Here is a 72,089-nt window from a genome sequence, read left to right on the forward strand (position 1 = left end):
TCCTGTGCATGATTACGTGAAGTATCTGCACTTTCGATGCCAATAGATCGCAATGATGCTGCCCTCCTTTGAATTAAGTTCTGGAAGAGATCAAGGGATCTTTTTGTCTTTCATCACCTCCTCTCTGATCATGAGTTCTCCTTTTTGTCCATGTCGAATCTTCTCTCCTCGACCTGGCCTATATAAATGTTTATCCGTCTCTATCTGATCACGCCGCTATAGGGTTCGGGAGGAGAACCGAGCTCTGCCGAATCCGAACGAACCATCATACGTGATGCTTTGCCGCGCAGCTCCAATGTGCGTGTTTATACAGGAGCCTCTCGCATCGGCGCGCATGAGCCGGTATTTTACCTCCCGCATGAGCGCTTATTTCTCGTGTTTATACAGAAGTCAAAATACCGGCTCATGCGAACCGATGCGAGCCGATGCGAGCGGACCTCAGCTGAACAGGACCTCTCGAATTTTGGGGTCAAGCATAGGTCACGTTCGCAGTGCAGTTTATTGCATGATGGGAAAATATGAAAAAAAAAAATCAAGATGGCACCGGCAAAGTCATCAGGACCACCAAGCTTTAAGGTCATTCTTGTAACGTTCCTCTTGACAACCACCCGGCCAAATGATCAATTGAAATCCAGTTTTTCAGTAAAAAGGAGAAGACGTGGTTCGATCATGACAGATATTAAAATACACGCTTTCCGGTTACCTCTCGAATTTCGGTCGTCTGTATAAACACACAGCAAAATACGCGAGGCTCCTCTCGCATCGGCCACCTCAAAAGGTGGCGGACGGAACCTCTCGCATGAGCCTGCATTTGGCGGCGTATGCCGGCATACGCCGTGTTTATACAGAACAAAATTCGAGAGGTCCTCTCGCATGAGCCGGCATGAGCCGGCATGAGCGCGTATTTTGCTTCTCTGTATAAACACGCTCAATGATGCGCAACCGAATTATTTAAAGGGTGACTTCAGCGTTGGTACAACGACACATGAATGCCATACGTCAAGTGCGCTAAGTGACGAACTCTTTTAATCCTTAATCATAATTTGATTGTATCTATCGCTTTGATTAGATTCAGACTATGGATTTGATTAGATTAAGTAATATCATATCGACATTCAAACTATAGGCCTACGTTTTTTTGTCCCCGCCGAACGAGTTCGAGCAGGGGACTATGAAACGGGCTCCGTACGTGTGTGTGTCCGTGTGTCTGTCTGTCTGTCTGTCTGTGCGTCCGTGTGTGATCAAAATCTTCAATTTGCTACTTCTCTGTCATTTATGAGCCAATTTTGATTCTGTTTGCTTTATATGATAGCACTACATGGGAGCTTTGAAACTTCTTCACAGAATTTCAGTTGTGACCTTTGACCTTGACCTTTGACCTATATTGTACATTTTGCTACAAAATGCTACTCCTTCGCCATTTCTAACCCGATTTCGATTCCGTTTGCTTTATGTGATGGCACTAGGTGAGGGCTTCAAAACTTCTACACAGAATTTTGACCTTTGACTTCTTTGACCTTTGACCTTGATTTTTTGACCTATATTATACATTTTGCTACAAAATGCTACTCCTTCGCCATTTCGAACCCGATTTCGATTCCGTTTGCTTTATGTGATGGCACTAGGTGAGGGCTTCAAAACTTCTACACAGAATTTTGACCTTTGACTTCTTTGACCTTGATTTTTTACCTACTGTATATTGTACGTTTTGCTACAAAATGCTACTCCTTCGCCATTTCTAACCCGATTTCGATTCTGTTTGCTTTATGTGATGGCACTAGGTGAGGGCTTCAAAACATCTACACAGAATTTTGACCTTTGACTTCTTTGACCTTTGACCTTGATCTTTTACCTATATTGTACATTTTGCTACAAAACGCTACTCCTTCGCCATTTCTAACCCAATTTCGATTCCGTTTGCTTTATGTGATGGCACTAGGTGAGGGCTTCAAAACTTCTACACAGAATTTTGACCTTTGACTTCTTTGACCTTTGACCTTGATTTTTGACCTATATTGTACAATGGCTACAAAATGCTACTCCTTCGCCATTTCTTACCCGATTTCGATTCCGTTTGCTTTATGTGGTGGCACTAGGTGAGGGCTTCAAAACTTCTACACAGAATTTTGACCTTTGACTTCTTTGACCTTTGACCTTGATTTTTTACCTGTATTGTACATTTTGCTACAAAATGCTACATGTACTTCCGGCGGGGACATATGCGCACCGCGTAATTTCTACTTTTCCTTGTTTTAAATCTTTTTTTACTGTACAAATTTATCTCTGACGACTCAGCACAATGATACCTTACACAAGACTCGACATTAGCGGTGGCCCACTGGCCAGGGGCCACTGAAAATTGGTGTCGGGCCTCCAACGTTTCATAAAAGCATACTTTTGGTGGGCGATCGGGCAACTATAAGATTCAAAATAGCATTGCTATATTTCCTTTTATGTAGCGACACAACGTGTTTGTTTGTTTGTTTGTTTGTTTGTTTTTTTCCGGCCGCCAACATTTCACATTTAATGATATTACTGGCCCGAAAGAGCCACACCAGGAAAAAGAGAAAGGTGAGTAGTCGCCCCTGCCCTAATGACTGATACCATGTATTACTTGTTTACTGATAACAAATTGCGAGAGCTAAAACGTTTCTTTGTGCTTTGTTCTAATGCAGGTCGAACCAATGAAAGAAGACAAGAAAATGAAAACCATTCTGTTTGTTAATGAAAATATACTACTGGTATTAGCAATGAATGTTAATCGACGTAGTTGGCGCACGTATACATTTCTAGTGAGGTATCAAAACCAAACGGTGTGATACAGCTCAATCTGATTGGTTTTTCATAAACGAACATACCGCTCTCTTATAATAAGGTTATGTTGACTCGTGTCTACCGAACTTCCCAACCCCCTGAATACCGTCACCCATTTCAATTCAAATTCAAAATGATATTATTTCCATATAAAGTAATACAAAGTAATATACATAACGCTTACATGAATACATAACATCAAAAGGAACTTTCAATCACGTAATACCCTTTCAATCACGTAATACCCTTTCGATCATTATACATCATATTAAATTATCGATATGACTTTTGTATTCATACAGCTCTGGATATTAGAAGCTCACCGCGTGTCGCCATCACCCCACCACTCTCATTAGTTCTCGCTGTTGTAACCGTGTAGAATCATACTTTATAGTCTGTATACATACAGTGGACTCCCATTATAACGATGTCCTCGGGACATACAATTTTCTTTCGTTATATATCGAAGTTTTGTTATAACCGAAAAAAAAAACTACACCATAAAACATATAGAGCGGATAATGTTGCGGCCTGAATTTGTACTTCGTTGTAACCGGAATTTCGTTATAACCGTGTTCGTTACAACGGGAATGCACTGTACTGCGTTGCCGACCGTGCAGTCAATTTCTTAATCTTCTGTCATGATCGAGGGCAGTTATAACTGCTCATCGGCGCAATTCATAGCTGCAGGTGAAGAAATCATATTGACAATGAACACTATATAGGGACTGCTTTATGGGAGTACCGAAGAAACGCGCGCTCACTTCAAAAATAGAGGGAGTCCTCGTATACATAATATTTTCTTCGATAATAATTACTTGATTTCATAATTATATCATTACATGATTCATAAACATTCACTTGAATGTGTATGAAACAGGCATATGGAACTTTCACTTTAATTGTCAATCATTTTGATACAGTTTTACTTACCTCATGATGCAAAGATAATTTCTGAAGAATAAAGTCAGTGATCAAAACACAGTGTGTCCGTTTGTTATAACCACCACGGTCGAAGTTCCAGTGAAGAGCGGGGAAGTGGGTGAGGGCAGCAGACAAGAATAACTTTGGCAGAGTGAGGCTGATATAGAGTATACAGGAAGAGGAAAGGACAGCATGCAGAGTGGGGGGGGGGGGGGGGGGGGAGTGAAGAATGAAGCATGGCCGGCGCCACGTTTTCAAAAGTTGGGGGGGGGGGCACTTCAGACTTCTGATGCCACTTCCGGGTTTCTTCACCTGACAAGCAATAAAAAAAAAAAAAAAGTCTTCAGCGCAAAAACGAAGGCCTTACCGCGCTCACACCTCAAGGTTTCTATCTATTTCTTTCTCGTGCCACTTACGCACTTTCCGGGGTAAAAAAAAAAGTGGGGAGGGGGGCCAAAGTGGTGTCACCTTACGAGTCCTTTGTATTTGTATGGTGAAAAAAAAAAAAAAAAGTGGTTGGCCCGAGCCCCCTCGGCCCCCCGGTTCCGCCGGCCCTGTGAAGTGAATAGTAAGAGAGGGCGAATATAGAATGGAAGGTGCGGGAGTAATATTGGAGAGTGAGGAATGAGAGTGAAATTAAAAATATTGTAAGAGAGGCAAAATAGGTTTCATTCAGCTCTGTGGCGCAGCGGATGAGACTCGGACCGACTCCTGATCGGAGGACCCGGGTTCGATTCCCGCCCAGTGCTTACGTCCTTGGACAAGATGTTTTTACTCATCATGTCCCTCTCGACCCATGCAGGTGTATAAGTGGGTACCTGGCAACGCTAGGGTAATAATAGTGGCAGGGCCCTCTGGTAGAGCAGTGGCAATACTTGAGAGGCTACCCTGGATAAAGAAGACCTTTTTAATAATATTAATGTTGCTATAGCATCAATGTCTTTGTCATTGATTCATTCTGTCAATCAATTACTGGACTGTCACTCGTTGATCTTGTTTCATTTTCAAAGATAAACATTAAAACATAACACTTCAAAGAAGAAATCCACCCCAAAGAATTAAACTTCTAAAGAAAAAGATAAATATTCCCTACAGAACAACATTCCCCCCCCCCCCTCCTACTTTGAAAGCCAGCGTTGCTTAATCACTGAACGTAATGTCATGATAACATCACGTAAATTATTTTTTTTTCATTTACCCTTTTAACTTCGTTTCAAAATACGAATCTTAGTGAAGATTATAGTATATAACTAGATCAATGGGAGCCTTTCGGTAAACCTGTTTTGAACACGATTTTGAAATTAAAACAGAATGTATTCTCATGACCCTGCAACCTATGAGCCCTAGTTCCATTGGCAGTGGGTTGATGCCCAATCAAAGAGGAAATCCACCCAAAAAAAAAATAAATAAACTTCAAAAGAAAGAAAAAAATATTCCCTACAGAACGATACAAAAATGACAAAATTGGATAAGAAATAAGGAAGATATGACGTTTTGAAATCATTTTTTCTTTCGGAAAACATTTCTTGACCAGTCCTTATGAATATTCAAATGAGCGAGTCGATGATGTCGTATTACCTTACTTTTTTACGTATGTTATATCTGGAATTCGGGAAAATTTATCTTTAGCTAATACAAGTAAAAGCATGCATGTTCCCATTCCAAGATATACATTAATTTCGTTCTTTTTTTTATTTTGGGTGGATTTAAGACAAGTTTTATGTTTATACAGTCGAAATATGAGATTTTTGTCATTTCTGGGTATGAAATGAACAAGAAATTGTGAGAGCATGACATCGTCAACTTGCTGATTTTAAGATTCATAAGGACTGGTCAAGAAATGGTTTTCCGAAAAAAATGTGAAATTTCAAAATGTCATATCTTCCTTATTTCTAATCCGAATTTTGTCATTTTTGTATCGTTCTGTAGGGAATATTTTTTTCTTTCTTTTGAAGTTTATTTATTTTTTTGGGTGGATTTCCTCTTTGATTGGGCATCAACCCACTGCCAATGGAACTAGGGCTCATAGGTTGCAGAGTCATGAGAATACATTCTGTTTTAATTTCAAAATCGTGTTCAAAACAGGTTTACCGAAAGGCTCCCATTGATCTAATTACAATATACTATAATCTTCACTAAGATTCGTATTTTGAAACGAAGTTAAAAGGGTAAATGAAAAAAAATATAATTTTTTTAATGAATACAATCATGTATCACTGTACATGTATCACTGTACCCCATGTCTACGAAGAGTAATGCGTGAACAGCGCCATCTACCAGTTTTTTGTTTTTGTTTTTGTTTGGTTTTTTTTTTTCGTTGGAGAAGAAGAACAGCAGTTTTGGAATAGAATGTAAAGTATCCAAGTAAATGCTTGGTGCATTACTTTAAATACGGACAAACCTATAGACAGAAAACTCATAAAAAAGAATAACTACCATGAGAACAAATTTCTCACCATGAATTCCTTATAAGTAGATATTGCATTTTTGTTTGTACATTGTATTCTTTAAAAAAACAGGCAGAAAATAAATGAAGTGAAATTTGGAAAAAGGAAAAAGTCATATACTACATTATTATGACCCCATGCAGTTTCGCATCACTATATTTATGTAGTATTCTATCTTATATTGTTTTGAGGTCATCATAATATGTCTTTATGATCAAGTTTTAGCTTGTTATGTCTGTCTCTTTATTGTTGTTGCTGTTGTTGTGTGCTTTTGTAATGCATTAATGTAACGATATTGTCGTTACACTACAATACCAGCATTATTCTCCGATGAAGTTTTAATCAGAAGTTCCGATAATAATTGCTTTATATCACATGCACTTACATGTTTATTCACAACACAATTTGTACGTCATTTCACTGTTACAATAATTCACGTACATAAAACGATTCAAGTTCGCGCAGAAATGCAGAAAACAAATAAACAAACACACACACACACACACACACACACACACTGAGTGGTCCGAATCATTCTTTCTTTATTAATAAATCTTTTTTGTGGCAAAATAACAGCTTTCGTGAAAGAGTAAAAGTTAACAAACCTGACGATAATCAATGTTGTGTTTTTTCTTCCTCCTCTGTTGTGACTATAATGTTTACTTTCTTCAAGGTTTAATGATCAAACAGGAGATGAAAGTGTAGAGTATATCCATCACGTTTTTTCCTATTCCTACTCAAGGAACAGTTCCACTGCTAAACGAGAAAATAATCCGTTTTCTAAAGCGGTGTTCCAAATAATTATCTAAATAATATTATGAAAAAAAAAAATACACATGTATCAACAAAACTGCCAAAGCCCTCCCCTTTTAAATACGGACGGGTAGAAAATTACTTTTACTCTTTTTAGAGTTGTACAGACTTGCAATTGTAAAAGTGCACAGAAACAACAAAAACAAATAAATGAATAAATAAACAAACAAACCACGAAATTGTAAGGACACAAGACGTGTTTCCGGATTTTTAGCGTAACATCATTGGCAGCACATACTCTGTACGTTTGGACGCGAGGTTACGCGTGACGTCACATTACAATTCCCTATCGCCTAAGTGCGCCATTTTGAAATGAAACTGCTGGAATTTTACTCTAAAAACATCCGTACGACATCAGATTCATCATTTATTTAGCAAGAGCGCTAGGGTACTAAAAATTAAGTTGAAAGGATACTGGATATCCTTTGGAGCTTATTTGAACCCAGCGCCATGGCCGGTGAGTATATTTCTGTTCGACGTTGTACATATGCACTGACATTTGAATGACCCAGTTAGCGGAAGAGCCCGCGATTTATGGGACCCATCGAATACTGTAGAGGCTTGCGTCCCGTAGCTAGAGGCGCAGCGGTCGTGAGACAACCGTGTGCTGCGAAATAGCCCACTGTGCAATTGGCTGTGAAGGGCGTATCGACAGACTAGCAATGAATCACTGTCAGAGTTGATCCTCAGCTTATTAGATTGTCTATAAGTTAATGAGCTTGTCTCATTGAGTGACAATGTAATGTGGTAGCTAGATGAAGTGCATTACAAAGTTCTTGAGAGAAAATTACCCTAAAATATCAGTGTTGGAATCGGATTCAAGTTCGAAGTTGAGTTTTCGCGGCTCGCTCTTGGCCCTTTCTTCTGCCAGCCACTGACTTGACTGCCATGCATTGGCCACTGGCACTGTCGTAAAACGTACACCTTTTAATGTTCTATTCACATCACACTGATTCACACTCACAGTTTTGTGCAGCTACGGGTACATTGTTTCAACGTTACACATGTTGCTGCTACTAAATGCAAGAGCTGTTGGAAGTTAGTCAGTGGTCAATCGTTAACATTAACGTTAACGTTAGACATTATTATTAACCGTTGGGAGGGTCTATTTTCGTAAATTTATTTATCACCATACAATCACTGACAATCACTGACACTGTTGTAGTGTTGACAAATGTTGGCAAGACATTTAAACCACTAGGCCCTAGATCTAGAATGTTAGAATCTAACAGTTACAGTGTACACATTTTGAATGCGAGTGTAGGGGCCTAGACTCTCTATTTTTATTTTGTTGAATAGGCCTAACATTGTTGACGGTTGGACTTTCTAGATCTAGCGAGGCCTACATCAAAGAATTTCACAAAATCCCAAAATATATCACCTTGATAATCCCCCAGAATATATGGTCACTGCGATCAGAATACAGTCAAGCATTCAATGTCAATGCGCGTTCAAAGCCACTGAAAAATGCGCTGCGCTATGCTACTACTAGGGTCTAGACTCTAGTATATGGTAGGTGTCCAACACATTGTCACTGTACATTGAAACCGACACCCCTCTATGTAGTAGTATGAATGCATCGCACGTAAAGAACGAACGTTCATGGCTAACCATGCATTAGACTGCGTGCAGCAATTTTCTATTCTTCACTGGAGATTTGAATTTAATATATATCAAAATAATTGCTGAAAAGATCGATGATAACAACAGCAAAATGGATACCGTAGACTACGCCAGGTGTAGATTATGAATAGGCCCTACACTTAAATAGGAAAAGCATTCCTTGCACTTCACACGTGTTGTCAATAGGGAGAAGGGGTGTTGGTTTCAAAATTACTGCGCAGCTGAGTGCGTCAAAATAGCACCCACGCGTTCAAAGCAGTTAATGAGAAAGCATGTACCGCAAATCACATTTTTGAAACACGCTTGTAAGTTGTAAATTTAGAGTATTTTCTTTACATGTGAGTAAAATTTCAGGCAAATTATGAGATATTATAAGTTTCTATTGATAGAAAAACATTAGGTGTCCATGTATTACAGACACCCATCCATGCCTTGTTGGCGCAAAATTGCATCGTGCACATTGCGGCGCCCGTTGGTGCAAGTCGGCACATTGCATTCAACCCCCTGACCCCTGTTCATTGAGTCACTGCATCAGCACATACGGAGACTTTATTTTTCTGTTGCATTTTTGCAGATGCCATTGTACTCTGAGCTTGCGATATTTAAAGCAAAAAATCTCGCAAGAGAGTGGCGTATTTTTTTATTTTTAGCACTTTTTCGGTGATATATGTACACACATGCCAGTACATATGTTTGTGTATCCCTCCTTTAGGGACTTTTTGATTTGCACGTTGAGCCAGGCGTCACCCTATTATGACGTAGTTTTTACGTACTGCGCATGTGCGAGTGTCGACCCTCAGCTCATCGCACAAATTTCGAACGCGTTAACCCCGGTTATCACCGTACACCCAAATCGGTTGCGCCGCGCTCAACCCACCTTGCTGTGACATCACACTCCTCTCGGGTATCGTGCGAAAGAGCACGATGACTCTCGGGGAAATCCGTGCTCAGTTCACCTGTTTTCCTTTTTCTTTCGACAGAATATTTATATTCTAATTACATGAAAGCTCACAGCAGCAGCGCTGACATACAAACTACAGCCTCTGGTACCTACTTTATTTGCCCATTTTCACTGTTTCGCACTTTGCAACTGCCTACCGTAGTCCCACACATGCATTTACACGTAATGCTGTACGCAAACAGATCTTGGTGCTTTTGGCCTAGCTAGTGCAGCAGTGCATTTGCCTAGTAGTCTTACCATGCATCATGTTTTAAAATCCACATAATTCCTCCCAGGATACGCATCTAGTCAAAGACAAAATAAATATTACAAGTACAGAAACGAGTCACAAATTCCGCTTATATGCACGCAAGGCGCAGGGCCTGGTTGCCTCCTGCACACGCCACGAGACGTGACGCCGGCGCCCGAAATCGAAATGTGTTGTAGCAGCGGGTCGACGTACAGATGTGACGCCTTGACGTATGGTTGCGCTCGGCGGCACGTCCTTCTCGTTCACCCAATCGAAAACTCCCTATTGACAAACCTCAAGCACTAGACGAGTGCAATGATGGTGGTTGCTGGGTGTGCATGCTGTGTGTTAAAGGGATAGTGTAGTTCTAGTTGAGATGAGGATTCAGGTTTTAGCTTTTTGGTGAAATAATATTAGAAACAATGAAATATTAAAGATCATACGATTCTGAGATTCAAAGTTTATTTGATAAAATCGGTTATGAAATGGCTGAGATACATATCAACAAACAAACAAAGTAAAACAAGTGGTCCTAACAAAAGGTGGGACCCGCCGTTTGTCAGGACCACTTTGTTGTTGTTTTTTGATATCTCAGCCATTTCAATACCGATTTTCATCAAGTATACTTTGAACTGCTCTTAGAATTGTATGTTCTTTAAAATTTAACATAAGTGGTTTCCAATTATCTCTTAAAAAGTTAAAACCTGAATCCCCATCTCAACCAGAACTATATCATCCCTTTAAAGTGTGTGTGTACTACTAGTAGGGTGTCTGGAGTATTTTTGTAACTTTTGAAATTCCTTGAAAGGCCAATTATGAATAGATTCTATTTCATATGAAAGGGAATTATGTTTTTCCAGATATTTCAAATTTTATGGCGAAATGACGTTTCTATCTTGAGAAATGAAGCTTTCAAATCACGGCGGTATTACCACTTTTTATCACCAAAAATGGCAAATCACCAAAAAGGGGTCCAAATCATGTTTGCAAACAGCGCCGAAAAGCTGCATGAGTGTGCGGATCTCCAGTGACTGGTAAAATGAGCGTACAGCAGTTAACTAAAACGCGTAACCAGCACAGAAGCCATGCCCCCTTGTGTCATACTCGTATACGTATGGACCCGACTGCTAGCGACTGATTGTGTACACATGCAGTCCATCGAATCCATTGGACTGACTTTACTTTGCTGCTAGTCATTGGGCAAGTGCTATTAAAGATTGGACTCTTGATTAGCAAACATCATTCATGTGATTGGTGTCTTAGCATCTTTTGTACAGAAAATGACTCACAAAATGTATTCATGCGCACATGTGTAATATTTGTCCATACAGTACAAGTACAGTACAGTACATACTAGGCATATCATGTGACAAGGACTGATACACTGTTGGTACTTGGAGTACAAAATGATGCTTGTGGAAGTGCTTCAGTGCTTTACTGTTCTACATGTATACATGTATACCCATTTACAGTTATGAGTATGGTACGTGATAAAGTGGAGAAATTGTCAAATGTTTCATTTGTACAGTGAATATGGCAAAAATTATATCTGTTGGTGGTAATGATCTTAGAAAGGATCTATGGTGTCCCTTATCAGTGTGACATGATAATGTGCTAAATTCCTGGCTTTTTCCCTCTTTTGTGTCTGCAGTTTCAGGAAGCGGCGAGGTGCAATGGTGCTTTTCACAAGTCAAAGGAACTGTGGATGATGATGTTACTGAAGGTAAGTAAAGTGGGTTTAAAGGGATGGTATAGTATTGGTTGAGGTCAGGATTCAGCTTTTAACTTGTTGCGAGATACTTAAAAAAATCACCTCATGAAATGTTAAACAGCATATAATTCTAGAGGAATTCAAAATTTATTTGATGAAAGTGGTTTTGAAATGGCTGAGATGTCTAAAAACAAAGTAAAACAAAGCGATGCTGATAAAAGGTGGTCCCCACCTTTGATTAGGATCGCTTTGTATTTTGTTTGGATATCTCTATAGTTGCTATGGATATACAATGTAAAGTGTGTTCCGATGTACATAAAAATATGGCAAAAAGAAAAGATTACCAGTCGAGGTACACAAAATATTTGAAGTGGTGCATTTGTTGTCTTGTCAGGCAGTTTTCTTTTGTCAATTAAAAAACATTGTAAAATTTTGTCATGAAAACTTCACATGAATCAAGTCGAGATTATAATAACTGTTACTTTTTTGGTGGATTTTTTTTTTTTATTACTAATTATTCATTCTCAGAGCACTAGTCATAATGAGCAAATACATGTACACTGTATATGCAGTATAAAACTAAAATGTTCTTGTGTGAATGAGATGTAAATCATGTGCAGTCCATGTAAACTTTAACAGTGAGTACTGAAAATGAATAGTACTGATATGGTTTATCTGGCACCACAATTTGTCATTGGGATGACATTGGTTCTGTAGCCCTGATTAGAGTTGATGGAATGACCTCAGGAACTGGAAGGCTATGATAATTACTCCGACTGGCTATACTTTTATGCATACGTGTACAGTAGAACCTTGATTATCCGGCCATCGATTATCCGGACTCTCTGTTACGCAGACGTTAACTGGCTGATATTTGTGTGTGTGTGTGTTTTCATGTAATTTCGGTGCCAAATTTCAATCAAAACAAACACACGTTCAACCATAATTGTGTGAATACACGACGGGACATATTCCAATCATCACAGAGGACTGTAACTTCACTTCGTGAGACTGGTGCTGCACTTATTACTGGCACTGAGTGCACAGCAATGGTTACAGTACAGTGCATTGACAGTATTCGACAAGTCACAGTATTGATCTCATTGTCGGTCAATATCAATCAAACAAACATTAACAATCTTTCTTCCTAAACATTAACAATACATGAAAGGATATATTTTACTTGTATTTCATTTAATTTCTCTATCAATGTGCTAAGTATGAAACATAACAATATCATGCAGATTTAATCTAATATTAGTGAATTGGTAAGTAACATGTGTATACCCCTAGGGTGATATGCTAGAAAGTGCTGTATTTGAGTTTTTCTCTCTTCTATGTATCTGGCTAAATCAACTGGACGCCAGATAATTGAGGTCCTACTGTATACAGTATGCACAGTATTCATGAAAAAGGTTGTTCATTCCTGTGATTTGTGTACATGTATGATGTCAAAAGACAGAGTTTTTGTATGATGGTAAAAGGCAAAACAGTGCTGAGACTGGGAGGTTCCTGTGTGAAGTACAGGTTTGAATATGAGATGCGTCAAATAGCATGAGAGAGTGTTTCATCTTCTTAAAATATGGTGGGTTGGTGCATCTGTTGTTTCTGCCCGAGGCATCGAGCGGGGATGATATCGATAGGCATCGCCCACTGGTTTAGTTGCGAAGTTACAGTATTGCTTGTAGAGTATCACTCAAGAAATCTGCAGGATTATGCTAAGTAATTGATCTGCTGCCTGAGAATTCCCACATCCCATTATTTAAATTCAATGATTAATATTGAAGATGGATCTGAGTAGGCATTCAATTGGATATTGGAGTTTCTGTAAAAAAATACATTGTAAAGCCCTCTGATTCTTCTCCGGTGTAGTTCATTTAAACATTGAAAAAATATCAGCTAATGTAAAGTACACTTCTACTGGACATGCTTTATGCATGCACTTTGTATACATGTGTGTTTACATCTCTCTGTGTGTGCTCACTGTATTTCTTAAACATGAAGAAATTGTGAGTTACAATTCTATTTAGTCAAATATCAACTCTTTCCTATAATTTTGTCTAATATTGAAAAATGTGGCAAAACAGTTGTATTTTCCATAATATGTACATATTATTATACACTATGTTACAAGTGTATGTACATTGTACATGTACATGTACATTATGTGATTGTTTCCTTTAAAACTGCATCACTGCTTTCAATTTTAAGAAAAATTGACTCTGAAGCTTTATGGCAAACACGTCAATTAGGCATATTGTTAGATGACCATATTATAATGGCGCATTTCCTCTTGACTCTTCATAATAAGGAATTGGCAATTTCAGCACATTCACAGTGTCCTCCAAGCGGTGTGTAACCAGGTCTAATCCAATATCTGCCATGCATCAAAGGCACACATGACACAGGGTTGAAGGGGCTGCTTCCCCCACACACATCCTAAATGTCAAAGTGGCATAAATAGATAAAAAGCACTTCCCTTCTAGTGCGCGCCGCAGCAGCGTATATAACTATTCTACTCTGCCGAGCAAACTCCAGGAATTGGAAAAAATGGCAATGAGAAGTAGGTCGAAGACTGCTGGTGTAGCCCACTACTTTGAGGGCGCCGTGGAGTTTATAAATCTGCAAGCGGCATCATGTTGATGGGTGTCTTAGGTGCTGTGAATAAATGCATAGTTGTGGAGGTTGATCTCTCAAAGGCTTGTTCTACTTTAATATGCACATGCACAGACTTGTGGCTACAGTGTACGGTGCTCCATGCTGTAAATTCAATAACACTGTTTGTCTAGACAGACAATGCAAACATGGGATTTTTTATACAAATGTAATTTTTGTTTTGTTAATTTTTTTTTTTAAACAAATGAAATGGCACTGAGGAGACTTCATTCTTGAAGGGCTGAAAACAATCACTTTATTGCAGCTTGTGTCTAAAAATCATTGTGTTTGTCAAAAATGATATAAAAACCAAACAAACAGATGATGGGCTCTGATACTGTATTAATGCCTCTGCATCAAAGTTGAACGAAGCATCCCATTCGTGCATGTATACAACACATATCCACAGTACCTTTGGATGCCTATTAAAGGCAACTGCTCTTGCCATTTGTACAAATGTCCAGAAATGTCCCTGATTTTGTTATTAATACTATGTAAAGTATTTACTCACCTCTGTAATCTGAGCTGTATGACGTAGGAGCTACAACCTTTTTATTTACAAGTATTTCTTCTTGAAGTCTAATAGAGGAACATGGATTTAATGGTCAATGAAAGTGAGAGGCATCGATGATGTTAATAGCATGATTGCAGTTATACTTTTTTTTTTGTAAGCATTATGATTAGAATGTGTACTTGTTTTGCAAAACTAATGGTGTACAGAAATCATTGCATTTGTATTTCATTCTACTTCTAGCAGTATTTATATTACTAGTTGGTTTGTTTCTTTTTTATAATCAAGAGACACGGAAATGTGAGACTCCCTGTGATCTGTATGTGTGGCATATCAGTGTGCTTGGAAAGTGAGGTCAAGCGTGTGATCTGTGAACCAGGGTTATATCACCATATGGATACATTACAGTATACATTTGAGTACTTCCTTCACTGCCTACCTGTGCATATTTTGCATTAGGCCTTGAGTGAATGCCCACTTGGTACTACATTTCGTAGAGCAACCCTCCTAGCTCTCCCTCCCCCCCCCCCTATTTTCTCAGTCATCTCTGGTGAACTGGAGCACCATTCCCAGGGTAGCTGGTAAGCTGTGTGCCCACCCACGCACTATACCATGTACAGGAACTTATGTTGTGAGAAGGAATATGGGCTCGGTGCTACAGGATTGCTGACTCCGTACAAGTACATGCACTGTATATTTATTCTGCCTGGCATAAATTGTCATCGCCTACGTAACACATGTACCTGTGAGGTTGCATTGGTTGCATAGTAAACTACAGATGTGCATAGAAACACTTTGTATTGTACGTGTACAATGTACCATGTAGTAAAAAAGATAAAAATACATCTTGTATTCAAATCAGTTTGCATGGTATACGTGTACATGTATAGTACAGTGTAGTACATTATGTACATGTATCAAACTTATTTTTGAAACCATGTGATTTGTGACTGCAGCTCAGTTGTGGCTGTACAGCTGTGCCTGAAATGCTGTGCACATTGACATGGAACGGTTAACCAAATATCAGGCTATATACTGGATGACATACAAATTTGTCAAAAATTTATATCCTCTAGCATGGACGGGACTTTCACAGACTAGGGTCATTGATTGAAAAAAAAAATATAGGCAAGAAATGGTACTGTACATGTACATTATAATTCTCAGAATGACAAGAGGAAAAAAAAAGAAGTAGAAGAAATGTCTGCAGGATATGAAAAGTAAATAAACTTCAACATATGTACAAACTTTAGCAAGTTACATTGTAAGATTTCTTCCTGCAAGTATCAGTTTGACAAGTGCAGTGTACATTATATTCTGTTGAACTTATTCTACATGTACAGTGTATAAAGGCAATTGCCATGACCAAAAGGCATGTCATGCATCACTGAGCTGGCTCCAATATTGATATGCAAATGTGATTGGGAGGTACATGTGTAGTACTGCTCTGTTTCTGTGATTGTCTTCATAAAGCAATGTTTCTGTTTATCTGAATCTTGATTAGATAATGGAAACTATACAGTTTCCTCTGTTGTATATATTGCTAGCAATACTTCAACCTCTGCTGCAAGTTTATTCAACAAACTGCAAAGTATAGCCCTACCATGTAGTTGGCAAAACTAATTTCAGGTGACAAATTCCTCTTTTGCTGTATTCTGCTGTTGATAACATAAGATTGGTAAGTAAAGCGCTGTACATTTGGGACTGTATTGTAGTATTAAAGGACATTCATATTGGCAGGTAAACAAAAACAAAAACAAAATCACATTGATACTGGTAGCAACCATGTCAAAAGCCACCTGAAACATTGCCAGTTAGATTTAATCATACTGATATGGGTACGTTCTTGTGAAGCTTGTTGTGATGGTATATGAAGAATGCTGACCACTAAAGAAATCATATATAATTTGTCGTACTACCTCCACTGGATGTTTGGATTTCCCTTTGCGGTCTTGCACAGAAGCTGCTGCCAGTCAGCCAGGCTGTTTTACAGCATAGCTGTGCAAAGTACAGATGAATCCGACTTCAGAGCACTGTAGGGCCATTCTCAGATTAAGTGTTCAATTCCATGTGAGTAAAACCGAAAAATCAACCACAAAGAAATACATTCAAAGATGTGTTTTCGGTAAGTTCAAAACCGGTCAAATACTAAACAAAAAGTGGAACATGCTAAATGATGGCCATTCATTGAGCAAAAATGAATTGAAATAGAGCATCATATATGATTTTTGATCACCAATCAGATACGTTACCGCAAATTTACATGTTGTAATGGACTCCTAACTTTCAATTAAATCTATTGTTTTGATCCAATTTCTGTTCACGAAAAGACCTCTGTCCCCCCTAAAGATATTGGGGTTTTTCAAGAGGTAAAGATGTTGTCATCCCTTGCTAATTGGTAGAAATTATTTCTGTGTGGAAGGTTGAAATATGTTTTTTGCTGAAATAAAATATAATCTTAAGATTCACTTTGTATTTTTAACAAATTTCGCTTACAAATTAAGTTTCGAATCCCACAAATCATGCAAAGGGAACGATCCGATCTGGAATTTCCACAGGAAACAAATATGAATTGCTTTCCTGGGGAAATAACTATTGAAAAACATCGAATCGCCTTTGGTAACGTATCTGGTAAAATATAAGTAATAATTTTAGTTGTGTATATGAAGTAATGAATATCACCTGGTGATAAGCACAATCAGGGTATGCAATCATGACTTTCTCACTTTAAAAAATTGTAACTTCTAAAAGAATGCACCAACTGACTTAAAAATTCACATGCAGCATGCCAAGACATCAGTAATCACATGTGGTAAGACAATAGCTAATTTCTTCTCATTTACTGTTAATTATTAAAGATTAATTACCAAAAAGTCCCCCAAAACCCACGTAATGCGTCAAAAAAAGCGTTTTACAACTTACGTAAAATCAAGATTTGAGGTCCATATTTTAAGTCTACCCCTATGTGTTTGGTATCAAATTAATGGATTTTTTCCTGGCATTGCTTGCATGATATAAAAAACAGTGGTTCTTTCAGCTGGAGAAAGTTATAAGGTCTGAAGTCCCATCCTGGTAGGAGTGTAATGCTGGCTTATTTTTGTGACATTGTGACCTTTTAACCCATGCTGTACAGCTATACATGGAGAAACAGCTTATTTTTTCGCTTTTCCTGAAAGTACTGAAGACACACTACAATATGGTGTGCTGTTTGCCAATAAATGTTCAGCCAGTTTTGAGTTTTGAGCCATTTTCAAATGCTGAGTAAAATAAGTGCAGCCGTTTTTCAGTACTTTCAGTTAGGTATATCCTGATTTGACTACTTTAAAGAATCTTTTCCCCTTATTGAATATCCTTGTTTTTTTAACCATGAATTGTACATATGTAGAAATCTATTGTGTGAAAATTTTAGCAAATTTGAGCAATAGGAACTTATTTTTTTATATTTTTACAAATTGCTGAGCATAAATAAGACCAATACACGCCCATGTAATACTGCATGAAGGTCATATGATAAGTGTTCCGTGTTCATATTTCAATGCTTGTTCAATTTCTAAAGATATCATAAGCAAAAACATAGTATTTTGGCTTAATATGTCATTGTTTGAGTGTCACAGCTTGGATATCAACTCAAGTCATCATAAATCTCACATTCATTCTTCTATCTGTGTTTACAAATATGAGAATTGATCCAAACACTGTGCGCACATTCAAGGTCAAACTGTACAGATAATTTTTTAGATGAAAAATATAATATCTTCCAAAGTACCAGCCCTAATTTCATAACAATTTGTAATAATGGCCACTATATGTCTGTTACCTATTCCTGAAAGTTTCGCCTCTTCACTCTTTGGCAAAAGTGAAATATGATAAAATATGTAAAAGTGGTTTTATTTGAATTCAAAATAATGCCTACAAAATTGACCATCCATTTCGAGAAGTGAAAATATGAAATTCATTCATATTTTGTGATATGTCATGGCTATGTGCTGGTGGTGAATGAAAGGGATATTTATCAGGAATATCTAACAGCAATATCAGATGAAAAAAGCATTCTCCTTTTTTTTAATGAATTTTTCCAATATATTAGTCATTTCAATGTAATTCGACACCCCTAATTTAGATGCTAATTTATGCGCAGTTTAATGCAAAATTTTGACTCTTTCTTTACATGAAATGAAAATTTGAACACTCAGCTACAACAAACAACAAAAAAAGCATTTTCACCAAGTTTTTTCATTTTTGCCCTGTTACACAATTGCATACCCTGATTGTGCTATTGACCACCTCTTTAATTATTTACCTTATGAATTGATGTAAGAATGAATGATGTAAGCCCAAATTAACCATTTCAAACATTGTACGTAATATTTAAACTATGAAATGTAGTGGAAAAGAGGCCTAAATGTGAAAGCTGAGTTCTTCATTCACAGAATATTCTCATCTTACGTCTGAATGTATTTATCCATCTGACTATAAATATTCATTAAGTTTTAATGGATAATGCAAACAAGGTTTAAAAAATATATTTTTGCAGGCACTTAGAAGGAAGTAGGTACAGTCTCTATGAACTCGATATACTAAAAAGTTGTTTGGCCTATGGTAACGTATTTGGCTCACCCCTTTTAATGAAAATGAATAAATAATTGTTCAACTTATCAATGAATCTTGAGTAGTTCTTCATATGTTGAAAAACACTAGAATGAATATGCAACAGAACACTGAAACTTTTCTCGGAAGCTTTTCATAAACTACTTTTTACTCTTTCAAAGTTTGGTAACGTATCTGGCGTACCGTAAATGAATCTGTCGGTGAAGTTACAGAGCAATTTCTACTGAATATTCTTCATTTGAACATAACTTTGATTTTTTATGGAAGTGTCATTCTATGCAGAATATTTTTATGAACACGTTGTTTTACATAACATTATTTGTCACCGTGGGTGCCCTGAATTATACGTAACGTATCTGCTAAATCTGAAAAGCAAAAAACTGATATGCTGAATCATAGCTTCGTCTTGTAAAATAAACGTTCAAAGTTGTTGCATAGAATATGAAAGTGGCTGGGTTTTATAGAATAGAACTATGGAGTTTGTGAGCATACAACGATTTGTTTGTCAAAACATTTACAATTTTTTTTCAGCATTTTGATTATGTGGTAACGTATCTGTCGGAAAACTTGGCATTAAGTTGTGAGACACTGACGCAGAAAGAAAAATCATGTGGAAGCGTTGCTCCTTTTCACCTCTCTGTCCTTTTGGTGTAAGAATATAATCCTGAGGTCCAACAAAACGAAGCATGTAATGTGTAGGGATGAATTTTGACCAGATTTGATCCCCTGAAAGCACAAGACCAATGAGCAAAATTCGGTCACGTATCTGCGGTAACGTATCTGTGGTAACGTATATGGTCGATCATGTTATTATGAGAGCGATATCTACCAAATATTTCTCACTTGTACTAAACTTTAATGTTGAATCGATGCGTCATTCCGAGGAGTAATGTATAACATACAATTTGTCTGACATTGCAATATCTGTCGCAGTGGGTGGCGTGAAATGTATGTAACGTATCTGTCCAAATAAAAATGTAGAAAACCGATATTTCAAGCATTGTACCGTATTCTCAATAAATAGCTGTTGCACAAAAAATCTAAGTACTTGCAATGTACGAAGTATATCCTCAGGGTTTCATATACACAGGGTCATTGCATAGTCTTGTTATTTTCGCAATGCTGTAACACTAAAGAAACTGGTAACGTATCTGGCGGTGAACTTGGCGACAGGTTTCAAAAGGCTATAAAAAAGAAGTCAATAAAAATTTTTGAACTTTTTGAGTATTGTGATTAGCACATATGATATGCTCATCGTCCATGAAAACGATATTTGGAAAGTGTGTTTGTGGATGGAGAGGAGCAATAAAACATAATTCTAAAATAGGCGGCGACACTGCGTTTTGGGTGTCTTAACGAAGTTCAACAGCAAAATTTTATACAAAAAGGCAGACAACCGCATTTGATCGTGTTTACTTTTAACAAATAAGGTCCTCGTGATATATCATAAACATTTAAATAGTATCTAATAGGTTTCAGGAAACCGCAAACTGTCATGGAATGTCGGCGACACCAAAATTCCGTATTTGAACGCTTTTACTGAGAATGGGCCTGTAACTTATGGCAGCCATAACTGGGGGGCTCTCAAAGAAGAACAAAAATACCTACAATTGGTTATGCAATGAGCCAGGCGCATTGCTATGTCAGTGCATAAATTATCTTTTGTTTGGCATACGCATTGTACTTGAAGTTTCGGGTTAGAAATTACAATTAAAAAACAGTACCCAAACCAAATTGGTCCACAAATGTATAGGCATACATCACATGCATACAAATGTACATGTACATGTACAGGTGTACACATTTAAAAGTAGGACCTACACGTGTTGTATACAGGTAAACAGAGACTTTGACTACTGTATCAGTATCACTGGGTACTGTATGTCAGCGTTAGTGGCTTGTGTGTGGGCAGGATTTTTGTAGTGATTACAACATTTTGCTGATTCAAGTACAACGGCTTTGTACATGTTGTACATGGACGTATGTGGCCAGTGCCACTCTTCCTTAAAGAGGGAAACAGAAAATTTACATTACAACTTTTTCTCACTTCAGTTTCTACAGTGTATTACAGTGTGATATATATGTATCAGTAATGGTGATGTGGAGACTATTGTGTCGAGGATATGAAGCCATTATTACACAATAGTAGAGTAGAAAACTAGAAGATACAGTATGACATTGGGCTGGCCTACATGTTCAATATGTACAATGTAGCCTGTACAATGTAGGTATACCATAGTTTTCCCCGTCACTATATATACGCATGCTGCACAATGGTACATGGCATACAGTTCTGGTCCATTGCACTGCACAGGGAGGGTACCATAATTCACAATGCTCATGAGAGTCTGTTGTTTTTATAGTCTGACACACTGTACTTTAATACTGTGTAGCAGTTCACCCTACAGGTGACAAGTTGGCACACAGAGGGAAAATCCCTACAGCACAATTTCCATGTCACTCAAGTGGGTATTGCCTTCACTTCTGGATTTATTATGTAATAAACAACAGGCATTTCCAACTTTGGCTTGATAGAAAATCCCTTCATCGACCATACAATGTAGTTTAATACTTGATTGCTAAGATGCAACCCTACCTTACAAACCTATTTTAATCAAATGATATGTTTGGTATGATATAAAGCAGGTTCAGTACACATTTGATGCTGAAGGTTATTTCCAGTTGAAAAGACATCAGTAATAAAAGAAGAAAAAAAAAGTGCCACTACAATGTACAATGCACTATGTATAGTAAAGTAATAAAAACACCTTTAAGTATGCAATTTTGATGTAACTTTGGACCTTTGACCTCTAGATAGTGAGTAGAGGCCAGTATAGTATCCCAGATACATTGTGTGTTAAATTGTGATTAACAACATTACATTGTACCTGCTTACACAATAATAATGTCATCATGAGTGTTAACAGGAGGTTCATGATTAAAAGAGTACCGCTGTTGTGAATTACAAATGAATTGCAAACCATGAACCACACAGTTTTACATACACATGTAAAACTATCAACCAACATTATTGTGTACCTACATTGTACATGTATTGTACATTTACATGTATGTTTATTGTATACTCTTACTTTGATACAAAAATTGCTGTAGTGACCATTACCCCTAAATTTCTGTTGATGTTGTAATAAATTCAAGACACACTATCATATCGTGGCATTTTATCTTGCCAAACAACAGATACAGGTACATCCGTACATTTCATTTCTAGCATGAGAAAAAACAAAAACAACAAAACAAAACAAAAGGTCATGCATGCATGCATGTGTACACTGTATGTCAAGGATACATGTTTTTGGCAGTGTGCCGTTTTATGTAGCTATTGAAATTTTGCAAGATCTTGATCCTTATGGTCACGTACTAGTACACAATGCAGACATAGAATATGTTCACTGGGATTTTCTGATATTATAAATGTCACGTGCTGTAAATTTCAAATTACACTGTACATGTACGTACACATTCTATTTTAATTTCTCTTTGATACAGGTGTTGCCATGGGGCTGGTATAGAGCTTGTAAACGTTGTACCATAAAGTTCCGTGTATAAGACGCACCCGTGTATAAGACGCACCCCTACTTTCGAACCTAAAATAAAAAAATAAAAAATAAAAAAACACGAAAATTTCCACGCAAATATTGCGTGTGTCATACATATTATTTCAGCTCAAAATTTCCCTAGAATGCAGCACGTATTTGCTCTATTTTTTCGTTTCCTTTTTTGCTTTCTTTTAACGATATTCATCGGATATCAGCAAAATATGGAAGACGCAAAATGCGAGACTTGTCTCGGTACTTATTTGCTATTGTTTCGCCTTTCAATCGTGGTACATGTGTCATGCATATCGTACTCATGACTGTCTGTAAGGTTCAATACGAAAAATAAGAAAAACATCAACAAGTGTAGCAGAGGGATCATATGGCGAGACGTACGGTGTGTACGGTAATTACACTCACTGTTGTTTCGCCCGGAGGGATTACCAGTAACATATGTGTCTCTTGTACCATGCTTGTATGCACAGTGCTGGCCTTTTGCAAAAGGCAGCTCGCTATAATTTCAGCACACACACACACAGAGAGCAATGGACTTGCACACACAGCGCGCAACAGGCAAGCGTGCTCCGATCGGATCGCTGTGTGCACGCGAGTCCATTGCAAAAGCCTCTCTGCAGCTGCTGCCTTTGCCAAAGGCTTGCTAGCTAGCTAGCTAGCTACAGTGTAGCTATGCTATGCTAGCTGGCCTCGTGAAATGAAGAGCAAACGAGCGACATGGATATGCATGCATGCTTCACACATCGTTCATATTTACGGCGACATAGTGTCGATCCTACTCCGTATTTTACAGCTTTTGTCTATGGCCATATTGATACTAGTACATTGACAAGTTTTACGGCATCGGTAATTTAGTAGTGATACCTGTACATCCTGTATTCCAGCTACTAGGTTGGCTGTTGGTAGCTTGGTAAACTGACATCGGTAGCATACAGCAGTGCTGTTACAGCTGTTGTCTATGGCCAGATTAATACATCGTTACTGCACAAGGCTGATGTATCCAGTTTATCTCGTATTTGCAGCCTTTGTGTGTGTCTAGATTGAAAGATCGCTCATTTATCCATAAGTTTTAGTGATTGCTTACCTTCCAAACGTTGATGGGCATACATGGCCCCAAGTTGGCCTTATAAAATTGGGTGTACATGACAGATTTTTTTCTGTGATTTGACTGTACCCGTGTATACGACGCACCCCCGATTTTCAATGTTTTCTGACGAAAAAATAGTGCGACCTATACACGGAACTTTACGGTACTTGATATTTTTCCTCTTCTTTTTTTAGTTAAAGTGTAAATGACTACATAGGTGTACATGTAGGCTGATTATTATCAGTGGACTGCCAAAGGCTACAGCTGTACATGCCTGTGTGATTTAGAAATATCCACCCAGAAATTTAAACCACTGAGGTTTATCATGTTCAATACAGATATTGTATACTTGTACAAGGTACAGTACACAGGATGCACATACTCAATATACTGTTTCTTTTCATTTCAATAGTGTTGGAGGACAAATTTGTATGGCTGCTAATACGTGAGTTGTCCTTGTATAAAATATATGCATAAATGCTCTGTGGCAAATTTAGACATAATGCCTGGTTTATGCTAAGATGAGATTCACTTGGACTGGCAAGGATTTAGCTTGTAAGCAGTTGTGTTCCAGAAGCATTTTCTATGTCATTTTGGCAGTGTTATACGACTGGTATGCTATTCCTCCTGAATAAAAACACCTTTTAAATGTAAGCATCAGACAGAGGAATATTGGTGTGTGTCACAGAACATGCACACATTGCTGCAAACTGTGTTGCCCTCTACATTGTAGGTTCCTGCTGAACACAGTGTACAGTGGAACATTATCAGTGTAAACATACATTGTATGCTTGAATCTACCTGTTCATGAAAAACGAGAGAGATGGGAGAGATAGAGGGAAGGAGAGAGAAAGGGAGAAGGAGGGATAGGAAGAGAGATAGATGGATGGAGAGGGAGATGGAGAGATAGAGTGAGAATACAATGGAAGGCAAAATATCAGTCAACCACTCTCTAGTTGTTTGTGGTATTGTCAGGAGGCATGTACACCAGGATGTGCTGATCTTCCTCAGGAAATGAAAGGGTGCCGTCCCTGTGGGTGTACAATGTATTGTCAGAGAGGTGTTGGGGGTTTAGTGCATGTACTGGCTCCAGGAGCAGATGGTGTGACATTTTAATATGATCTGCATGTCCTGTTATCTTTAATAAACCCTGTTTCTTTGACTACCTGTGTTTTCAGGGGTCAAACAAAGTTCTTGTACTTATGATCTGTTACCATTTAGTTATGACTAATTTGGAGAGATCATTAAAGGACAAGTTCACCTTCATACATTGTAGATATAAGGATTGAGAGAATGCAGCAATATTAGTAGAACACATCAGTGAAAGTTTGAGGAAAATTGGACAATTGATGCAAAAGTTATGAATTTTAAAAATTTTTGTGCTGGAACCGCTGGATGAGGAGACTACTAAGGCTCATGATGTCATATGAGTGCAACAGTATAAAGAAAATGTAAAGAAAATTCAACATATTTTCACTTTTTTTTTTGCATAATAAAATAGCACTTGACTTGCCTTTTTCTAAAGGCAGTGGGAATAATATTACCCATAACATATGTCTGTAACGAGTCAAGGGAATTTGTACTTTTTTCAAAAGATTACATTTTCTGAAATTCTCTTTATATTTTTCTTATATTGTTGTACGCATGTGACATCATACACTGCAGTAGTCTTCTCATCCAGCGGTGACTGCACAAAAACTTCAAAAATTCATAACCTTTGAACGGATTGTCCGATTTTCCTCAAACTTTCAATGATGTGTTCTACCAATATTGCTACATTCTCTCAATCTTTATGTTAATGAAGGTGAACTTGTCCTTTAAACTCTGCGTCAAACTGGGATTTATCTCTTTTTTTTTTATATCGTCATTGGCATGACAAGTCTTTGTATCTGAAAGTTTGGTGAAAATCACTTTTTGGGATTAATGGTTAGATAATCACTTACGTGATCTGATGTCCTGTCCAAATCCTGGCTGTCTTACCCCCAAAATGAAGCCACCACAGCATGTGAAAGGAAAGGCTCTCCCATTTGATACAGTGCTTTTGCTGCCATGTTTTTTTTTTTTTTGCTCTCCTGAACATTTGACACTTTTTTTAGATACAAGGTCTTGTCGCCCTTGCGACGATATATTTCTTTTGAGAAGTGCTTCATGATGCAACTCATCTGTCATGTACAATGTACACAGTGTAATACATTGTTTGCTTTGTTTCACTTGTTTGTTTAAGGAAGCAGTGCCTGTGTTATTTTTTGAGGATGTGGCTATAATGATTTGCATTTATAATCAAAGTCATGAGGCATAGTTGAAAATACAACAACAAACAGGGAAACCTGATAGCTACCCCAATGGGTTAAGAGCACCGCAAATGAAAATTTCGCTGATGCCGTATTGTGCCCCTGATGCGGCCAGCCATAATGGTATGCCAGATGGAGATAATAATGCAAAAGCCCTACACAGATCTTATGGCTCCGCAATCCATCAGGCACTGGCCAAAGTGTGTGTCATATACACACACACATACTGTGCCTTATTCTAGCGTATAATCATTCAGCAACCAATTCTGCAAGAACCGATGAACCCTCGTCCATTAACTTTGATGTATTCTGTATTCCCTGATATCCCTAAACTTCTCTTTTCTATGCAGGTGATGCTGTTACCATCTGCTTCCCATCTTAATACTGTCATGATTTTTTTCTTTCCCGCTTGCAGCTGACATAATTTCTACTGTAGAATTCAACCATGATGGAGAACTACTAGCAACAGGTGACAAAGGTGGACGGGTAGTTATATTTCAACGCGAAACCTCTGTAAGTTTGATAAAACTCATTTTTCTATGCTTGTCTCTTTGTGTAAATTTTTCTTCCCCTATGTGGCACATTTCATTAAAGGGATACCATTTGCAGATGACACAAAAACTCAGCATTAGTGCTTCAAAATAGACTTATACTTTGCTATCAACTGATGTTTTTCCTCTGAGGGGCCCACATCCTACAAACTTTGTCTTTTTAGTGGGTCCCTCCATTTTTCGAATTTTGCATACTGTTTACTTTACTTCTAATCACTTGAGTTTTATGACAATTTATAATTATTGTAAGGTGGTACAATCATTGAACATTCTTTTCATCTTACATAGTTGTACGCATCTTATTTTCTGTTACCCGAAAAAGTGATGTCTATATGTTCTTGTCAAAAAATGAAATAAAACATTGGACTGCATTGAACTGAAAAAGTTTTAAAATGTAAGTTACCTTAGGGATAGAAACAACCAATGTGAAAATTTGAACCAGTATAATTGATGTTAAGTATTGTTAAATATACAAAATGTGAACAATAGTTATAATAATAATGTTTTCAGACTAAAGCATCTACAGTTATGGTTTAATAAGAAAAATAGTGATATCTCCTTATATTTTAGGCTTTATTGCAAAAATTTTATATGGTAGGATGTTTTGTGATACAACTGACCTACACATATGCATCAAATGTGATATGTTGAACATTTTTAAACTTACTGCTCCCAAAGGTAAACAAGACCTTTAAAATGGAACTGCAGTTCAGAGTAGGCAATGGTTCTATGGTAGATTTTTCCGCTGATGATTTTCACATAGCGTGAAAGGTAATGTTACAACTTTCGTTAATATGAAGGTTATGATTTAGTGCAGGAAATGATAAACGAAACACTTGAAAACTGAACTTTAATTGACAGTCAACATTCAGGGATGCAGCTGAAATTAATTCAGATTTTCAGTCCAAATAACGTTATGATGCCCGAAACCTGAGATGTTTTGAGAACATGGCAGGTGATACCGTACTGCAAAAAACTCCTTTGCAGGTCGAGTTGAAATGTGTAGATCGGTCCCATTGTCTTGCCCGCATTCAACTCTATATATTACATGTATATGTTCTTATCACCGACTCTGAACCCAGTTTGTGTGGCAGGTAGTTTGTGGTGTAAAAAGGGACGGTTGTGATGAAAGCTGCCCGGGGCAAAAGGATTTCCTCATCGGAATCCTTGAGTACTGGGACACAGGATGGCATAAACTTGAAGGCCAGATTGATTGATACATAAGCCACGAAAGAAGAAGAAAAAGAAGAAAAAAAGAACAAGGAATAGGCAGCCCCATTCAGTGAATTATCATATGACATTTCATGCTGCCCTAGATGCCTACAGTGTGGCTGGAAACTGAATCGTAATTAAAGGTTTTTGTGCCCGGCTCTGTCATATTTGGCATTTTCCGCTTTTCAAGGAAATTTCCCTTGTCAGAAAACCTGCAACTACTGATGCTTGTCTTCTCTGAAGACATTCTCCTGTCTTCCCTCTTCGTCTTTCTTTCTCAATTAGGATTTTTACTTATTCTGCATCAAATTTGCAAAGAGTATCTGCAGAAAAAAAAAAGAAGATCAGCCAAGGGGGGAAAAAAAAGCTTACCAGTGATAACACACATTTTTAGATGCGTTGATATTAGAGAATGAAAGCTTTTATTCATTCCATGAAGCAGTGTCTTTCCTGAGAGATAGAGAAAGAGAGAGAGAGTTTTATGGGTGACTTTTCCCGTGAATCTTTTATTTGACATCTTTTTTTTTTTCCATAATATTCTACATTTGTACCTTCAAAATTTACAGACTGCAGCAGCAGCTACATCAAATTCTACAGATGTAGTGTATATGCCGTATATTTCATGAGGTTTCTATTTTTTTTTTTTTTCAAATTTCGCAAGTCAGTTGCTATTTGTGAATTTTGTAACGTGAAAACGTTAACTCTTGTCCTGACATGAATGCGACGTGTGCGCATGCAGTACATTGTACACTTCTCCATTCATGACTGCACTGGATGATCATGAATTTAACCACTCACAAAATTGTTGGGAAGTCCTGATTCATGAAAAATTACACTCGCTAAATATATGGCATATACTGTATATTCTGAAATGCCTTTTTTGTTGAAACTTCAATCATAGTAATTGATTTAAACTGTAATGTGAATTATCATTATTCCAGATCTTTGAATCAGTGTTCCAACTTCTGTTTGTACTCTTTCATTTGCTGCTTTGCATGGCCAGTCCAAAGACGCAATACCACCTCGAGGTGAATACAACGTATACAGCACCTTCCAGAGCCACGAACCAGAGTTTGACTATCTCAAAAGTTTAGAAATAGAAGAGAAAATCAACAAAATCAAGTGGCTTCCGAGGCAGAATCATGCACATTTCCTTCTATCAACGAATGGTAAGTTTGCAAATATGTACTGTTCCATAGCTTTAATATAAAAAACAATGTGTGATAAGGCTGAATATGATCTGTAAGCAACTTCCTTCAAAGTATGTTTCAGAAGTGCAATTGTCCAGTCAAATGTAATGTACAGTGCAAGTCATCATTCAACAGGGTGGCAGAAGTCTAAACCAGTAAATGCACTTAAATGTAGAGTTTGGATAAGCTGTGGAGTTTTAGAACTAAAAGTAGAATCTAAAGTAACTTTCTGTCTGATTCTTTATCGTATAGAAAAGTTTAAAACATGATTTTTTTCTCCAGCTAATGTAAAAGGATACATGATAAAAGGGCATGTCCTTTTTCAGGGGCACTAAGAAATATGTATAATGGAAGAATCACAGAGCATGTTGTTCTAGAGTCATGAAATGCTACAAATGTTATGTATCAGTTACATGTAGTAGCAATTTAAAAAAAAAAAATGTTTAGTATGATGAAAGTGGATTCTGGCAAGGTACAAGTAAGTATTGTGAAGTTGGAATATGAATTGATTTTGTCAGGACTTGGCCAAAAAAAAAAAAAAAAAATGTTTTCCAGCTAAAAGGAAAGGATACGGCAAACCACAAAGATAAAGAAGGAAAAAATTGTGAAGAACACATTTTTCACAATGACTAAATATGGTAGGGAGCTTTTGATGCATTTTGACAGGTCTGTGGGGTGGTTATAGGGAATAATTGAATCTATGATTGTACATCTGGTTCAATATATCAATCAGTTGTCCCTCATATCCTCTCTATCCCAGGCCACAAAGGTTACCATTCATTATCAAACCCAATTTGCATTCTCGCATTCTCTGTGGAATAAAGAAATAATGAAGAATGAATGACATTGTGTGTGTGTTTGTGTGTGTGTGTGTGTGTGTGTGTGTCTTTGTTTGTGTACAGTGTGTATGTAGATAAAGGGTTGTCTAATATTTGATTAACATACAAGAAGTAGAATGATACATCTTATGATTATGACGATTCTATCATGACATAGTGGAAAAAGGGATAAAACTATAAAGAAAGAACAACATCAGTGTAATAGATGCATATATTTTGATTGCAAATAATTTAGATTTTATATAAAGTTTTGTCTGTATTATAGGATTTTTTTTTTATTCATCAGTATGATTGTGGCTGTGATAAAGATAAGTTAAATCAATATTTTTACTGTGCTGCTCAATGTATAACTTTGGTACATTTTGTGAACAAGAATGAGGTAGACACAGCAAAGAGTACATGTTTGAGTTACAGAAAAAAAAAAAAATCTTGAGCCAAGGACAATTAAAACTCATCTCTGTTTAATAATTTATCTCATATGTCAACCTTGGCAATCAGAATAGATGTCCTTTAGTTATCTAACTTGTCAAAAGCTTTCAGTTTCTGCCTCCAGACACGGAATTTTTGTTTGTAACATTGTCTTCCGGACCAATTTTCTGATCCTCAAAATAGGGACAAGCACATTATACTCTTGTATTCAGTATGTTTCAGTTACTGGAGTGTGGTTCTAATCACTGTTCTCCTCTTCTTCTTCAGACAAAACGGTGAAATTATGGAAAGTGTCAGAGCGAGACAAGAAGTGGACAGGGTCCAACCTGATGGGTGAGGACGGCGTACTCTTGGACCCAGCTGCCATCACGAAGCTCCGGCTGCCAGCGGTAGAGCCCATGGAGCTAATGGTAGAGGCCAGCCCGAGGAGAGTGTTTGCCAATGCCCACACCTACCACATCAACTCAATATCCGTCAACAGCGATGGCGAGACGTACATTTCTGCCGATGATCTACGGATCAACCTCTGGCATCTAGGTATCACGGACCAGAGCTTCAGTATCCTTTGCCTCACATCGACTGTCGGAAATTGCACGTACATTTTGAAGAATCGTCATTTTCTGAATTCATTTTCAATGAGGAATAAGGCTTTTAGGGACAGAGGTTGTGTACAGTGTATGTGAAGTTTATCATTACCTCCGCTAAAGGAGGTTCTGTTTTTCTCGGCATTGGTTTGATTGTCTGTTTGCAAAGTAACTGAAAAAATAATGAATGAATTTGTATGAAACTTACAGGAAAGGTTGATGACAAGGCACGGAACAGATGATTTTGATTTTGGTAGTGATCCGGTTAACTGTCTTGATCCAGGATACTTTAAAAAAAAAATTGAAGGATTACCATTGGCAAATAGGGCCAACAGAGTAAATGAGAGAGTTCAAGGTGCACATATTTAAGGTGTGCATACGCGCACTGAGTGTGCGCTTGAGGCGCAGTGTGCAGTATAAAGCTGCTGGTGATATAGGCTTGTGAGACACCAACAGAAAGGCGTCTTTCTCATTGGGAAATAGTGACGAGCGATTGTCATCATGAGAGTATTGGTGGAAAAGGTGCTGCTTGGCGGAAGTCCACACTCTCTGAGTACTTTTCTAATTTGAAATTTGAAGATGTGGTTGTCTCAGTCTGTTAGGACACAATGAAAGACGACTGAATATTTGCAATCTACTTGTGATGGATCGGAAGTGAGACTGTAACCTAATTTGCAGATATGATTAATGGGGTTTCTTGATTGATAAGCAAATGATTATGTACAGTAATAGATGTGTTTCATTATATGATATAGGATCACATTGGTTGTAGACCTATGAATCTGTAAGTGAATATAAAGTATATAGATGCCATCATACTGTGTACTAATAATCATAGTAGTACATGTTACTGGCTCCTGTAGTTTGTGTTTCAGGATATTAGCCCTGCCTTGTTGTTTGTAGAGAATCTAAAGTATCAGATTCTTATTGATAGAGTATCGATTATTTATCAATTATAGTTAATACAAATGGCAAGAGAATAAAGCAGTTAATTGTTCATCTCTTTTTTTGGCACACCGACACGACATTCAAATTGGCTGTAAAAATGTTAAAATTCCTGTGCATACTATCTGCATTTGGAATGTCGTGAGATAATAGCTGCATTCACAGGCAAAAAATAGTGGGATGATGGTCGCGCTGCTAATATCAAGATTTTTTCCAAGTGTTCACATGGTCAGAAATATTGGGATGAGGATCGCGCTCCTAGTCTATAGATTTTTTGCAAGCGTTCACAGGGACTGAAATAGCCCACTATTTAAACCGCTGATTGATAAATCAATAAATCTATTGTTCTTGTGCCTCACAGTCATGTGGTGCGAACACTCTTATGGTGTGTACTTTCAATGATGGGATATAAAATCTTGAGATTATTTCGTCCAGCATTCACACTGTTACTGCAGGGCAGATTAGTGTGCTAATTTAGAAATAAGCTCAAGATTTACTTCTTCTTTTTTTTTTTTTTTTTTTTTTGGGGGGGGGGGGGATTAGCATTGCGATGCTGATTGCCCTAATTTGTGGGATTTTTGTGTCCGCACATGCAAAAATCTTAAGATTGCGATCGCGATGCAAATCTTGAGATTTATATCCCGCTAGTTTGTGTACGTGGGAATCCTCTCATTGTTGTTTCGTCCTTAACCCTCTGTCCCTCAGACATTGTAGATATCAAACCTGCCAACATGGAGGACCTTACGGAGGTCATCACAGCAGCAGAGTTCCACCCAAAGGATTGTAATTTATTTGTGTATAGCAGTAGCAAAGGAACTATTAGGTTATGTGACATGCGCCAGTCGGCACTATGTGACCAGAGCTCAAGAAGTGAGTACATGTACCAACTTCCAAACTTTGAAAGATGTCAGGAAAGTTGGAAATAGTATAATGAAGATGTGTATGTGTATGACCTGTACGTGTGGATCATTTGTTTTGCTCTGTAAAATGGTCCAAAATATAGAAATGAATACAAATGCAAAAATATGGATCATAGTGTGAAGAAATGCTCCGACACCTAAATATTGCTGCATTTCCTGTGGAAAACTGATTTCTGACCATCTAACTACAGCCAAAGACATTCTCTGACTGAAATTTATTTCCTGTGTTCTTGGCAATTTTTCATATCTGCATGTTATGATGGAAGTCAGCTTTATTTGCAGAAAATCATTAGCTACATTAAACTGTTTGTTTTTGTATATATATATATCTGTATATATTGTATATATATATATATTGTAATATCTCTTAGTAGTGATTTGATGTTTTGTCAAATACATTTGGTGTGGGTTTTTTTTTTTTTCATTTCATTTGGGACATCTAGTGTAAAGTAAACATGAAATGTAATGAAATGTCTATTTCCTATTGTATAAACAATTCGTGGATAAAATCATCCAAGAAATCACAGAAATATGAAGAAATGTCACATGATTATTTTGTATCTGTTATATGCTTCGATAAAACACAAAATGATCATTCAAATGGGGGGGGGGGGGGAGGAGGAGGGGTATTCTCAGAGACTACAAGCTGCCTTCAGGGATGCTGAACGTGAAAATGCTGAATTTCAGGCATCAAACTGTAACTGTATGAGCCCTTCCCACTAGATATACGCAATATGCATGGTCCCGGTGTTTTAGTCAAATGCATACGCGGGCCGACGGCGCAAGTTTCCTATAGAAACCTACGGTATCGACTCCTCTTTAGCACTTACGCTTTGGCCCACTTCCCCCGAGTCCGAAGAAGTCCGATTCACTGTAGTCAGTGGTTGGAGCACAGTTCGGCTGATTCGGCTGAGGGGGAAGACAGCTTTAGCAAACTTCTTTTGTGATGTCATAATAACAAGCGCATATGCACGCACCCTGGCATTACTACAGACTGCGCGATGCGCAGACAAGACAACGCAGGCAACGTTACTTAGTAACAGCAACGCACTTTACTCTTGATGACAGTTCAACTTCGGTAATCTTCGTATCAAATGCTAACGGTGATCGGCAGTATCATCAACAGCGCCCTCTACACTACCGGGACTATGCCCCTTTAAAGGGATTGTACAGTACTGGTTGAGGTGGGGATTCATGTTTAGAACATTCCTAAGTGAGATAATGAGAAACCTCTTATGAAATATGAAAGAGCATGTAATTTTAAGAAGGATTCAATGTTTGTTTGATGAAAATTGGTTTTCAAATGGCTGAGATATCCAAAAAAGTGATAATAGTGAAAGGTGACAGGCCATGCCTTTTATTAGGATCTCTTTGTTTCACCTTGTTTTTGGATATCTCGGCCATTTCAAAAGCGATTTTCATCAAATAAACTTTTGATACCCCTTAGAATTGCATGCTCTTTGACATCTCATAGAGTGGTTTCTGAATATCTCGCAAAACGCTAAAAGCTAAATCCTCACCTCGACCAGAACTGTACACACCCTTTAATGTCATTAATATCAACTGTATGAGGCCACTGCAGTAATGGCAAAAACATCACAACAAAAAAGTAACCCCCTCCCCCATCAGATGGTATAAACTTTGAAACAAAAAGGCATTTGAACAAGCAAAATAGTTTTGCAGTGGTGTCTCTACACTCTAATAACTTCTGAGTGAAAATGAGAATGATCTGTTGAGTCATGCATGAGTGGGCACATATTGAAGGTAGAATTGTTGTGGTTGTATAATCATAATTATTTGTAATACTAAGAGCAATGCTGATGTCTTCCAGATGTGCTGATACATGCTAGGTGCATGTTGCGAAAGATTATATGTGACTGCGCATCGCAAAACCAACAAAAAGTTGCATGCCCTGATTTTACGTGAGGACTCAAAATAGGTGAAACAGGTCGACCTAGTTTTCTGAAAGAGTGATTCTTTTTCTCATTATATCAAAGTTTGGGATCATAAAAGAAATGGGAAGTTGTGTTTTTAGCAGTTTTTGTAGAACACTTTTTTTGTAGAATAGTGTAATTGGGTATGTCTTGGAGACTCCTTTTCATTCCTTGATAATCCCTTACACACTCTTTAATTGCATCTCTAATAGCATTTTAAAGGATTATGGTACTGCTTTGAAAGTTGGTGTAATAGTCATAGTCAGAATGTGTTACTAGAGCATACTTAGTATCAGCTTATTCTGGTAATCCCTTCATTGTTGTTGCCAAGGAGTTACATCCTGTTTTTTTGTCCCATTCATTGCGCAGCTAGCAGGGCTTGGTAGTAAAGATTAAATGCTTAATGGACTGTATACTTCAGAGCCTCTTTTCTCAGTCCACACTTTTCCAGAATGCATACTTTCTTTAGAATATCTAGATAGGTTAGGAGAGCCCATTTGAATTGAGTTATATATCACTTTAAAGCTTAAAGTCTGCTCTTTCAGAATCTGCTCATATTCAGAAATCCATGTCTGGCATACTTTTTGTTGGTTTTGTGACGCAGGGTCACATATTGTGATATCCCACAAGGCATTCGCTTATTTGTATTCATTTTTCTTCTTTTTTTTTTCAGTCCTCGAAGAGCCAGAGGATCCGAGCAATAGGTCATTCTTCTCAGAAATCATTTCTTCGATATCAGATGTCAGGTTCAGCCACAGCGGACGATACCTTATATCCAGAGACTACCTTTCTGTGAAGGTTGGTGCTGCTCGTTTTTGCAGAATTCCTGTGAAATTTGTAGACAGCTTTCTTGAAAGAAAACATCGCAGGCGAGAACTTTTGAAGCGCTTCTCTTGCTGCAGTAGTCAGTGAAAGTGGCGTACTACATTTAACCTCATGATAATCTCTTAAATTTTCAATGATATGTATTGTCCCATAGAAGGATATGAGACACTACACAGCAAAGATTGTGTCCTCAGAGGTAGTTGTACCCTGTATATGTTTCAAAAATTGTTAAGGTCCAATAAAATTCCCATGCTCTCAATAAATTTTTCAGTATGAGAGAGCTGTGGCATTATTTTGAACCACTGGAAATGAGTTGATTTTGCTATAACACACATTTCCCATAGATGCCTGCCCAAGTACACTCAAAACTAGTCTTCCGCGGGTTAAACCTCCAGTCCAGTGCATTTCAAAAGGGCTATGTACATGTATGTCTAACTTTGAATTGCTAGACATTGTGTTGCATACATTCTTTGTAGGTATGTATGTGTGTGTACGAGTGTGGCATGGGTAAGCATCAAATGATTTATTGTTTCAATTATGAAAAACAGATTACAATCGACATGTTTGCATTATAATGTACATTAAACATGTACATGTAACAGCCTTATAAAATACCATGCAGAGTGTAAGTGTGAATTGCAGTATATATGATGATCAACAACAAATGTGTAACAAATTGTTTAGAGCTATTTGGAGAGTTCAAAACCATGTAAAACATTCCTCATACAGGCTGACTAAACCGTCTTAACTAGTGTCTAACAGGAAATTCTGCCCCCCTGTATTGACTGTTTAAAAACACTATATCCTTTGGCTGTCAAATGATGGCAAGGTTTTGTGTATTGTCCTACACACCCATCACAGGGTTAGTTTCAGAATCAAAGGAAGAAGGCAGGAAGAGATCCCTGGGTAGTGGAATGCTATTTAAAGTTCCTGCTAAACCTCCATTGTTTTCAGAACAAAGGGTACTGGTGCTTGTAAAACAGGGGAGTTGTTACATGCAGACAAGTTCAAAAGGTAGAGATCAGCGCACTTTTATTTTGGATGTTATGCAGGCACAATGGCACCTGGTAAATCTCTTGAAGTAGTGCAGCTGATTAGAAGTCAGGTACAGTGTATGAGGGAAACTGTGCAGTAAAGCATAATGGTTTGCCTCAGGGTTATTAAGTATCGAGCATTTAGAGTTCACTGAGCAACGTATGGCTTCAAAGGACTGAAACCATAGAGTCTATAAGAGCACTCTACGAATGAGCAAATTGGACGTAAGTTACCAGCTGTCACATAATGTTGATTAAAATAGTATGTATCCGAGTGGCCACCTTACTGTCAAAGGGACTACTTGTCTTTCACTCCCCTGAAAACAGTTATGTGGGTTGCATATGGCTGGCGTGTAATTTGTCCCCCCTGTGGGCTGTACTTCATCTTATGTGTAGAAACTACTAACTCCTAATTGAGCCTTATTAGCACAGTTGGTATGTGTACAAATTTCTAGGTTCTATGTGACACAATTTTTAGCATCTCGCGTGATGGCTTTTCCAAGAAGAGATGGCATTTGTAACCAAGAGTACAAAGATTTACAGGAAAAAATACTGTCTTTTGCACTCTTTTATTTCTGAAAAAAGTAAATAACTGAAAATCAAATTGTCTGCCAACCCATCCACAGTGGTCAACTGTCTATAGAGACTTGTTGTTATGCCTCTCTGTAGTGATAGCCATACGGTGGTTTAACAATATGTGTATGTGAACAGGGTTGTGATTCATAACACTCTTTTGTCCAGTATACCTGTTCCCCAAAACAACAACAATGAAAACAAAGTATCACTGCGTGGTTTCGCTGTACTCCATGTACTGTAAAAGTGGATATTATCGCGCTATTAATATTTCATGCTCGGCCAGGTAAGAAGAGTGTTGTGGGTTTTTAATTCTGCAGAATCAAGACATAAACTACTGGAACATATGGCAACCAAAAATATTCTTGTGCTTTTATTTTTGCGCTAGTTTCTGGTTATGCGAAATGCGTGAAAATTTCAACACCACGAAAATTTCCACTTTTACAGTATACTTTCTTGGATGTGAGTGTGGTCTGAAAAAGACCTACTCCATGTCGATGTTTTGATTAGCATGGTCTTCCCATCCTTGGGGAAGAGTGAGTGGTTGATAGGAATGAAAGGCTATATATTGACCGATTCGGGTTCGTTGAGGGCAGCAGACATTTTATGGCACTGGGCGCAGCCATGAGCTCAAATTGCGGTGTCTCAGCCGACCCCCCCTGCTCTCCCCCACCCCCAGGGCAACATGTTTATCGCGCACTTGTAACAAAGGTTCGCGCACTAAGCAAGCATTCGCGCACTCAGTACGAGACGCCCATTGGCTAAAGCAACCATGCATCAGTTTTTCATTCTGCGCGCGTGCTAATGTAGGGAGAGGGGTGGGGGAGTGGGAAGGGGGGGTCGGCTGAGACACCGCGTAATGGCGCTGCCCATGCCAAAAATACACATAGCGCGTCACAGAATCGGTCAATACACATAAACAAACTGTGACACATTTGCTCCTGCAACAATTGCTGACTTGACGTGCAGATATTTCATGGGAGCAATTGTTGATGTTGTGGAACCATACGTACACACTCAGGCGGGATCCAAACAACTGGGTTCCCTAGAGTGCATGTCTCTGATTGGCCAGATCACCACCACTTAATGATATGTCACTATGGAAACCTTCAAATAACATAAAATTATTAACTCTGTTGTTCTATCCTCCATGATAGGTGTGGGACCTTCTGATGGATACCAAGCCAGTCGAGACCTTTCCCGTCCACGAGTACCTACGGAGCAAGCTCTGCTCCCTCTACGAAAACGACTGCATATTCGACAAGTTTGAATGCGTCTGGAACGGCACAGACAGGTAAGCTTTCCCTGTGGATGTGCGTCATAGGCAGCGTAATATACCTACTCTATAGAATATCTTTAATGCTGACATTAACACTGTTTTCTCCATACCTGTGAAAACATTCCATGTATACACTTGATAACATGGTTTGTGCATGCATTACTGCAGCAATTACTGGGGATTTCAGCATTCTCATTTGACCTTTTGACCCCAAGGTCCAAATCTTTCCCAATAGAACCTTTGTCTCTGAAACACTTTTGCCGTCCAAATGAATCTTGATTCAAGGAATGTATAGCCGCTCCACACATATGGGGTTTACTCTGTCAAGCTTTCAAATACAGTTGAACCTCTCGTATCCGGACAAGTCGGGACCGGGGCTCGTCCGGATAAGGGATTTGGCCGGATACGGGAGACTCAATGCTTTATACATGTAGAGTCTACATATACATACACATGTACACTGTACTGGTGTATAGCCCATTGTAGTACCACATGTAGTAATGTGTATACTGCAACCTTTTCATTGTTACACACAGTAACAGACCCCAAAATAGAGGTTCGTGTTTGCAAGAATGAAATCATTTTCTTTTATAAATTCTTGGGATGATTTACCTAAATAATTATTAAGAAATGTATCCGTTGGGAATCCCCCTTTCCTCCTGTAATTATTAAAAAAAGATTTAAAAAATCACGGCGAGATTGCGTCCGGATAATAGAGAGATCCGGATAAAGGGAGGCCGGATAATAGAGGTTCAACTGTATATGTGATTTCATTTCTAGTCATCATGTGAAGCTGTCATCTCACATTGAGAAGATGTACTGTAGACCTATTGTGAGAATAATGAAATATAGCAGAGGCACACCGTAGCAACATTTGTAGATGATTGACTGACTCACAGACAGCCGAGTGTCAGTATTAAACATGGAGTACAGTAGGAAGAAGAAGAATTTAAAGGTCCTGTTTACCTTTGGGAGCAGTGATTTCAAAAATGTTTAAGATATCACATTTGATGCATAAGTGTTGGTCTCGTGTCACAAAACATCGTACCATATAAAATCACAATCACAATAAAGCCTAAAATATAAGGAGATATCAGTGTTTTTCTCAATAAACCATAACTGTAGACGGTTTAGTCTGGAAATATTCTTATTATAACTATTGTTCACATTTTGTATATTTAACAACACTTAACATCGATTATACGTATTCAAATTTTTACAGTGGTTGTTTCTATCCATGACACACATTTTAGAACTATTTTAAAGCACTAATGCTGGGTTTTTATTTCATCTGCAAATGGTAAATTATGACTTTGAGATTGTGAAATACGCACGTACAGTTTGATGCTTTCAACAAGAACAATTCTTAGCAGTATGAATGATCTTTGTTGCATTCATGATATAAAGTTAGAAGCTTGTTTTGCACCCTTTATACCTCACTATAATTTTTTGGAGCCATTTCTGTACCTGCTTTACTTATTTACTTTGTTGTCTATCTCCCATTTCCTGACATTAGTCTTCTGTTGAATTTGATACATCAGAAGAATCGTTCATCATTAACCTGTACAACTTGCCTTTTTTTTCTCCTCTGGCTCGCAGTGCAATCATGACCGGGTCGTACAACAACTTCTTCAGGATATTCGACCGCAGCACGAGCCGCGACGTGACCCTGGAGGCGTCCCGCGAGAACACCAAGCCACTGCAGGTGCTCAAACCGCGGCGCGTCAGCACCGGCGGCAAGCGCAAGAAGGACGAGATCAGCGTGGACAGCCTGGACTTCAACCGCAAGATTCTGCACACGGCCTGGCACCCCAGGGAGAATATACTGGCGGTGGCGGCCACCAATAACCTGTACCTCTTCCAGGAGAAGCCACCCAGCTAAACCAGGGCCTTATCACCGATCCACCTTTATCTCTATCTCTCTCTCTCTCTCACACAGCTATCATTTACAGCATAGGATGCTATCTCTTTGGAGGGTTCGTTTCGCAGGGAAATAATCCTCTGAGTGATCGGAAATGGAAGACAAAGAACAACTTTGGCTATTTCTATCTCATATTTTTTCTCATTTTTTTTTTCTTTTTTTGTAGTACTGTTGTGAGGCAAATTATTTTGACAAAAACTGTTTAAGAGCCTGAAGTGAGTTTCTTTGGAAGTCTCTGTTGCAATATGAGATTTGATGTGTTCAGAAAGAACATTTTTTGAGTGATTGTGTATGTTCCATTGAGAGTGTATTCCAAGCCACTGGACTTGACCGTCTGACCAATGATATGCACGTTGCTGACCAGACCGTAATTGTTCAAGTGGGACTATGGCTGTGCAGGTACCATACAAATAGGAGGTTAACACCAACACCATTTCTTTTTCTTGAAATCACTCGTATACAGGGAGCCTTGAATATTGCAGGCAAGGGAAGTATGGAAAAGATTTGGGAATGATTTATTCGTATTTCTAGCTCAGAATGTAGGATACAGTGAGGGGTTTCCCTTTCCCCTTAGATATCATTAGAGTATATTTGCCAAGACTCCAAATACAGATATGCAATGATGACAACCTATTAGAACCCAAAGTAGGCCAGATAGTCCGGACAGGTTTTTATACTCGTGGCATGAAAGATGATAGCGATTTCAACTTAGCTTGTATTTAGCATCTCATGTTAAGCAGCGGGGAGTCAAAACACGATTGCTTTCACTTTCGATTGCCAAACAGGTTACTTATTTCTGGAAACTGAAGCAAGGGACCACAATTTTGTCTTGTACAGAGTATATCTTTGTCCTCCTTTGAATAGTGCAACCAGAAAACCTTTCATAGTCGTGCAGAACTGATATTGTAGAGGAGGAGATTGTGCTCAGCCACACACCAGGTGGTCTTCTTTCAAACAAAAGAATGTTATCAGTTCTTTGTGTGGGCTCTGGAGCTTACACGATGTGATTTTGACTGTTAAAACAGATCCAGAGATGTACAGGAGGGAAAAATAAAAAGGGGGGCAGGGGGCGAAGAATAGGGTGAGAGATATATCGTGGTTGTGGTATCTCTTCGTAGTGAAAAATCAACCAGGGATTTTACCTGAAAGGTAATTGAATCTTTTGATGGTGAGAGCCAGTGTTTCTTTCATGCAACGTTGAGAGCTGTCATTCAGACTTGCAGATTTGACAAGAAAGGTATTTGCAGTCAACAAAGTGTTGGCGAAGGGAAATAAAGTGGTTGCTTATATTGGCCATTATTGTTGTTGAGGTGCTATTGATTTCACGTTCGTGGTAGTCTTGGAGCTCTAAAAGAATGCTAGCCATTTCCACCTGTGGGCTCTTCTATTCGGTGTCAGAAAATCACTTTGTTGTCAAAAATTACTTTGTTCAAATGTAAGCTGTTTTGCCTGTTAGTCTGTAACTTTTTTTTATTTTTGTTTTATTTTCTTATTTAAGCCAAAGACTAGAGTGGCTTGTGAGTGGAAGATGTGATATTTATGTCTGTCTCATTTCATTTATAGTTGTCGGAGAAATCAGATATGAAATGGACGTCGTTGAAGCCTTGGTTCACACTTGGAAATGTATATTTTTAAATTGAACTAAAAGTGTACTGGCCTGTAAATTGCTAAAAAGAAGATGTAAATTAATTCTGAGATACAAATTAAGAAAGAAGAGTTACGATCGGTATATTGCGGCTTCTCGGATGTGTCAGAAGCATGGTCAGTGATGGAAACCAGGAATGTGTTGCAGGAATGATAACTGTTATTATAGGATGAATATCAAGTTTTGTACATAGCTGGAAGATGAAAATACTTTCATTAATATGAGTCGAAGGAAACCTATGTTGTTCCTTTGAGGCAATGTCATTATTTTGATCATGAATATGTGCTGTAATGTGTCCCCTATCTGGTGAGTCAAGCACCAGTCTGTGTACCTGCCGTGGGTGCCCCCGGAAGATGGCGGTACACGGCAGAAAATTGTTCGTCGGTGATGCGTAATGATGAACATTTTGGTGTTGACCGATGTCTCTGTGCAGCTATTTGAATGGAATGTTCATTTATTTTCTTTCAGTTTTATAAACAAAAAGGAAAAAAAAGACAGAGCTTGCGGGAATCAAACTAGTGCACTGAAGTGTTGAGTTTAATGTAAAATGTGTTTTGGTGCATATCAATGTGTATAATGATATGGTTTGCGAAGTCGTCCCCAGAGCACTATCGCGTGGCTATATACCCGCGTACAGACTTCTCAAATCTCTGTCTTTGTGCCAGGCGGCGGGTCACTGCCAGGCTGTGGCCAGGGTAGGCTATGCCAAAGATATATGACACTGTGCCCTCTCCCAAAAGAATCAAAATATCAAATGTTTATGTGAACCGGCGAAATTTTGTCCACTATTATTCAGCCCATGCACATCCCACATGTTTTGCAGTGACCATGAAATACGTACATACACTTAAGTATGCATACTAGTGGTAGAAGAAACTATTTCCTTCTCCTTTACACCCCCCCCCCCTCCCTTTCCTTGCTAACACATAGGCATGAAATGTCTCTGAGATGTTTGAAGGCCCTTTTGATCATTGTAGCTGAAGCTCTACCATCATTCTAGTGCATGTTGCTTTCTCATTGTATTTTCGCTGAGTCACTTTGCAAAATGTCATTGCCGATAGTGCATTGAATGTACTCTGGAACGCATTCAGTTGCACTTCTCTTATGAACAAATGCACAAAAAATAAATCCTCCCACCCCCCCCCCCCCCCCCCCCCCTTGGCTGAAGATAAATGACTTTTGCAGTTGCTGTGTTTTGCTGCAGTCTATTTTCCTTGGCCTCATTCTTTGTTTTGTTTTGTTTTGATAGAGGAAGCCATGTGTGACACTTTATAGACAGCATTCTTAATCAACCAATAATATATTACCCACTGCTGAGAAACTACCTGTCTCTTTCAGAGGATAATACCACGATATAAAGATTGATTTCAAGCTACGCGGGATGGCTCTTTTCTTCCTGTTGTCTAGTATTTCATACGGTATTCATCTATTAAAGAATCGTATGAAAGTGATATCTCCAGCCAACCTCCCCCCAGCAGATACTGAGTGACTTATCAAATGATTATGTAGGAGAGTGACATTTTCAGCAGCTGTCACAGGAATGTGTCTGTTAAAAATTATTTACCTTGGAAAATGTAAAATCTGACCAACTTGTCTACTTGCTTAGCGAGAGAAACTGGATATTGTATGAATTTTACCTCTGAGATGTTATTGTTTCGTTGCCCAAACAGATGCAGACAGTCTTTTCTTCCTTTCTCTCCCCCTCCCCCTTGGTTGTTGTTATGTTTTATCAGCATGTAGAACAAAGTATTAAACATGCCTTGTGTTCGCGAGTTCTGAAAGCAGAGTCAAACTAATTGTCAGAGTCAACTTGACTATTATGTGCTGTTTAAAGAGGATATTTCCCAAAGCTCTCCTACTAAAAGTATAGGACACTTTGCCCGTTTGTCGTAAATGTACATGTTGTCAGTGCATATATTTTTTTCACTCTGCAAAGTGTTAATACCTCTCCTAAGGCTACAAGAGTGCCATCTTGCTTCTCATCTTTGCTTCTCCACCGACTGGCCAAGCCCCAGGTGGATTCGAAGATAAAGATCTAGCCAAGTCCATTAAATTAGTTTGCATATTGAAGACCTGGAAGTGTGTGGGGAGGAGGGCGGCTCGATTAAATTGATCTTCACTTGCTACCAACTGCAGTACATTCGAAAACCGCAGCCTGCTTGCCTGTCGACGAAAATATGTGCATTGAAGTGTATGCTCATCGACAATGTTCTACTGCGATTGAGATTCTTCGGCTGTGAGGACACTCTATGGAGATCAGTGGTGAAGCCACATGCAATTAATTACGGGGTATTTGAATATATCATCATTGGACCAGCCTTCCTACTGGACGAATCCCCTTGCTACTTGGTCTTGTTTATATATATATATATATATTTTTTTTTTTTTTTTTTTTTTTTTTTTACACAGACTTTAGTATAAAAGATCAATGAAATTGAGTAAAATCAGTTGAGTAGGACTTCAACTCTAAAACAGGGTTGAAGGAAAAGCATGATATTTGTCCATCCCAGTTCGTGTCAAACAGTGTACAGTTGAATTATTTCATGTTCCTTGTTTGATGTGAAGTTGGTACACCGATGGTGAGATTCAGTAGAATTAGAATCTTTGTTTCCAGCTTTTGATGTTGTGTCACTTATTGTCATCAGTAGTGATCTTGCTTCTTGATGAAAGTTAGTTTGTGAACCTACTTTTTGTCTTGCCCGACTAAAACAAAATGCACATCACATATATTTCAAAGCTGCAGTTTAAAGGCAATTTACATTGCAAATGTTTTTGGTTATCTATTTTCACCATTATATGGAAGAAATTGAATATTCAATCGAAATAGATATATGGCAATGTTTGACATTCAAAATTAGAAATGAAATTTCAGTGAGTAATGTTTGTGTTTGATGGCACCTCTGTTGCATAAAAGCATTGACATAGAATTGTATGTTTTTTGTATAAACCGAGCTCCTTAAAGAGTTTAACTGAAAGTTTGGAGGCCTGTGAGTGAAATTTCTTTGTGTAACACTGGAAACAGGCTTTCCATTTTGTTTTTTCTTCAGATATGTCTTACCTGCCAAAAGGGATGTAATTACAGGTAGTCCAAACAATGGGTGTTGCAATGAAGTTCTTTGTGTGTGTCATTCTTCGTCAGAAAGAGCATAGCCAAAACAACTTTAATGTTTGGCCAAAAGATAGAAAGAGAAGGAAAAAACAAACAAACAAAGGAAGAAAGATGTCCTTGTGATTCCTCAATATTTAGGAATATGAAACATACATTGAGGAAGATTTACATGTTTGTAAGAAAGGTTAGCTTGTCAAGACTGTCCCTAAAGTTCAACTGAGTAGACTTGATATGTACGTTAAGCCAGAAATACCTTGATTTTTTTTTTTTCCAGCATGCAGCTTTCAAAAAGAGGAATACTCCTTGATGAGAAAGTTTTGTCTTACAAATGTAAAATGAAGCTTTTAATACAGACAGTATTTGTTTTGTTTGAAATTTACAGCCAATCTTACAGATCTTTAAAGTCACACAAATCAAATTAATTTCTACATGACTGGAATTATTAGACAAAAATGGGTTTATCCCATTATGCCAATGGAGTATTGCCTAACCCAAGGAATGAGTATTCCTCAGCCCCAATAGACTTGACAAATGCAGAGTTGACTGGGCAAAATTAGGCAGATGGAATGATACTGTGACAAATTTAGACAAAAGGATGACATTAAGACCCTTTGAATGTCTGCTACATGCCTAAAATGCAGCATTCTACTAGAATCTTGCATTGCAATTGTCATGTAATCTGTGTTGTCACTGTTTTGTGGTTCCACTGCACTTCTGTTCAGTTAGAATATTGGTGAGTATTTAGCAGAAACTTGTGTTTGAAATAGAAGTGTGTGAAAGTAAGTCTGTAGCACCCCCCCCCCAAAAAAAAAAAAACACACCAAACAAACGATATATAAAAAGATATTGCTTGTAAGATTTTCCAGACATCTGGACAAAAGCTTTATACTCCAAATCCCTTACCCTCATGATGGTCACAAATTCTAAAAGGGCATTGACCAGGAGACTGATGGATAAGCATATGATTTTCATTTAAAAAAAAAAAAAGAAAGAAAGAAGATCTATAGGAAGCTCATGAAAGTCGAAGTATGTCCAGTTTAAATTATGCATTGATGTCCTGTATGAAGAGATGCACCTGCTAATAGCTCTAGCATATGGAGTCACACCACTGAGAAGATGAAAATGGATGCCTTACAAGGTTTACTTTGGCACAAATTTGTCAAAGCAAACCTATAAAGTGTTGGGCACTTTGGTTAATTGTGTTGTCAATTAAAATTTCTGTTTTCCTTGCGTCAGTGAACAGGATGTAACGAGAATTCTTGAAATATGCTGAAGGCTCCATGGTTAAGAATGAAGAATTTTGACACAGTTGTGAGTGTGCAGGGCATGTTACAATGTCAGATATATAAAGTAGTAGGTCCAAGAGCAATGTGTGTATGTATTTTGATTTTTTTTTTTCTTCAAATTCCGTATGCATGCAAGTTGTTTATTTCTAACATGGTGTTGTGAAGTTGAAAACTGTTCGCTCATGATGTCCAAGATCTATACTCTGGCTGTAATGTGATTGAGTCAGTGAAATGGTTGATACTTCCTTGACCTTACTTAATTGGCACTTGGTCAAGATATTACGCTGATGTGGCAAGTCATTGCGTGTATGTCATGCTTGGGTTATTGTTCGATATAGTTTCTGTATGCCGTTTGATGGGACTTTGTAATGAATTTCCCCTCAAATTCATAAGATCAATTTATTCCAGCAAACCTAATGCAATTACAGTCAACCTTGCCTAAGTCAAATCTATTTGGACTGAAGAAATAGCTTCGACTTCAAGAAAATTCAACTTTTGAGGGATTAATGTTCATAGAATATAAAGAGAAGAGGACTTGGAAAGACCTTCAACTTAGGCGATTGTTAGAATTATGTGAGATCGACATAAGCAAGGTTGAATGCATATAGGGTAATATAAAAACCTTTCCATCCAGTGTGTAAAAGCAGGCATTTGTGAGGCATTTAATCCTTCCTTGATTTTTTGTAAGATGTAGGTATTGATAGAATTTAGGAAACTATCTACAAGGTTGCATCCTCGAGATGTAAGATTAAGATATTCTGTAGGCAAATTAGGGTACACAAGTAACGAGGCTCATCTAATCTTGTTTGGAGTTTTTGGGGAAAAAGGCTGTATTGATTTGGCCTCTGTGTTATATAACGCTGCAATCTCCATTTGTAGGATTTAAGGTTAGAACCATGAGTGCTATGTTTCTCCAAGATTCTCTGGTAACTGAACTATGACAGTACAGATATTATTTGACTCTATTTTATACATTGCCTTAGTGAATTCACGTATGAAGACCTCTGAATTCTTTACTTCTCTTTGTACACCTCCAATGTATGAAGCTCAGTATGCATTGAATATGAAATTGTATTGTTGCATATCATTGTTCTTGTCTTTGTTTTGACGCAAGACAAAAAGTACACTATTGAGAAAATGCAAACACTGTCATAATTGTGGCAGGAAAGGTAAAAATATGTTTTTTTGTGTGGTAAATATGTAAAATGAAGAAAAAACTTTCATACAGAAGTAAATGCAAGATGCCCATTCCAAGTGGACACAGGTGGTCTGATTGTATAATTTTTGTCTAATTCTTGTGCTGTAGAAGTATCGTTTTCCTAGTTTTGAAGAATTCTCTCTCTCCTTCTCTATCTCTCTCCCTCTCGCTTCGTTTTTGAAGGAAAGAAAATTGATGTTTCCGTCACCTTAATTTAAAGGGATCGTATAGTTTTGGTTGAGACCTAATTTCAAGTTTCTAAAAAAAATTTTGGTGAGATAATGAGAAACTTCTTATGAAATACTATATGAAAGAGCATGTAATTCCATGAGGAATTCAACGTTTGATGAAAATTGGTTTTGAAATGGCTGAGATATCCAAAACAGCGATTCTAATAAAGTGTGGGACACACACTTTTTAACGATTGCTTTGTTTTACTCTGTTTTTGGATGTTTCAGTCATTCCAAACCCGATTTTCATCAAGTAAACTTTGAATTCCTCATAGAATGGTATGCTCTGTACTATTTCTCAAGTGTTTTCTTGGTATCTCACAAAAAATTAAAAGCCCAATTCTCATCTTTACCAATAATACTGTACCATCCCTTTAACAGACGATAATTTGTAAATGTATACATGTGTGTTGTTGTTTTTTTTTTTTGTGTGTGTGTGTATGTGAGTGTGTGGGAGGGATAGGGGTGTATTTGAGTGTGGGGGGGGGGGGGTGAAGGAAGAGTGTGTGGAGAAAGATATACTGTAAAAGTGGAAATTTTCGCGGTGTCAATATTTCGCGCAACCAGACACTAGCACGAAAATAACAGCACCCAAATATTTTGCAAAAGGACAGATATACATGTATATCTTGGCATGATACCTCTTGATTAAAGTGATTAAAGCTTCTATTAGGTATAATATCTTTGTTTGGGTGTAAGTGTATAAGTTTGTATGTGTCTGTGTGTGTGTGTCTGTCTGTCTGTCTGTGTGGCAGGCTGGATGGATGTACAATGTATATGTGTGGTTAATGGGGTATGGCAAAAAGTTCTGTGAAAGTCTGATAAGATTTCTATGAAATGGTACGCATGTTGGGTATTCCAATGACGTGTTGAGTGTTTACTTTCTGAGTACTGGTACACTTTGCAGTATGGTGTGTGATATGAGGTGTATAGATACAATTAAAATATCAAAATAGCAGCAGTATATACTGAGCATATAGAAAGACAGATGTAGAATGCTGTTTCTGATTTAAATTCTCATAAATGTGATCCAAATTTTCTATATGCTAACACTCATTATGCAATGTTTTAGTACAAGCAGTGTGTGATGGGTAACTTAGTAAGGCCACCTGTGCAATGCATCTACTCATACACTTGGTAGTGCAATACTGAACATTGTCAAGAGGTAGACAATACAAACATATTATGTTGCCTTTAAAATATTGGTGCTTTCACTTAGATTTGATACATAACACATATATATCAATATAGTTTCAATCAGCTGAGTTAATTGAGGCTGTACAAACAAGAATCCCTTTCCCAGCAGTAACAACAGAAAATGATAGGTTTCATTCTGTATTATAATGTGTGCACAGTGTGAATAAAGTGGAACCCCCTCCCCCCCCCCCCCCCCCCCCCGCCCACATGCATGAAGAAAGGATGTTATCGATAGAATGGACACAATAATTACAGTTATTGAACAAATGGAATACCGTGGTACCCAATAAACCATGATGAATAAGTACATTGTATTAGGAGGAACTTTTTTATGGTGGTCCTGAAGTACGCTCGATGACAGCTAGGTCATGTGCGCCGTGAATTTTGCGACCAGGTCGCTAAATTCGCGATTTGTCCCGGGTCATAAAATTCGCGTCCCGAGTCACGAACTTCGCGTCCCAAATCGCGAATTTCGCGACCTGGTCGCAAAATTCACGGCGCACATGACCTGTTGTCGAGCGTACTTCAGGGCCACCATACTTTTTATTGCAGAGATGAACATAACATACCATGGTGTTCATTCTCTTCGTGAAGTTTTCACTGCTGGTATCTAAAAAAAAAAAAGAAAGAAAAAAAAAGGGGAAAATATCAATAACAACCTTAAAACAATATGTGCACCACTATTAAACTAAACAAAACAAAACAAATATTACAGTAGTTTGATTGTAAGACCCCTGTGTGGAGTTTCGGCATACCGGTAAGCCAAAAGAAAAAGAACAAACACACACAAAAAAACAAACAAACAAACAAACAAACAATCAAATTTAAAAAAAATCACAGAAGAGAGTGAAGATTGAAATATTTTTCCTTTGAAAAGAAATGATAAATGACATCAACATTCCATACAGGTTTACAAGTGCAACTTACGTTACACACTTTCGATGACCTTCACGATCAGTGTGCATTATACAGAGCTGTGTGTAGGGCCTACTAGTAGATCAGTGTACAAATTACTAGAAGACATTTCGTGAGACATTCTGTGGCATAATATCGACAAAGGTCCTCAGCTGTGACTTCGTGTGTGATGGCTTCACGGTGCTTCCGCGTTCATCATGTTGCAGAATCCTTTGGCAACGGAGGAACGGTCAGACCATGGAGCTGTCTCTGTTAGTAGCTCCATGGTCAGACCGCAGACGCCTCCCGATAATTCACACGAGCGGTTTTTAGTGGTTTAGAGCAAAGAGTACGGTATAGAAGCGCACGCAGTGCGCTTCGTGCGCTTCTATACTCGTTGGTTTAGAGTTTTGAAAGTTTGAAAGTTTGAAAGTTTATTTTAGTCAACAACCCATACTCTGAGTATCGGAGTCCTATGTAATAATATATCACACTATTAATTCAATAATACAGAATTGCAAATAACTTAAAAAATTGTACGAAACAACTATACCAGTAAATAAGAATGAAATGCGATTAATGAAAAGAAAAAAAAAATGTACAGAAATATACAATATATACACGATATATGCATGGTAAAAAAAAAACAAAGAAAGGAAAATATGACGAGAGAGAAGGAGAGAGGAGAGAGAAGGGAAATGGAGGTGAAGAGGGAAGAGTGAGAAGGACACAAAACTGGTGACAAAGTACCTATACAAATTAACAAAAGAAATACGAGTGACATATAGTTCAGAAAAAATAATTAACAGAAAAAAAAACCAAAAATAAATAAAAATAAAAAACCGCAAAGACATACGGAAATATATTCGCACGATATGTGAACAAAGAATGAAGGATATGAGACGAGAACGAGAAGAAGGAAAATGGAACTCCCGTGTGCTCACTCATACTTTCGGGTGCGAGGTTGCCAGATAGAACACCCCGGAAGTGGAAGTGGCGCTCTTGGCATGCTTTTTTAAATGGCCAGTGTACTGTGCACATGTTGTATGCACTGCGCAATAAGTTGCAACGTGTTGGACACAATACCGCGCGAACAGACAGCAGGAACACACGTTGCACGTGGGTGATCCACAGAACAGAACTTTGTAGAAGGGAGAAAGAACTGCGACCGCTTCTTCAGCTCAGTCTGCTGCCTCATAATTTAATTACCTACTGTTTAACAGCATCACAAAGATCGAATCAAAATGGCAAAAGAATATTTTTGGGGTGAGTGATCTAGTGATACCTGCAGCTGAGAACTTGACTTGTTGCTAATGGTAAACTACAATATCGATGATCCTGTAACATTACTGTTATTGTTACAAGTGTTAGCTGTTCTGATCCCCGTCTACTGATGGAGTGATGGTGATGAACTGTATCAGATCACTCTCATTTAGATCTAGTGGAGTGCCAGTTGGTCTGTGTAATGTCATTCGTGTGTGGCTGTGCAATGTTGTGTGTGTATTGTTGCAGGCGTTGAGAACAATGAATCCAAAAGGGCAATTGTGCAATTTAGAGCCCCTATAAGGATGCGAGATTTTACGCTAGCAGTGCATTTGAATTCAAGTAATTAACATGTTACTTATCAGGCACCACGTCCGCGGGTTCGACAGCATGTGTTCTGTTACTGTGAATAAGAGTGAGCACTGTCTCGGTGTCTGTGTGCATGTGTCAATGCAACGCGAGTGTGCATAGGAGTGAAAAAAAAAAACATGGTTTGCCACATGGTTGCTCAATGCCCTTGGGCCTTGGTCACAACAGAACGCAACCAGTGGTAAACTTTCTTCCTTCATGATTTGAAATGAATGAATGCTGCGTTATTATCTCTTCTTCTTCTATGATCGGGACAAAGGGCTATAAAATGCAGCCTATCACGAAGATGAACTCAAGCAGGGGATCAATAATTAACCTATTGGTTATTGCAGAGGACATTATGTTCGCTGCTTTGGCGAAATTCTGTGAAATAATAAAAAAAATCAAAAATCTTATCCTGATTCGTCAGTTTGATGTGTTTATATCGTCTACACAGTTACCGATTTACTCGCCCGATTGGCCCCGACCAGATGCTGTGCAAAGCACGCACTTGTGTACAGTGACAGGGCCGGGCTGTGTATCACACACACAACTCACAAGCCTTGGCGGCGTGGGTGGTTTGTGCGATTTGTGACGGGGTCGGGATGGATGACAGAGGCATAAAAATATTCATGTACCGTAACTGTTGTGGCTGGCCAGAATGTTCACAAATGGAAGCTGTTGTATCACAGACTTACTGCCAACTTTCTCGCATTTTGCGCCTGATCATGGCAATTTTCTGCGATGTAACATTACAAATGTAAAGCTTGATAATCCTGCAGCAGAGAGCAAAGGCACGGGATATCGCGATCGCACAGTATTCAATGTGTCAGCTATGCAGCTAGAAGTGCAGTAAGTTAGACAGGCTTTTAGTGACCTTATCACTTGTCAAACGGCGTTTCATACAGCAAGAGAAGCTCGCCAGCTGCTCAGTGCGCTGTGGTTCATGGGATATCACCTTGGTGTACGGGGAATGAGGTACCGATAATGTAGGGCCATAAAGTGCACAATTCCCTTAAGAAGACTTAATTCTTAATCCACACCTTTATATTTCTTTACTCTCTGTATTGCTTTGATTCCAGGTTATGTAATACTCGGCAATCCAGGGTCACTGGGGGTTTTGACCTCAAATTCAATCTGGGAAACCTGCTCATGACGGGGGCTTGTGCCCGTAAGTCATTAAGGATCCCTCCTCATGAGCACCTCAGCCATGTTCAAGAGGCCTCATGAGCATGGCCAGGTGCTCATGAGGAGGGATCCTTATGGGCAGGCCTCCAGGGCGAGATGGTCATGAGGCCCCCTCCCTGTTCATGTATCATCCGTCTCACATCTGACATATAAATTGTCGCAAGTTCACACAGTGATCTTTTGTTCCACACACATGTCCACTCTCCATGATGAAAAAAAGAAAAATGCTGTCAGCGCTTTTAGACAAAAATCAAATTTTAATCAACCGATGTGCAGTGACCCACCGAAACAGGGTTGTCGGCAGGTTCGCTCAATGTACAGCTGCCGCACCCATCGGCCAGCTGATCTGACTTGAAATTTTTGGTCAGTTTCTCACCGGCTCTCACCTCTCCACACACAAATCAGCCCCATGAAACTGAAGTCTGACATCATATTACAAATAATCGTGTTCGTATTTGGGCTGTGGATGTAAGTAATTGGTGTCTCGTATGTAGTCACCTTGCCCATGAAATTCAACGTCAAAATTTGATTTATTTTGAATTTGAATATGTACAGATGTAGTTCAATTATTGACAACTCGTGCTGCCCAAAATTTGGTTCCTCTAACAGTCCCTTCCAGCCCAAATTGATGATTTTTCTTTAATTCGGTCAAGCGTAAACCCATCTGTAGTTTGACAACTGATCCACTGCAACCCGTTGGCAAATACCTGTGCACAGGTTTCAAATCCTTCAAGTGTACTTGAAGAATTTGATTTTTAGAAAAATGTCTGGAACTTGCCCAAATCCAAGATTTTGGTTGTGTGATGACAGCCCGCACAATTCGAGGTATGTGCACAAAACTTAAACTGTATAGGACTCACACACTGATCTCCAATTGAATGTGCATTGTAATTAGCTGATATGACCAAGATGGTAATCGGAAATGTTGCAAAGTCTCAAGTCTCAAAAAGATGAGACAGCATGTATGCATGTATAGGAGGCAGATTGCAAATGCTTAGTACTTCTGGCTGGGCATGCATGACTAATAAGCAGTGAAAAGATCCATACACATGAGTCTTTACCATCCAGCCACATCAACATGCAATGTGCATCGCAAACCACCATTTCAAAGTTGGATGCAAAATGGCACACTGATGTGATTTACATGTAATAGTGCTGTAAATTTTCCTGTGAGTGGGCAGGGTCATGATCAGGTACTTGTGACAGGGGCTTAGGACTCATTTAATGTCTTCCATGGCCGTAGCAGATGGGTATTGGAGCCATGCGCCTCCAGTTCCCCTTGTCAAAAATCATTGCTGTTGTGCAAGTGTCACCAACTAGAGCCCAAAGACTGTCCTACCAGTATACACTCAAAATCATTTGTTTCTTCTCTTTCTCTCTCTTTGTGGCAGGTGCCAAGCTGTCTAAGGACAAGAGAGTCTTCAGTTGGGACCCGGAAGCGGAGTATGCCGATGATGGAGATGATGATGATGATGCCATTGTGCATTTCCTCTTCTTGAAGCAGGTAGGGGACATTAACCCCTTGATTAGACCTTATACTTCAAAGCTTCTTTTCTAAGTTCACTCTTTTCCATATTGTGTGCTTTCTTTCCAATATGTAGATAGGTTAGGTGAGTCCATTTGAATTGAGTTACACATTTTAAAGCTTAGAGTCTGCTCTTTTAGAATCTGCCCTTAACTAAAAAAATCCATTTCTGGTGACTTTTGTTGGTTTTGTGATGCAGGATCATATTTTAGAGTCTGCTCCTTTGGAATCTGCCCTTAACTAAAAATCCATTTCTGGTGACTTTTTGTTTGTTCTGAGGTGCACGATCACATTTGTATAAGGCATTTTTCCCCTCACCCTTGAAATATATTGTGTGTATGTGTGTCATTGTGAGAACTTTAAAATGGGTAAAAGTAGTTCAGTGTGTGTTCTCAGAAATTTGAAACTATTCAAATTTTGAAGTACAAGCTCTTGAAGTTCAAGATCTTTGGCATCAGTTGTGACCAAGATCTTGAAGTACAAGATCTTGGTCACAACTGATGCAAAAACTTCAGGGGCATTTATAGTTAAAAGCAATTTCAAGTCGGTATAGAGATAAAGTATTGGGGTGGGGGGACTCTTCATGGCTCTGATGTGGGTCAGATGTCATGAGTGTTGCAGGCGAAAGTGGAGATTTTGTATTTCACCTTGTATGTTAATGGACATTAGTCAAATATCCATTTATTGATGATTTAATGATGAGATATTTGTTGTATTGAAAAAGATTTGGTATTTCTCTTCAAAAGCCAAGGATGAAAGGTCAGTCAAGATCAGGGACATAATTTGATTTGATGATGATCACAAAAAAAAAAAAAATAATAATGATGAGATGAAAAGATGAAGAGTTGAACAGGCCATCGAGGAATGTACTGTGAGTATGAATAAAGGAAACAAAAATCCAAAGAGAAATGTGGATTGAGTAAAAGCAGCAACATTAGTAGAATAAATCAGTGAAAGTTTGAGGAAAATTGGACAATTGATGCAAATGTTATGAAATTTTTAAGTTTTGGTGTTGGAACTGCTGGATGATGAGACTACTAGAGGTTATGACGTCATGACGACAACAATATAAAGAGAATATAAAGGGATTTCCACGAAAATTAACTTTTCTAGCATAATGAAAGAGCACTTGACTAACCGCTTTCAGAAAGCAGGGGGAATAATTGCTACCATTAACATATGTCAGTATTAAGTTGATGGCATGTGTAATTTTCATGAAAAATGGATTGTGTCACCATTGCCTTCCTGTTTGACTTCTTTTTTATGTTAGCTACACCAGAGAAGGGTTACTTTAAACTTACAAATAGTCAAGTTTGGAGGGACTACTGAGTACTGATGAAAGAGCTGCCTCTGTGCATGAAGGCTTGAATGCCAATTTCTATGAAAAGTGGTCTAGCGCCATCTCTTGGTGCTTGAATTATAAGCAGATGGTGACTGACCTCAGATATACAATATTTGAAAGGATACCTTTCAGTTGACATGATTGTAGAATGGAGTGTGTAAGTATACTGATTTGTTTTAAACTTCTAGAACAAACTATTCATGGAATATGACAAGCAATACTATTGATTCTCTCTTTTTATGCCTCCGCCACAAAGTGGTGCCGGAGGCATTATGTTTTCGGGTTGTCCGTCCGTCCGTCCGTCCGTCCGTCCGTCCGTCCGTCCGTCCGTCCTTCCGTCCGTCCGTAATGAATTTTGTGGACAAGGTAACTATCAAAACCTGTTGAGGTATCCTAATGAAACTTGGCATGTATGTGTATTAGGGAGTGAAGTTGTGCCTATCAACTTTTGGGTGCACATGCTCAAGGTCAAAGGTCAAAAGGTCAAGGTCAAATACATAAAATTTCACTATTTCCACCATATCTATTGAATGCCTGAAGATATTTTCTTGAAACTTAGTGTATACATGTATTACCCAATTAAGATTCTCTGGTGAAAGTTTGGGTCATGAGGTCAAAGGTCAAAGGTCAAAAGGTCAGGGTCAAATGCATAAAATTTCACTATTTCCACCATATCTATTGAATGCCTGAAGATATTTTCTTAAAACTTAGTGTATACATGTATTACCCAATTAAGATTCTCTGGTGAAAGTTTGGGTCATGAGGTCAAAGGTCAAAGGTCAAAAGGTCAAGTAAAAATATTAAAACTTCTTTTTTTTCTCCATACCTTGGAAAATTGTTCAAGGTATCTTCATGGAACATAGTATATACATATACTGACTGGAAGTGATTATCTAGAGAATGTAGGGTTCATGGGGTCAAAGGTCAGGGGTCAAAGGTCAAGTGCAACACTTCAAAATTTTACTATTTCCCTCCTATCATGCAATGCCAGCAGGGTTATTTTTTTTTACACTTGGTGTATGCATACATGTGTAACCTAATAGAAATTCTCTGGAAAGTTTTTTTTTTCTTCTTTTTTTGCCTCAAAGGTCAAAAGGTCAAAGATCAAGTGAAAGTGCTGAACTAACTTTTTCCTCCATATCTCGGAAGTGGCTCAAGTTATCTTGAAACTTAGTACATATTATGCATGTTCTACCTGAAAGTGATTATCTTATGAATTTTAGGGTCAAGGGCCAGATGAAAATGGTAACAATTTACTATTCAATTCAGAAATTGCACTTTTTCTCCACACCTGTACCTTGAAAATTACTCAATGCTTAAATGTATGAATGGGTCAAAGTCGAGTTAAAGTCCTTAAATCCCTAGATACATGCTCTCCTATTCATCCAATTAAACCTAGGTCAAGGAAGGTGAACATTCAACACATTTGTGACAAACTTGTCATTTCAATATTTTGCCAATTTTGTGAAAATGTAATCACACATTGTCCACATGTACTATCTAGACCTATTGGGAAAATCATGCATTATGGCGGAGGCATACCAGTCGCCAAAGCGACATTTCTAGTTTCTTTTTGTACTTCAGGAAATAAAGATTAGAAAATATATTTAAGATGGAAATTAAGATTTAACAGTTTCATTTTCCATTTCTATCATTAAGAGTGCATGATGTAGTTGATACATTTTGTGTTTGATTCATTCACTTATCTTTCTTTTCTGTGTGAATTTCATTGTTTAATTTTTTTTTTTTCTGTGCCATCAAAGCAACAAAGAAGGAATCTGAGGAACAGTAACTTGTGTGCATAGTCCAGCTGCATCTCTTTGTATTGTCTTCATTACTTGGAAAAAATACCATTTCATGGACACAGAATTGTGTATGATACTGTATGACAGCCCAGTTGTTAAGCTGATTGAGCATATGGTGTGTGTGTGTGTGTGTGTGTGTGTGTGTGTGTGTGCGTGCGTGCGTGGATGGGTGTGTATGTGTGTGTGTGTCAAAAGAAGTGAGCAATATGTGAAGATAAAGTTATGAGAGGAAAGATGTACTGTAAATCATGCAGCTAACAGAAAAAAGCCGCTCCTTATTTTCTTCATTATTGTTCCCTTCCTTCCAAGCAGTGTAAATGCCGAAATTTAAAGTATTCACTGAGATAATTTGCCCACGACGACAGGAAAGGAAATACATTTGAATAATTAGATATCGATAAGATATATTGATTAGTTAGCAACTAATTGAAAAGCTCTTCCCCCCCCCCCCCCCCCCCCCCCGGGTGCCAAAAGAGTTTTTTTTATTATTATTATTATTTATCTATTTCTTTTTTTTCACATGCTTGTTCCTAGTTCTAAGTTGTAGGCTACCTTTTGCAGTTCTCATGTGTCTTTGTATGATACAGAGTTTTGCACCTGCCACAGAAATATATCTCCCCTACAACAAGAACCTGAGAGATTGATGCAACATGCTTTACTTGAAAGGAGCCGAACAGCCAGTGGAATGGCGTGATAATAGCTTGAATTGAAATTATCCCGAGGGATAACCAGCAGCTCTCATTGAAATCACAGATTTGATTATTTCTTCCCTTTTGTTGCTGTTGCATTATGATATATAAGTTTTGCATTCACACTTTAATTTGTCTTCATCATTTTTTTTTTTTCTTCTGAACAGGCTGTTCTTGGCAGTGGAGCCAAGGAAGGGGAAAGGAATATCATCGAGGTAGAGACTGTAAACTTTGATGGAGAGCCGATAAAACAACCGCTCCTGTCCCTGAAAGTCGGTCTGAATGAAAGCGTAAGTCGTCGGGTTGGGGGGACTCCATAGCTAAACAAATTTCATCCAGTTGCAGATTTGCAAGTAATTCTGGGCTGAAACAAGAGGAAAATAACATTCTACCAATATTAAACAAAGCTATCAAAAACACTGCTGGAAACTGCTCACTGTAGAGTGAGATATTTTTGCCGCATAAAATTTTGCCACTGCCACTAAATGCTTATATAGTGTAGTCAAGAACACAGTATTTAATAGTGGTGAGTCTGTAGAGGAGAATAGAGTCAAAAGGGGCCTGAGCTTTCAATCCTTGAAGTATCGTTATCAAAAGATTCTGCTGGGATAGAAAGCTCAAGCTCCTTTTGACTCCATTGAACAAATTCTTGATGTTTTATAGAGTGTGTTTACTACTAGGACTGACAAGCAAACAAGACAAAACTGAATGTTTTGCATTCAAAATGGGATCATTTACAAATCTGTAGTGGGACAACACAAGGCTATTGATGTGCTGTTTAATGATTATATCAGGTACTGGTTTTTGGTTGGTTGTTATGTTTTGTTTTGTTTTGTTTTGTTTTTTATTGTCAATTAGATTAATTTGTGAGTATTGTTCTCATACTGTCACAAGTTTTTCAAAAGAAAAAAAAAATGATTCTGCAGGGAACTACAGTATATGAAGAAAATATGATCAATGCAGGAGGGAGAATTATGTATTCCATCATTTTATTTTTTTTTTTTTGTCTTGTGTTGCATTTTTATTCTTTTCCAAAGTCTGCCAGCCTTGAGTAATCCATTATCATTGAGTAAAGGAATCTGTAGGTTTGTCAAGGTGAGAAATTGTCTGTGTAGATTAAAAGAAAAAATACAAAGTTTGCATTCACAATCCCCCAGTGCCCACATTGGACACCAAGACCATTTTTTTAAATTAAAAAGAGAAAAAAGAAAAGACACTACATTTCAAAATGTTTCTTCTGTAGGTCCAGAACTTAGTATAGCCTATTTTTTTTATTTACATGTACTTGTAATGAATTCAGTGCTGAGCAAATGTAAGATGAAGAAGAAATTACTAGCAATAGGCCTTATTTTAAAGGTTATTCTTGAAATCCAGAAAATTTGCAGGAGACTTAATCCCCTCCCCCAAACTACAATTCAGGCATACATGCAAACAGATTGTGAGTACAAGAGTATATCACATTCTCACAGGTGAATGAAATAGAGATTTTGTGCTTGGGAGAAAAAACTCACAAACACAAAAAAAAATTGAAAACATCAGTAAACTGGTCACCATAGTGCCAGGTGATGAATTACATATATGTATGTGTACAATCTGAAAGTCACAAAGCAACATTCAAAGTAACCATATTTCTTGGGAGTGTCATTTTGTTTTAATTTTTGTATTCTTCTTTTTAATGGCTTTGATTTTGCAGAAAGAAAAGCCAAGCAAAGAAAAAAAAAATGGAAATAAAAAGAATTTGTTTTGACTCATTACAATTGGAATTAGAGTCTCAAACTGTCACGAGGTCATGGAAAACTTGTGCCCAAACTTTGAATAGCAGTGGGCATGCAGGTAGGACTACTCTGAGAAAGAGCTCCCTCTTGTGTTGGATTTTCTTTCTGGTTTTCTCCATGGTATGATGAGGCTCAGAGTCAAGCTAATTTAAAGTCTTTGGGACATCATTTTATAGCCCCTCACCAAAAGGTGCCAGAGGCATTCTTTTGAAAGATTTCCTCACAATTATGCCACTTATCTTGGCAGGAATGTGCCAGCAGATCTTCTAACTAATGGTATTTCCAGAAAAAAAAAAAAAAATGTCCGCTGTTTCTTCTATTACTTTGTCGGGCTAGTTTTGAAAGTGTTCTGAATTTCTGAATGTTTGTTTGATAAAAGGGACAAGAGGCAGTTGAGGAGATTTTGTCAGTCTAACGCTTCAGTGTTGATAGACCACTTTTTGTCATAGATTAGTGGAAAAGGGGATCTTCAGACGACAGACATGTTTAGTCCAAGTGAGTTTTAGGAGAGCTGGCTTTAGAAATTGCTCCAAATGTTGATGGTTAAATAAAGATGCACCGCTGCATTATGACGCCTTTTAAACAACATAAAAGGTATCCCTCTGTGATGTATTACATAGGGACTCGAAAGTGCTAAAGAGATTATCATGCAACAAAGGGTAATTGTGCCCTTCTTTGGATTGGATATAATGCCCCCACAAGCAAGCTAATAAGGTGTGATTAGCTGACACACAAACAATAGCTCCTTGTCCTCTGAAAGAATAAAAAGAGATGGGAATGAGAGGGGGAATATGCCCCGCGAATTTGAATCCAGATTTTTTTTGTACCACTCCCTGTTGCGTCGCTGAACCTGTGGCCGCAGGATGAAAGGGGGAAGGGAAAAAGCAGAGGGGGAAAAAAAAAGTGAAAGCTTTATTTGAAATGAGAATGAATATGAGGCAAGATGGAATGTTATGCGTGTGATTGAGCAGTGGATCACCGCTGGGCCCGCCTAATCAGTTTTTCTGCATGGCCGAGCCCACAAGAGGTGTCAGCTCCGCACGCTAATCCGCAGACGAAGGGGTGAGACATGCCGCCGCGAGCCGTTCCTCCTTGCAGTGGTCGTCTGAGGACAACGTATGGAAACGTGGTTCGAAGCCGAGCACAATGCCAACCACTGCCCCAACAACAATGAATATAGTTGGTTTTTTGTCAATGTTAAAGGGAATATTAAAGGAATTTAGGATTTAAAGACCAGCTCCCTCCCATGGTCAAGTTGGTTTGAAAAATAAAGAAGAATAAAGTGCATACAAAAAGATCAGTGAGGTTTGTTAGTTGAAATTGACGAAACAAAATATGAGAAAGCTACAGAATTAAGATATTTCTTTGTTGTTGTTTTTTTAGAAATTGTGAAGGTAGTAGTCATAATCTTTGCAAAAATCAATGAAGCTGTGACATACAATGTAATTTCTAGTCTTATTTGGATTGTGCCTGTATAAATTGGTGGTCAGTTCGTTAAGCAGGGAATTTGAAATAGCTCATTTTCTTTCTTCCCCTCTATTATATACATTTTTCTTTAAAGAAAGACAATAAGAATTACAGTTAGAAACTTAGAAAAAAATTTGACAATCAAAGTTTCGTTCATGTATGAACCAAGGAATGTTTTGTCCAGTAATAAAGAAACTTAAAGGGGAAGGCTAGTAACTGATCAGTGGGAATCAGTGGAAATGCTGGGAGATGATTGTGGCAATCCTTATGGGATTCATTTAAGAGTTCATTGTATATCTATTGTTGTGTGAAAATGATTTGCTTCAGAATGGTCTCATATTCAAGTAATGTGCAGTTTAATGCTTCCAGGTTAGCGTCCCTGGTCAGTGACGGAGCATTAATCTGCACATTAATTGAATATGAGACCGTTCTGAAGCAAATCATTTTCACACAACAATAGATATACAATGAACTCTTGAATGAATCCCATAAGGATTGCCACAATCATCTCCCAGCATTTCCACTGATTCCCACTGATCAGTTACTAGCCTTCCCCTTTAAACTAAGTTTTGTAAAACTTTGAGAACTAGCTACAGGTATGTAAAAGGTATTCTAACATATTCCAAAATTGGAATAGTATATTTCATGATGATTCTCACTGAAAGGGAAATTTTACAATTAAGTTATTGATTCTTTCTGTGTTTGCATTATTGCCCTGTGTAATAAATGTTTCATGAGACCAGTCACACTCAAGTGACTTTCGCTTTTTAGCACACAAGAAATTTAGTTCAGTTATTTTAAAGAACCTGCATATGATGATTTTTCAAAAGAACATGTGCGCTTCTCTGATTTATTGACAAATCCATGCAGAAAATGCAGATATGAGGGGCATAATAATAGATTGTGCAACATCTATGAATGTAGATGGAGAAGTTTATGAGTTAGAGTCACATTATGTCTCTTTCCTCATGTTTCTTTTGTGGCTAAACTTTTTTCATTTTGACAGGTCAAAATCACTGCGTAATTTGTAATTGGTTTGAGCATCAAAATAAAGGTAATTTTGATGCCAATATCACAACCAACATAAAGGCAATTTTTATCCAAAAAATTATATTCTTTCTGGCAATTCATTATGACTATCACATCGGTACAGTTTACCTTCCATGTAGTATGTAAGCTAATGCATATATAGTACTGTGACAAAAAAAAGTTATGAACTCCAGAGAATAGAAATCTATGATTGTACAATGTGTAGAAGGAGAAAGAAAGGTTGATTGTTCAATCGCAAGCTCCTTGTAGGTTTCATTGCAAATGTCAATGTGTCCAGTGTTTACCTTGGTGAACCTAATACATGTCATTCATGATTATCATACTTGGTTTTCATGATATGTGATAGGCCTATTAGTAGGCTCTCCTACCGGTACCCCCTCTCCCCAATACCAACCACATCTTGTGGAATGTCCTCCGGGAGGGCAATTTGAAGATGGAGTATCACCCTCCGATGTTAATCAGATCCCAGCCTAACCACTGGAAGCATTGATCAAGAAACCACAAACACCATTACAGCACCCATTGTGCCCACAGACCGCTGCCTCTTTCTCTTCAACGCCCTGCACCCCACCGATCCGGTGGTGTTACCCCTCCTTACCCTCTGCAATACTGGAAAACTCTGATTAAGCAAGGTGTCAGCTTTCTCCATAAAACTCAGCCCCCGTGTGAGCAGATTTAGTTTCCTTCCTCTTCAAATTTGTCCGCAAAACCAGGCCTTAATTAATTTCCCCTTCGACCTCTTGTGACAAGCAGGAAATTATCCTCAGCGCTCATGGTCTCTTCTTTTTTTTCTTTTCTTTTTCTTTTTAATATATAATCTGGATGTAACTGAAGGCCACCATAGAAATGACTGAACAAGATTTGTGTGCAAAACATCATTTTCTGTTCCCTCCGTGTAATCATTCATTGCTTTGACCTTGATGCAGTACAGTTTATACTCCACTGCTCTATGATTGGTCTTATATCATCATTAATTGGCAAGGTCAAACATTTTCATATATTTCACTTATTTCAAATGAACTTCACTTAATAATCCTTTCCTTGTTAGGAAACCATGTTGCAGTTGAACATACACACGTAGTGCAATAAATGTGGAACATTTCTTGAAGCTGAAATTTATGCACTTTTTTTTTTTTTTATCTGTGTGAATTGATACCGTCACTAGTAAGTGCAGAGAGTTACAAGAAATAAACCATTATATGCAACTTCTAGGTTATACAGTGTAAGACTTGCTGGCCTGAAGAAAGCGGCTGCGACATTGTCGGTGACTTTTGCATCTATTTAGTTATAGTTACCACGTGGTGTTACTTCTTACGAAGCTTGCCTTGAGAAAAGAACATTTAATTACCAGAAACCTGCTAGGCCTTTAACACATTAAAAAAAAAGAAAAAGTGGCTGGTGCCATGGAGCCCATAAGCTGTAAACTGAGATTTGCAATGGCGACCAGAATAGCGTTGCTGTGAAATGGTTTGAAATCCAAGCCTGTAATTGGGCTCCTCAGGTTTAGCTAAAGCTTGCACACTTAAACGGAACCTTCAGTCGGGAACCGTGTGGACGATGTGAGGTTTCTTCGAGGACCCCAATACAAAAAGCTTTGCTGAAAATAAAGGGAAAATGTGCACACACAGTGGAAAAAAGAAATCTTCTATTTACATATAGGTTTAGAGTTTGCATAAAACTCTTAGTATTTGAAATTGCTGCAGACTTAGGATTTTCTTGCCCTTCAATGAAAAGGTGCACGCAAGTGTTTTGATGATTTAGAAGCGCTAATGGCTGAATTCAAATGGTGTCAGTTATTCACACCACATTTTCCAAGGGGCTGACTGCCTTAAGGATGGAAGGATAATCGTATTGTCAGGTTGTATTCACTTTTATCTTTTTTCCTTTTTATGATAAGTGTGTCTTTTCTCTTCTCCTTGGGCTGTTGATTTATTTAGATAAAGCCCTCAGTTTGCTTGGTTACTTTTTTTTTCTTTGTACATGTTGGATACCTAGACAGCCTGACTGCGTAATCCGTGTCCAAATTTCAGCAGAGTTTAAACATCATTGTGCATGAGGATGTTATTCATGAAATCATGGGTGATAGTGAAATAATTGGCAGCCATTAGCACCTTTCATTCTTAATATTCATGGGGAAGATGACTGTGGCATTGATGATGCAGTCAGCTTCAGTGGTCCATGTGATAATGTATTTCTGCTGCTTTACTGATGTATCAATGAGTTTAGGAATTTCTTAACTTGTGTTGAACAGAACATTTTACTTGTCCGTATCTACTTCTCACTATGTGGAATTTAGTTTGAATATTCTAGTTGCTATGCTGGGCAAGACCTGCTTTTTCTTTTTTGTCAACCGCAACATTCGTTTTAAAGTCGTGACACATTAACATTGTGTATTCTTGACAGCACTGTATAGGGATAAAGCTGTCAGGATTAATGTAAAAACTATTGCACTAGCTCGATGTTTGTAGTTTGCAGTGCAGCAGCAAAACTTGCATACAGCAGCAGTTTGCAAGTGCTGTCCAAATCTTACATAAGATTTGTAAGATTCATTAATTTAATGGCAGTGTTTCACTTGATTTCACATAGTATGGCTCTTCATTTCACCAGATGAAAACCAACTTTGGTATAGTCAAAAAAAAAAAAAAAAAAAAAAAAGTATGAACACACGTAAGCAAACACGTTGCCCCGATCTGGCAGCTCCTGTCTGTTGTAAACGAAGTAAATCTTGTGATACTCGTCTGCAACGCTACATATAGATTGTACTTGCGTGTATTCAGATTGTGTACATGGACTTGTTCCCTTTTTCCAGGCACCACTGGACATTGGTCTGCAGCCTCCGGTCACATTCAGGCTCTCTGTAGGAAATGGGCCGGTCTTCCTCAGTGGACAGCATGCATTAGGTAATGTTTAATGCGCCAACTATACACAGTGTTCCCATGGTTACTGTCTCCATCACCTGTCTTTAGTGTGAGGAACCAATAGCAGTCCTCCTGTTTCAGTAGCTTGTATAAGATGTGAAAGGGTACAACCAGGCAAGGACTTTGTTTTTTGCTATATCACAGGTACATGTGTATACCACTCACAAACACAACAAAACTCTGTATTTTCCTATTCGTGTATCACAATCGTCTTGCAATCGTTTGATGGGTTGCCTGTCTGTAAGGAGTGATATATCACTTGCCCCTATATGCACCCATTTACAGCAACCGTGTGTGCATGGATGATAATATGTTACCCTGCATCACAAAACAAAGAGAAAGTCGCCAGACATGAAATTTTAGTTAAGAGCATATTCTGAAAGAGCAGACTTTAAGCTTTAAAATGATGTACATTATAACTCAAACCAAATGGAGTTTCCTAACCTATCTAAATATTGGAAAGAAAGCACACACTCAGAAAAAGTGTGAACTGAGAAAAGAGGCTTTAAAGAACAGTGTCTATTCAAGCGCATAATCTTTACCAAGCCATGGTGGCTCTGCGATGAATGGGACAAAAACAGGATGTAAACCACTGGAGTAACAACAATGAAGGGATTATCAGATTAAACTGAAATTAAGCATGCCTTATTAACACATTCTGTCCTTAATTAATGCCAACTTTCAAATGCAGTAGCATTATAATTTTAAAAATTATAGGAGTTGAAAGTGAAGAGTGTGTACATGATTTTTAAGAAAAGAAAAGAGAACTCTAAAGACACACTTAATCACACAATTCACCTCAAAAATGTTTGAGATAAACTGCTGAAAAAACCACACTTTCCTGCCCGTTTTATGATCCCAAATTTTAGCATAATGTAGAAGAAGACTTGCTCTTTCAGAAAATTTGAAAAAGTCAAGATCGGTTTGGTTGACCCATTCCACCTATTTTTAGTCCTCACACAAAATCGGTGTCGGTGACTTTTTGTTCGTTTTGTGATGCACGGTTACAACATAGCTCGTCTATGTCTACTGTTTGTGTGTGTGTGTGCATCTGCTGCTTTTTATTGTCAATACAGTGGACCCAATATCCTTGAAGCACTGAGTGTATAGCTTACATGCAATATCAGTGAAATGCACAAGCACATGCAAGTTGGGCACAGATTTATATATATTTGATTAATTCTATTATTGCTTTAAATCATTTTGTGATTTACTTTTCACTGAAATCATAGCCATGCTAAAGATATTTCATTGTATGTGTTTTAAAGCAAAAACAGTTCAACCTTCTTAATAGCCAGTAATCCCCTTTGACATTGCTCTAGCAGTGCACCTGTATTTTCCCTCTTATGCTGTTTCTCTCTATCCCTCGGAATGTAATATTCACAGAGATATCTTAGATATAAAGCTAAAACTTTATGCCGTTTTGAAGATGGTTCGCGAGATGGAGCAAGATCTCTGGGCAGCATCCCATCAATGATCTCTCCTTTTTTGGGAAATTTTGTTTACTAAGCAGATCTCCAAGATGATGGAGACTTTGATAAGGATGACGAGGACCTGGAAGCAGAAGCCTTTGGGGATGAGGAGGAAGAGGAGGAGGAGGAGGGAGCTGACATCTCGGCATCACCAGACCTCAAACCAGCTCCAAAGGGCAAGGATAACAAGAAAGCAGCTGCTGCAGCAAAAGCTTCAGCAAAGGTACACATCAGTATGTGTTCTTCCTACCTCCCTTCTCTCTCTCTTTCTCCCTTAAGCCCCATTTTAACAGAGCCTTTCGAACCAGCGTTACCATGACAACGTCCGGGCAATCTTTTTTTCCCCATGCCTGTTAAGACGCTCCAATGTTGCTTGGATGTTGTCACTGTAACTTTTGCCAAAGTCTACTCTGGGCCAGCTAGGGCAATTACCCCGACATTACCCATACAACTTCCTTACAATTCTTCTGTTAAGACATTCTTGCGGTAACAAGTGTAACAGTGCACTCCCATTATAACAAATATGGTGATAATGAAATTCTTGTTACAGTGAAATCAAAATTCAGGTCCCAAAATGATCATCTATATATGTCTTAATACACTATACTATTTGGTTATAACGAAATTTCGCTATGATGGGAGAAAACTGCTGAGGTATTTTGTCGAGGTAAGATTTGTGAAAGCTCAGTATTAGTCTCTATTGAATTGTGCTTACCTGTTCTGAAGGGGGTGGGAGGTGATGTGTGGGTTAGGATGGGGTGGCTCACTCTCTTTGTATACATCTAGGGGGGAATCATATGAATGCAAAACCAAATACTATGATTGTAAGCTGAAGGAAGTGTAAGCCTTGGACAGTGATTGGAAGAGAGACAGTTGTGTGATCATGAGGTTTCACATACAGGCAAAGTCATCTCTTTTGACTGTTTCCATGACAACATAGTGACGGAAACAGTGTTTTGGATGTGCTTACATGTCTGCGATTAGGGTAATTGTTGCCTGCATGCATCTGCATGAAATGTGGTACTTGATGTATCACAGTAGAGAGATATATAGAAACACATGTGCCCATGACAGTCATGTAATTGAGTATATGAATATAAGAACGACCCAAGTCCATGGAAGACCATTTCGAGTAAACTAAAAAAAACTTCATATCTTTTTTATTTGTCCAATAATATTCTATTTAACTGTGATGGGAAGGCAACATTGTACAATGTATATACAAATTAGAACATATATTATTATGACAATTAACATTTACATTAATTGTTGAGAGGCCATTGTGTGTGGTGGACTTGGTCGTTCTTTGATTCATATGGACTTGGGTCGTTCTTTGATTCATATACATGATATTCTGCTATAGAGATGAGAGAAGGATGGGGAGGGCGCTATAATATGAATGTAAGAATGACCCAAGTCCTTCATTCTTACATTCATATAAGATTTAACTCATTCATTTCAGGCACTTCCGGGGGTAATTAGGATTTATCATTTATACACAAGATGAGTCCATGCATAAGCTACAATTTCCCATGTCAAACTGAATTTGCCCCAAAAATGGACTTGGGTCGTTCTTATATTCAAGTCTTCAATTGTATCTCCATTGTTTGAATCTGCAGAAGGCGGTAGAGAAAGTGGGAGATGAGAAACCAGCAGAGGACTCAAAGGATGCAGGAAAAGGCAAAAAACGACCAGCTCCCTCAGCCACTGGTGCTGCCAAAAAGGTGCGTTTTATTTGCCCCCTCAGCTCCCCGCCCCAAACCCGAAAAGGAGAGTACCTATGCCTCAACTTCTCAGAGTATCAGAACTAGTGATGATACATAATGGACTTAGAAAGGCTTCTGAGCAATTTTAATCGTCTTTAACTGATAAAGTGTATTGTCAGTCATGATGTTGGTCACAGAGCTGCCTACTAGTGTGTTTCATCAATTCTTAGAACTAGGTGTTTCCTTTGTCACAAATGGGAAAATGTCTTGTTAGATGGATTTTTTTTTTTTTCTGAAATTTGATGTAGTATACTTGTTATGTACAATTTTCATATTTAAAACCATATTATGGATATTGCCTTAAAAATATATTGATTATTTTTTCTATGTGCAAAGGTTGACAGCCATTTGTTAATTCGCATGAAATTATCAAGGGCTCTGTTTCAGAATATTATTTGTATTGACACTTACACTAGCATAACCATGTGACCTAGAATCTTGTCAAGCAAAGGGACACATAAGGGACATCCTTGTAAAAAACAAATAACAATTCACACAAAAAAACCCCACCCCCTCCCCCCCCCCAAAAAAAAAAGCCAATCAAAACCAAAAGCAAAAAGAAGAAAAAAAAAACTAAAACAGTAATCTTTATGCCTTTTGTAAAATTGATCTGCATTGGTCATGCCTGCCCCTCAAGACACACACACACTAAATAAATCCCTCCACAAAGATGGAATAGTCCAAGATTTGAGGCAGATTTGATGCTTGAGTGCAGTCAGAGTGTACACACACCTGAAAGCTTATGATATAGTTTAAAGGGTGCAGTTAGTCATATATGTGACTTACATCAGAAGAGCCAGCGAAGTTTGTACCAATCTGCATTCAATGTACCTTATTTGTTTAAAGTCAAATAATGTATGGTCATAAAGAATTTTGGAACATTTATATATTTCGTCAGTTTTCTCAGGCATCTTGAAGTTGTGCTGGGAATGCCCACTGATTGAAAAGATGACAAAAACACAGGATCAAAATTGAAATGCAGACATTTCTATTTCACTCTTTCATGGTCCTAGCAAGTACAGTCCTAAAAAAATTCCTGAACATTTATGTTTGTTCTTCAGTTTTTGTATGCATCTTGAAATTGTGCAATGACTGTTTACTGCTTGAAAAGATGATGAAAAACTTTCTACCATAATTGGAATGCAGTTATTTCTATTTCTACTGGGATATCTGCAGTATAGAATTTTATCATATTACATGTAACTCATATGCTGTTTGTGTTTGCTTACAAGTTTGATTGCCTTGCATGTTTTCATGTTTTCATTATGATTTTCTTGCCAATAGAATTCCATGCATTTTGTTCCTTGCTGTCACATAATTGGACATCACTTTTGCCTTACCATATCATCAATGTTTCTGAGCGCCGTTCTTTTCCGCGGATTGGTCGTCAGTAGCATTCTTGTTGCCTGGCCACAATTTGCAAGACAGGTTATCTGGCATTGATCCAGCACTGTCTAATGTTCCCTTTACTGACACAAAATTCTGTCATTACTATGGTTACCTGTCTTTTGGTCTCATCAGTTGCATGTCCTTGATGGAAGGATTTTTTTTTGTTTTAAGTTTTCTATTTTTTGCCATTGAAGGCCAACAAAGAAAAATTCTGGACCTGTAATGTTGAATGACTGAGGTAATAATTCATGAAAATCAGTAAACATATGTGACATATAAAACACACTCTCACGAAGTAAATAGTAAAATGGTCGTCGTCAAACAATTTCGCTATTTCCAACTCAAGATTATTAATGGTAACACTTGCTCTTAACTTGAGTTTTACTTTTGGTCCATCTGTTGAAACATAATAACTGCAGTATTCACAAAGACACTATTAATTATAGTTTCCCATGAAGTTATATCATGTCTGGAATTATCTTGTGGAGCAATTTGTGATTTATTTCATTTTTTTTTTTCTCCAAAGCTTGCCAAGCACATCCTAGACAGCATTGATGATGAGGATGATGATGACGATGAGGATGATATTGACTGGAAGGTTTGTTCTGCCGGATGATTCCCCTCTCTCTCCTCATTTAGCCTCATTTAGTCGCTTTTCCCCGGAGTATGTGTGAGCGCATAGCAGGTCATTAGTTTGTGTGTGTGTGTGTGTGTGTGCGTGTGCGTGTGCCTATGTGCATTTCTGTTTGTAAATGCCTTCAAATGGGGACCATTTATGGAATACACACTAACCATGGATTTATATCCAAGTGCAAAAGTCATAGTTATGCTTCCAAGTTCTGAGGAAAGGCTGACTAATGATAGTGAATGTGAAGTTGCTTCATAAGTTGGTAGAATGGACTTTTCTTGGGCTTTTTCCAGAGCTTTTTATGTCTTAATCTTTTATCTACAGCTCCTGGCTTCAATATCTAGATATAACTATTCAGCTTTGCTTTCAAATATCTCTTTCATTCCAGTTTCTGTCTAAAAGAAAACCCTGCTATTTATATATGTGTACCTGACTAATTTACTCCAAGATCATGGCACACTATATTGTCATTATATTCATGACCCTTGGCTATTCAGATATCCTTCACACCACTCTCATTATGCCCAAGATATTTTAAATGCATCCCAATTCTGATGTATCTGCTTTAAAAGAGAAAACAGCAGCAAGATCAACATAAAATTATCACTGATTTATAGTTAGTATTTATCTATAGTGCTTTTATTATCCTAATGAAAAGAAGTCTGTACTTGATTTGAGCCACTTACCGTAATACTCAGGCCAGTAATGTTACAGAGGGTTCAAGGTCAATTACCCCCTGGACAATCACCCCACACCCTTCTCGTGGCCATAACCCTAATCCTAATCCTGAACCTAATCCTAACCCTAACCTAAATTAAAACCTTAACCTAACCCTAATCATATATCTTTACTCTAACCCTATCACTAACCATTATTTAGCAGGGGCTAATTGTCCTTGGGAAGGTAATTGTCCTGATACAATTACAGAGATGTTCATGATATATGTTTAAAATGTATTTATTTTTGTCCTCAAGGGAAAACTGGAGTAGGAAATTGGTCAGTATAACAATAGTGTAAAAGAGGAGTACTGTCATGCCAAATAGTAGGGATGTATTGTACTGTCATGCAGATACCGCATCACCATTGTTCATATATCATTGATTCATTGTTCATTTTGCTTAAACTTTCTCATATTGTCATCTCCTTGAAAACTGATGGCTGAACTTTGACCAAACTTGACAGGTTCACCAATTTGGGGGGGGGGGGGGGGTTGTACAGTGGTGGTTGTGCCCCAAGGGAGGCCTCTAGGGCGGGGCCCAAATGCCTTGAAGGTGAAATTGAGCCATTTGGGTGAGCTCTAGACTTGTGGGTTTCTTGTTATTGACTTCAACTGGGTAATCTTTTCGTTCAAGATCCTGTTTTATGTCATCATTGTACAAGAGTTCTTCTTTTATGGACCATTCTATATTAAAGGGTGTGTACA

At 38.1% G+C, this 72,089-nt stretch overlaps 2 protein-coding genes across 4 annotated transcripts in view; both read left to right on the forward strand.

Moving 5' to 3' along the window:
- The first annotated feature begins 7,296 nt into the window (after positions 1 to 7,296).
- On the forward strand, positions 7,297 to 40,656 carry LOC140241352 (serine/threonine-protein phosphatase 2A 55 kDa regulatory subunit B delta isoform-like). Its single transcript, XM_072321086.1, has 9 exons — positions 7,297 to 7,455; positions 11,463 to 11,534; positions 26,662 to 26,759; positions 29,013 to 29,178; positions 30,735 to 31,025; positions 32,702 to 32,866; positions 35,524 to 35,648; positions 38,440 to 38,576; positions 40,161 to 40,656. The coding sequence occupies exons 1-9, from the start codon at positions 7,449 to 7,451 to the stop codon at positions 40,441 to 40,443; spliced, it is 1,344 nt and encodes a 447-aa protein (XP_072177187.1). The 5' UTR covers positions 7,297 to 7,448; the 3' UTR covers positions 40,444 to 40,656.
- A 10,451-nt stretch (positions 40,657 to 51,107) lies between these two features.
- The window catches only part of LOC140241325 (mitotic apparatus protein p62-like), a 70,886-nt gene continuing 49,904 nt past the window's right edge, over positions 51,108 to 72,089 (forward strand). For 2 of the 3 annotated variants that reach the window (XM_072321050.1, XM_072321052.1), the window contains exons 1-6: positions 51,108 to 51,307; positions 54,232 to 54,344; positions 58,369 to 58,491; positions 65,303 to 65,393; positions 66,925 to 67,106; positions 68,503 to 68,607. In XM_072321050.1, coding sequence (XP_072177151.1) covers positions 51,286 to 51,307; positions 54,232 to 54,344; positions 58,369 to 58,491; positions 65,303 to 65,393; positions 66,925 to 67,106; positions 68,503 to 68,607 — 636 coding nt within the window. In that variant the 5' untranslated portion in view covers positions 51,108 to 51,285. Of the gene's footprint in view, positions 51,308 to 54,231; positions 54,345 to 58,368; positions 58,492 to 65,302; positions 65,394 to 66,924; positions 67,107 to 68,502; positions 68,608 to 70,564; positions 70,637 to 72,089 lie in introns of all 3 variants that reach the window. The other variant, XM_072321051.1, reaches the window with a different exon arrangement.

This window comes from Diadema setosum, chromosome 18 (genome assembly GCF_964275005.1).
Source record: "Diadema setosum chromosome 18, eeDiaSeto1, whole genome shotgun sequence".
Lineage (NCBI taxonomy): Eukaryota > Metazoa > Echinodermata > Echinoidea > Diadematoida > Diadematidae > Diadema > Diadema setosum.

Bases quoted from the DNA above. Each gene is read 5' to 3' on its own strand.
- LOC140241352 (XM_072321086.1), top strand. The intron at 29,179-30,734 runs GTAAGTTTGCAA...CTTCTTCTTCAG, and splicing joins TTTCCTTCTATCAACGAATG to ACAAAACGGTGAAATTATGG. The intron at 31,026-32,701 runs GTATCCTTTGCC...TCTGTCCCTCAG, and splicing joins TATCACGGACCAGAGCTTCA to ACATTGTAGATATCAAACCT.